Below are 71,907 nucleotides of genomic sequence, written 5' to 3'. Positions count from 1 at the left end.
AGATTAAGGAGTTACTGGATAAAGGCTATATTCGCCCAAGTTCTTCGCCTTGGGGATCGCCAGTACTTCTAGTGGAGAAGAAGGATGGATCATTGAGGATGATTGTTGATTATCGAGGATTGAATGCAGTAACAATCAAGAGCAAGTACCCACTACCGATGATCAATGATTTGTTTGACCGATTGCAAGGAGCAAAGGTATTTTCCAAGATCGATTTGCGATCAGGATACCATCAGTTGAAGATTCGAGAGCAAGATATACCTAAGACGGCTTTTACCACCAGGTACGGGCTGTGCGAGTATACCGTTATGTCATTTGGTCTGACTAACGCACCTGCCTATTTCATGAACATGATGAACAAGGTATTTATGGAGTTTCTGGATAAGTTCGTCGTGGTGTTCATTGATGATATTTTGGTCTACTCGAAGAAAGAAGAAGAACATAAGGAGCATTTGCGTTTGGTACTTGAGAAGCTCAGAGAACATCAGTTATACGCCAAGTTTAGCAAATGTGAGTTTTGGTTGAAGGAAGTTGGATTCCTCGGACATGTGATATCCGGAGAAGGAATAGCAGTAGACCCCACCAAAGTTGTCACTGTGACAATTGGGAAGCCCCAACAACAGTTGGAGAGATCCAGAGTTTTGTTGGACTGGCAGGATACTACCGGAGATTCATTGAGAATTTCTCAAAGATTGCAAAGCCCATGACGGAATTTTTAAAGAAGGATACCAAGTTCATATGTACTGAGGAATGTGAGGCCAGTTTCCAAGAATTGAAGAAATGTTTGGTTACCTCGCGAGTGTTGATTCTGCCAGATCAGAGCAAGGATTACGAGGTGTATTGCGACGCTTCACGTGGAGGACTTGGAGCAGTGCTTATGCAGGAGGGAAGAGTTGTTTCATATGCCTCATGACAGCTTAAGCCCCATGAGTTGAATTATGCTACACATGATTTGGAGTTAGCAGCCGTAGTGCATGCATTGAAGACTTGGAGACATTTTCTCATTGGAAACCATTGTGAGGTGTACACGGATCACAAGAGTTTGAAGTACATTTTCATGCAGAAGGAGTTGAATCTCAGTCATATGAGATGATTGGAGCTCATCAAGGATTATGATATGAGATTGCAGTATCACCCAGGAAAGGCTAACGTAGTAGCCGATGCGTTGAGCCGTAAGAGCCATGTCAATACACTCATGACCGGAGGGTTACCGAAGGAATTAGTCGAGGACCTTTGCGAACTATGTTTGGAGATAGTTCCGAGAGGCTATGTAGCAGCATTGGAGATTCAGCCGACTTTGATGGATAAGATCAGAGAAGCTCAGAAGGCCGACAAGGAAATTGCCGAGATAAAGGAGAAGATGAGCAAAGGTAAAGCTAAGAGATTTCATGAGGATGAGCATGATACCTTATGGTTTGAAGACCGTGTTTATGTGCCTAATGACTCGGAGATCAGGAAGTTGATTTTGCAAGAGGCCCATGATTCGCCGTATTCGATTCACCCAGGAAATACTAAGATGTATTTGGATTTGAAGGACACTTTATGGTGGACCGGAATGAAGAAGGATATTGCGGAGTATGTAGCAGTTTGTGATGTATGTCACAGAGTAAAGGCAGAGCATCAGAAGCCAGCAGGATTGTTACAACCATTGCCGATACCCGAATGGAAGTGGGATAAACTAGGCATGGATTTTATCATGGGATTGCCCAGGACTCGTTCAGGCTATGACTCGATTTGGGTTGTAGTCGATCGTTTGACGAAGGTAGCACATTTCATTCCAGTGAAGACAACTTACACCAGTGCTAAGTTGGCCAAGATATACATGACCAGGATCGTATGTCTGCATGGAGTTCCGAGGAGCATCGTATCAGATAGAGGAACCCAGTTTACCTCAAAGTTCTGGAATCAGTTGCACGAAACTTTGGGTACCAGGCTAGAGTTCAGTACAGCTTTTCATCCGCAGACAGATGGACAGATCGAGAGAGTCAATCAGATTTTGGAGGATATGCTGAGAGCTTGTGCGTTAGATTACGGATCTAGTTGGGACGACAATTTGTCATATGCAGAGTTCTCTTACAACAACAGTTATCAATCCAAGTTGAAGATGGCCCCTTTCGAAGCCCTATACAGAAGGAGGTGCAGGACCCTGTTGTCGTGGGATGAAGTTGGACACCGCCAGTTGTTTGGACCGGATTTGATTAAGGAGTCTAAACGGAAAGTGAAGTTGATTCGCGACAGGCTCAAGGTAGCCCAGTCCAGGCAGAAAAGTTATGCAGATTCAAAATGCAAGGAGACAGTTTACGAAGTTGGAGATAGAGTCTATCTTCGTGTATCACCACTTCGAGGAGTTAAGCGATTTGGAATTAAAGGAAAGTTAGCGCCACTTTTTGTGGGACCATACAAAGTTTTGGAGCGTATGGGAGAAGTTGCATACAAGTTGGAATTGCCTGAGGGATTGTTAGGAGTTCACGATGTGTTCCACATTTCTCAGTTGAAGAAGTGCCACGCAGAGATGGCTGACATACCGCTGAGAGATACAGTGTCGCTAGAGGCGATTCAGTTGGACAGTAATTTGACCTATGAGGAGAAACCAGTTAAGATTCTTGAGTATGCCAGCCGAGTCACCCGCAGCAAGGTTATCAAGTTTTGCAAAGTTCAGTGGAGCCACCACACCGAGGATGAAGCCACCTGGGAGAGAGAGGAAGATCTGTTGAAGGACCACGCTCACCTATTTTCTAGCCAACCCGAATCTCGAGGGCGAGATTCATCTTAAGGGGGTAGGTTTGTAACATCCCAAATTTTCAATTTGGAATATTATACAATAGATCATTATTGCACATCATATTTATTGCATTTTGCCTCGATCCTAGAAATTCTACGCAACTCAAGGACCCACGGAGAGAGTTGGGGATTTCGATAATTTCATATTTGAGTTTTCTCAAATTTTGGAAATAGGATCATTTGATTTTATTTATTTTATCTTCAATTATTTCAATTATAAAAATATGAAAGAGGGAATAAAATGACTTTCCCAAAATAAAGAAATATTGAGGATTTAATAAAAAAATCAAATAAGATTTTATTTTGGATTTTATTGCTATTTTATTTGAATTTAGGAAAAATGCGCGGTTTAAAAATTGCATTTAGGCCCCAAATAAATGTTCATCTTATCTGGCTTGATTTTAGAAGTCGGGGAAAATTTATTTCGGAATTTTTGGAGTCTGTTTAGTATCTCTTTCGTTTGATTTTTCTACGCGAAAATTATTTAAAAAAATCCGAACCGACCTTGGGCAGTAACTGGCCAGGACTCCGCCTGGCCGGGGTCTTTATATAGCGCGCCCCAGGCCGACCCCCAGCACAAGCCGCCGCCGCCGCCCCAGCCCAAGCCGCGCCCGCGCCCCAAACCCTAGCCGTCCGCGCCCGCCGCCGCCACTGCCGCCTGCCGCCGACCCGCACGCCGAGGTTAACCCGAGCCGCCGCTATTTTTTTTAGAAAAAAAACCGTTCGGTTTTTCCGTCGGTTTTTCGTTGGTTTTTTAGATCCGTTTTTTCGGTTTAGGTTAATTAGCGAGTGTTCGCTCGTTCGTTCGTTTTAACGAACGTGTTCATCATTTAGATCCAGATAATGAACGTTCGTTCATTAATCTGTTCGTCGTTTTTCTTTTTCTCGGATTTATTCTGCGATTTTTCTAATCGCGATTTCTGATCCGATTTTCATTTTAGTATAACTTTTCGCTCGTTTATCGGATTGAGGCGATTCAAGTGCCTAGAGTTTCATCTCGAAACCCTCTTTCCGAATAATCTACTTAAACAAGTTTTTGCTACTGTAAAATTTGACTTAGGTCCAGATTAGTAAACAAAGGTTGTTTCTTTCGCCGTTTGACTTTCGTTGCTTCGTTCGATTTGATTCTTTTTGCAAACTGGAGTTCTTAAGTTGAACTTTTGGGTTAGATCTCTTATTTGAGTTTTACCTATGCATTAGATGAGTACTTATTGTATGCTTGTTTGTTTGTTTGTGATAGAGTATCCGGATTGCGCCGCTTGCTACTTCGAATCTCTAGGTTTCGCGGATCATCAGCAAGGCAAGTAACACTTTGATCATACCTTTTTACTATCCAGTTTTATTGCATTAGATCAATCCCCAAACAATTGCATGATTAGGATCTGATTAATATATGGGTTTTGGGAAGTATATGAGGTAGTACCTATTACCTGTTTTATTATCAAACCCTTGGGAGTTACTCTATGTTGCTTATTATGCCATGCTATGCTAGTAGACGTGGATTGGGTGAGTGTATCCATGACAGATGTGAGATTGTTAATTAATGGTTTATCTAAGGTGGCAACTTTAATACACATCTGGGTGGATTGAGGTACCTGGGTATTCCAGGATTGCATGTTGTTTTTCTTTATGGACCGCCACCCAGGCCCAAAGGGATCATGAGATTATTCATGCTAGAAACTTCCGTGTGCAGCCACAAGCTACTATGGGCTCTAGCATAGTTGACTAAGTTGTGCGAACTCTTACAGTGGTAGACTAGCAGATGTAGGGGATGTAGGTTGGTACTGTCTACCCGATCGTAAGGTGCTAGCGCTTCTAAAAGACTATGTCTCGGTCATCCATTTCTCAAACACCATGTAGTGCGAGAATCCCAACGGAGGAGATCGAGTCTTGTGGGGAAAAGTGCGCAAACCTCTGCAGAGTGTACAGACTAATCATGGTTAGCCGTGTCCCCGGTAATGGACATCTTGAGTATCTAGTACTTGGATTATCATGTGAATCTCATCATGTTACTTTTAATTAATACTGTTGGGTTTGTTTGATGATCATGTTACTTAATTGGGATTGAGAATGCTGTCAACCATTCTCAATGTTTAACAACCACCATGATAGTTAAATAAATTTATTCCTTTGCAGTAGGGAAAAAATGGCTTTATGCAAAAAGAAACTATAACCATAGAGCTTTCCACCAGCCATATATGCATGTAGTATAGCATTATTCTTTCATTACTCTCTATGTGTTACATTGCCAGCATATTCCATGTGTTGACCCGTTTCGGGCTGCAACGTTCATGTTGCAGACTTTTCAGATGACGAGTAAGATGCCTTAGGATCGTGGTTCTATACTCAGTGATGTCGTTAGTTGATGCACTCACTTATCTTCCAAGCCTTCCGCTGTTATCGTTATTAGATGGCATTAAGCCATATTTATTGTAATGAGTTCTCTTTCGAGACATTCGATGTAATAAGTGTGTGATTGCTACTCTATTATAAATCCTTCAAGTAATGTGCGTTTCAGGATTATTGATCCAGGGATGACACTGATGCACAGAGATCAGGCTGTTTGAGGTCTGGTCGCTACATGCACTTAAGTGGCTCAAACGGACACTTTTTCCACACCCACTATATATAGGCTTCTCCCTTCCACGGGATAAGGTTGACCATCCACTTTGAGCTTGCCAAGAACACTTTTCAGTCTCTCTCTTAATCTTCTACACCAAATCCTAGATCCCCAAGGGATTTAGGAACATTTGAGAGAAGTTCTCCAATCAAGTGATAGATCCACTTCTTCCCCTTCTTTGCACCAAAGGAATTTGTGATTTGAGCAAGTCTTGAGCTTTTCCCCATCGTTCTTGTTACTCTTGGAGGTTGGAGACTCCTAGGCGGTAGGAGTCTTTCGGAGAGGAATTGACCTTTGTGATTACCCCCTGAAAAGTTTGTGAGGGTTTGGAGACCACCCCAAGGTCTACCACTAGTGGTTGAGAAACGCCTTCGTGGTGTTGTCTCAAAGGGAGAATAGGGTGAGCCTTCATGGCATTGATGTGCCTTCGTGGTAACATCCACCTCTCTAATGGTGACGTAGCTTCACTCCAAGGAAGTGAACATCGGCATACATCCTCATTTCCCGGAGTTGCGGTTATTCCTAACCCTAACTCCCTACTTGTGGTTACTTGTCTCTTAGCACTTACTTATATCATATTGTGCTTGCTTCTTTTCATACTCGTGTTACTTGCTTAGCACTTAGTACTACTCTTGTAATTGTTAGGCTCACTCTCATATTCCGCATTATTGCCTAAAATTGCTTAGTAATAATTAAAATTTGTAATCCCCCCCTCTAGGTCCATCTCGATCCTTTTCACATGCGTCCCAAGACCATTATTTTATTTTACTCAACAACTTTTAATGAAATAACAAAAGCAAGGATAATTTATCCCATATAGTTGTTAACTTTCACTAGCCAATCGATTATTGAGATTTAGAAGACTTATAGTTATCCAAATGTAAAGATATAGTAGTGCTAAAACTAGATCATGCATTTAATAATTATCTCAATAGTGCAACCAAAACTTCTCACCTTGAATATCCACTAGTAATCGAAAAGACTCATGCCTTGTTCAAAAGGGAACTCGACAATTGAACTTATTATGCAAAGGAACAATGTTCAATTAGAAAGTAAACATGCAAAACAGTAAGAAAGATACAAGGGATTCAAATTCTCTCCAAGCTTAACATTCTAAGCTGACAAGATTCATCAATCCCTCTAATTGTTAGTACCATGATTTTCTTCTGCAATAGGCGCAGGACGACAAGCAAGTGCTTGACGGAGCCGTCCAGCTCTCTCCTGAATGTGAACCCACATGAGTGCGGGAACATGCAACCAATACAAGGCAATTGGTTGATTGAAAATAACTAATACCAAATTTAATACAAGCCAACCTTTTACCCGCAAAGAAAAAGAATTTAATACAGAGAGGCCAGCAGGTGGAGCAGTGTTACATCGACCACACTGAAGACGGTGGATCTCGACAGCATGCAGCAGTGGAGTCTCGGAGTTGGACACGGTTTGATCGACGCGCGCATGCTGGTGGCGTTGTGTGGTGTCGTGGTGATATCGACTGGCAAAATCTATGTAGTGGTTCCTCATGAAGACGGGGTGTGATGCGACACCAATGTCTACTACACAACCTTCTTCTTGTAGACGTTGGTGGGCCTGCAAGTGCACAGGTTTGTAGGACAGTAGCAAATTTCCCTCAAGTGGATGACCTAAGGTTTATCAATCCGTGGGAGGCGTAGGATGAAGATGATCTCTCTCAAGCAACCCTGCAACCAAATAACAAAGAGTCTCTTGTGTCACCAACACACCCAATACAATGGTAAATTGTATAGGTGCACTAGTTCGGCGAAGAGATGGTGATACAAGTGCAAAATAGATAGTAGATATAGGTTTTTGTAATCTGAAATAATAAAAACAGAAAGGTAACTAATGATAAAAGTGAGCGTAAACGGTATTGCAATGATAGGAAACAAGGCCTAGGGTTCATACTTTCATTAGTGCAAGTTCTCTCAACAATAATAACATAGATAGATCATATAACAATCCCTCAACATGCAACAAAGAGTCACTCCAAAGCAAGTAATAGCGGAGAACAAACATAGAGATTATGGTAGGGTATGAAACCACCTCAAAGTTATTCTTTCGGACGGATCTATTAAAGAGTTCGTACTAGAATAACACCTTAAGACACAAATCAACCAAAACCCTAATGTCACCTAGATACTCCATTGTCACCTCAAGTATCCGTGGGCATGATTATACGATATGCGTCACACAATCTTAGATTCATCCAACCAACACAAAGTACTTCAAAGAGTGCCCCGAAGTTTCTACCGGAGAGTCAAGAACGTGTGCCAACCCCTATGCATAGGTTCATGGGCGGAACCTGCAAGTTGGTCACCAAAACATACATCAAGTGGCACATGATATCCCATTGTCACCACAGATAAACACGGCAAGACATACATCAAGTGTTCACATAAAAGACTCAATCTGATAAGATAACTTCAAAGGGGAAACTCAATTCATCACAAGAGAGTATAGGGGGAGAAACATCATAAAATCCAACTATAATAGCAAATCTCGGGATGCATCAAGATCATGCCATATAGGGAACACGAGAGAGAACACGAGAGAGAGAGAGAGAGAGAGAGAGAGAGAGAGAGAGAGATCAAACACATAGCTACTGGTACATACCCTCAGCCCCGAGGGTGAACTACTCCCTCCTTGTCATGGAGAGCGCCGGGATGATGAAGATGGCCACCGGTGATGGATTCCCCCTCCGACAGGGTGCTGGAACAGGCTCCCGAGAGGTTTTTGGTGGCTACAGAGGCTTGCGGCGGCGGAACTCCCGATCTATCTTGATTTCTGATGGTTTTAGGGTACGTACGCATATATAGGTGAAAGAAGTCGGTCGGGAGGTGCTCGAGGGGCCCACAAGACAGGGGGGCACCACCCTGTAAGGGGGGCGCGGCCTCCTATCTCGTGGCCTCCTCGAGGATCTTCTGACATGGACTCCAAGTCTCCAGGATCATATTCTTCCAAAAAATCACGTTGCCGAAGGTTTCATTCCGTTTGGACTCCGTTTGATATTCCTTTTCTTCGAAATACTGAAATAGGCAAAAAAACAGCAATATGGGCTGGGCCTTCGGTTAGTAGGTTAGTCCCAAAAATGATATAAATGTGTAAAATAAAGCCCATAAACATCCAAAAGGGGTAATATAATAGCATGGAATAATCAAAAATTATAGATACGTTGGAGACGTATCAGACACCGTCTTCGAAGAAGAGGGTGTACAAGGGGAGGTCCGATCTTCACGACATAGGATCGATAATGGATGGGGATAACTAGCTGCAAGCAGCAAAAATGGAAAATAAGAGATATGACCAGACGAAGAGTATACTCACCGAAGCCTACAATCAGAATATTCGCCGATCCACAACCCGCAATACTACCCCACACAACCACGCTCAAGTCGTTGAGCACGGGATAGGTGCAATCCGCAAGGGAAACCACGAAGTCTAACCCACACAACACAATCTAGTCATGGAGCACGAATTAGGAGCAATTTCTCAAGGAATCACCAGAATAAGAATAACAAGAGCTCTCTAATCTCAGGAGGAGTCTATGTCTTTGGTCTTTGATAGAAATGGCAAAAGTCCCCAACAAAGGGAAGAGCTAGACTATTTATAATTGGACAACCCCCCTGGATAGGTGTGAAATCAAACTAGCTTTGGGAACCAGCTTAGGTGTGAAAGATAACCAGCTTTGGTTTGACTAAGTGGCTTCGAGACTTATTGATCTAGCTTTTGGAAAACTCTCGCTGGAGGTGGTTGGCAGTTCTCGACCAAACATTGTTCACTCGGGTCAATCAATGTTTCCTTCAGCAGCAAACTCGAGTTCTGGAAATCTTTCGCAAGTTCGGATATCCAAACTCGTCCAAAACATTGTTTCATCAGAACTGGAATGATGTTTCTTCAGCAGATAACTTATTTCTTTATGAACTCCTAACTTTGTTTCTTCTCCATAAAACATTGTTTTGCACGGACTAAAATGTGTTTGGCCTTCTTCGATATTGCACCTGAGTTCAGCGACAACAAAATAGATGAAAGTGCATCCACGTGTTCAAGATTATAGTATGAACTTAAGTTAGCGTTCACCTTGCAATGTATTTGTTTGACACAAATTACTATGATTTCTACTTTGATAACCGGGGGTGTATCAATGGTTGTCATGTCCTCATCATCATCCCCCTCTTGAAAAGGATTCATCCTTGACTCTAAGGGTTCAATGGTTTTCGTGTCCTCATCATCCTCCCTCTCTTGAAAATGAGTCGTCCTCGACTCTAGGTGGTCATCACACAAAAGAAAATAGGCCAGTACAAAGAAGCAATTCAAAGATTTTATTAAATGCGTAAGTTTAGCTTGCACCTTTGCGAACTTCAAATATTTGGTTCGACTCAGCAATTCCTTCCAACTAACATTTGCATGGAGCACAAACTTGTATTCAGGCACAAACATGTTCATATCATCCTCCCTCTCTTGAAGAAAAGTCGCCCTCGACTTCCTTCGGTATACAAAATAATAGCACGAGGACAATATAAAATATCTTGACAAAGTAAGAGTTGAATATTGATGTGCAAGTTTCAGTTTTTTGGTTGTTTTATACTCTCTAGAAGATTAACAAAATGGTTTTGTTGCATTGATGATATACCGAACATCTTTTCTTTGACTTCATCACGCCAATGCTTCAAGAGTTTATAAGTGCATACATGTGGGTGCTTCAAGATGAATGATCTCTTTTCTTTTACCTCACCGAGTATTTCAATGCCTTTTTGAAGATAGCTTACCCCACATGATGTTTCTTTGATGGTACTCCACGTGCGCCATAATAATTCATGGATCTCATCCTCCCATTGTTGTAGCAGGGCAGCTAAGTATGATTTTGCATCTGCACATACTTCAAATAAAGACAGCTTTGTGAATGGTTAGTAATTGAATAATCTTCTCTCCATTCATTTGGTGGATCACTCATCTCTTTGATATTGTGTGTAAACACCTCAAGTTCAGATTTGGTGGACTCACACAACTCACTAATCCTCTCGCTTTGATGGTGTGGTATAACATTGAGCTCTTTAATCTCATGTTGGACGATCTCACCCTCACATTTGGTGGACTCACATAATTCACTAATCCTCTCTTGATGATTGTGTGGTACACTTGGGCAGGAGACTTTTATCTTGCTAAACTCATGTTGAGCAATCTGATGATCACATTTAGTGGAGTCACTCACCTCACCTATCTTATCACTCTCAATATGTGGACTTTTGAGAAAGGAACACTCTTCCTCACCTTTGGTGGAGTCACTCAACCCACCTCTCATATCCTTCTCAATATGTGGAATTTTCGGAAGTGGGCACTCTTCCTCACATTTGGTGGGATCACTCAAATCACTTTTCTTATCACTCTCAACTTGTGGAATTTTTTCTTGTGTTCACACACTCTCATATTTGGTGGAGCCACTCAACTCTCTTTTCTTGTCACTCCCAAATGGTGGGATTTTGTGATGTGTACACTCTTGCTCATATTTTGTGGAGTCACTCAACCCCCCTTTCTTGTCACTCTCTCAAGTTGTGGGATTTTGTGATATGGATTCTCTCTCACACATGGATTTGGAAATATTTTATTCTCCATAGAAGTCACGGGTGGAGGAGAATAAGCTCTAGCTGAAGTCGTGCTTCTTCTATCTTGAATATGAATTGTTAGTGAAGACACCATCGAGGATGAAGGGTGTGGTTGCTACCCTGAAGGAGTAGTAGGGAAATCTTGGAAATTCCGGGATCGACCATTACACATGTTCTTCTTCTCCATTCTCATAGCTCAACGTACAACATCAGATATTATATCATAAGGAAACACCTCCACATAATCAGATATCTTATCATTCAGCTCATGTAACAATGTCTTTATCTTTGCTTCATCACTCTCTTGGGGTTTTGTCCAGATCAACAGCTTCTCCATCTCATTATAGTACTCCTTGACAGTGCGAGAACCTTGGATAAACCTCTGTAACTTCTTGTACAACTTCATCGCATAGTATGATGGAACAAAACAACGCCTCATGACTTGCTTCATCAAAGTGCACCTGCGGATATAATTATTGCCCGACATCAATCGATCGTCTTCCAGCTGATTCCACCATGTAAGAGCATAACCAGAGAACTTCATAACAACAAGATAAACTCTCTTGGCTTCAGAAAAAACATGGATGTGAAAGATTTGATCACACTTCTCCTCCCACTCAATATATGCATCTGGATCCTCTTTTTCCCGTGAATGATGGCACATGTTGCTTCACTCTCGCTTGGTTGTCACGGTCATCTTGATCATGATGGTCATAATGATGACCATTGCGACCAAAAACAACACCACGATGAGGCGGGGCGTAGGGTTCATAGTCCGCCATGCCTTCATTTTCGTCACCATCCTCGGCGAGATCTTCATGGGAGATGTCATCACTATCATGTGCAGCTCGTCGCTGGTGATTAGCGGAAAGCCTGCGGGGGTCATGGCCTCGGCCGCAATCTTCTCCTCCATGCGTCCAACCCTCACAGGGGCCAGCAAAGTCGCCACGCCTCCGTTCAACACCAACAGCAGGGGCACCATCAACATGGCCACCTGCAGCTCTTCCACGACCATTGTGGTGATCTTCGTTGCCACGACATCGTCGATTGTCGGCGACCAGTGAGGCAGCGGGGCTGTGTTGGTGTTGATCCCCATTGCCCACAATAGGAAGACGACCCCCAAACGTCCTTTGCAAAACTACAGCTATACTTTCTTCAATCGCATCACCCAGTGCAGCTTGAGTATTTGGGAACTCTTCTTCCATAATATTTCCTCCATGTACACTCGAATTGGAGCGTGTAATGATTCCTTAGCGGCTGTGCAGTGGTAGAAAATTAGGAGTGGACGGGCGAATGAAAGGGAAGAAGCTGACGGTTTTTGGGTGGATCTTGGTGGGGTAAAATGAGGAGGGCTAGTGTTGAGATCCAATCGATGCAAAGCAAATGAATAATAAAAAATTGTATATCCTTGCACCGCGTTTGAGTTGCAACACTTGCCACTAACACTTCTAAAATTTCTCACCCAATTGAATATGATCTCACACTTGCTCAACACTTTCTCTTCTCTTTTTTTCCTTTTTATTCTCCTTTTTTTGCTCTTTTTTTCTCTCTTTTTTTGCTTTTTTTGCAACACAAAAGATCCAACAACAAGACTCAAAGAAAAAGAACAGCAACTTTGGATAGAACTTGGTGCAAACACAAAGAGGAAAGCAAACAACTAGATCTCGGCAAACAAAGGCTTGGAATTTTTTTTACTTTTCTAGCTTTGGACTTTAGGACAGGGAAAAATCAAACTAAAAAGGATAGATCTAGCAACAAAGATATAGGTCCTACCGCGTAAACCTTGCTCTGATACCAGATGATGCGACAACATCTTCAGAGAAGAGGGTGTACAAGGGGAGGTCCGATCTTCATGGGGTAGGCTCGATAATGGATGGATAACTAGCTGCAAGCAGCTGAAAACAGAAAATAAGAGATTATGACCCGACGAGGAGGATTCTCGCCGAAGCCTGCAATCTGAATATTCGCTGATCCCCAACCCGCAATACTATCCCACACAACCACGCTCAAGTTGTGGAGCACGGGATAAGTGCAATCCACATGGGGAAACCATGAGCTCTAACCCACACAAGACGATCTAGTCGTGGAGCACGAATTAGGAGCAATTTCTCAAGGAATCACCAGAATAAAGATAACAAGAGCTCTCCAATCTCAGGAGGAGTCTATATCTTTGGTCTTTGATAGAAATGGCAAAAGTTCCCAATGAAGGAAAGAGCTAAACTATTTAGACAATCCCCCTGGATAGGTGTAAAATCAAACTAGTTTTGGAACTAGCTTAGGTGTGAAAGAGAACCAGCTTTGGTTTGACTAAATGGCTTTGAAACCTAATGAGGTAGCTTCTGAAAAACTCTCGTTGGAGGTGGTTGGCAGTTCACGACCAAACATTGTTCACTGGAGTCGAACAATGTTTCCTTCAGCGGCAAACTCGAGTTCTAGAAACCTTCCGCAAGTTGGGATATACAAACTCGTCCAAAACATTGTTTCATCAGAATTGGAACAATGTTTATTCAGCAGATAACTTATTTATTCATGAACTCCTAACTTTGTTTCTTCTCCATAAAACATTGTTTTGCAGGGACTAAAATGTGCCTGGCCTTCTTTGATATTACACCTGAGTTCAACAAACAACAAAGCAGATGAAAGTGCAGCCATGCGTTCAAGATTATAGTATGAACTTAAGTTAGCATTCACCTGGCACTGTATTTATTTGACACAAATTACTATGATTTCTACTTTGATGGACGGGGTTGTATCAATGGTTGTCATGTCCTCATAGGATGGCGGAAGATGGCGACGGCGGATCGTCCTGAAGCGTGCGCAGGCGGTGCACGTTATGGAATGTCTAGACCGGATGGTCTTAAGGGCACTGGATTAGATTGTGTCTGTTATGCGGACAGAGCACATCTATATACTTGTAGGTGTAGCGACTTAGTCCGCCTAGAATATGGCTTTGGGTTGATCCTTGTATTTGTTTTGCCAGGCTCTCGTGAATAACTAATAAAGATGATTGTGTGCATCATGCTGGTACAGAGGCCGAGGGTAATCCTCCTTTTCGGAAGAAAAAAGATACAACATACGTTTATAATCTCGATGTGTGTAAACTGTCTTGATGTGGGTGTGTGGAGCACTTAGGAGCTCCTATGCAATTACTTCCTCTCTCTCAGTTTACAGGGCGTGCGCGTACCCCTAGGTCGACAATTTGATCAACATAATACAAGTCATATATTACAAAAAATATATCAATATAAACTTCAGATGTTCTATTTTCAAAAGGTATATTTTTTATGTTATATAGTTTATATTAGGGTGATAAAATTGGCAACCTAGATATACGCGTAGGACTTATAAACTGAGACGGAGGGAGTACTTCCTTGTTCCTACACTACTGTTCCACGTTATAATGGCAGAATTTAAAATAGACTTTTTTTAGCATAACAACCGGACTTTATTAATCAGACATAAAGAAGATTTTACATAGCCAGGGGGCTCTAGGAACAAAACATAGCGACTTAGCACTAAATGAAGCGATTACTAGCAATACTATTTTTTCTCGAATACACACGAGTGTGCGTACTATATTATAAAGAAGGGATCGGGGTAAAGAGCCTGTCCACATTAGCGTTACAGATTACATATATATATACACTGTACACTATCCTATGTCTACCTACGCTCCACTGCCCACTCCTCCACCTCTGCAAAGAAGGCGTCCATATCTCCTCATAGTATGCCCGCTTGCTTCCATATATGGCCCTCTCGGACAACTGCTTGAATGATCCTGTTCTTCGAAGGTGTGGCTCCGTCAAAAACGATGGAGTTGCGATGCTTCCATATCTGCCATAGCCCTAGAATAATGATTGCATTTGCATCTCTCTCGGCATGCCTTCTTCCTCCCTTGCCTTGACACCATGCCCCGAGGCTTTCAATCATAGTAGGTATCCACTCCGGCTTGCGCAAGGGATGGCAGATTGTCGTCCACACTTCCCGTGCGACAACACACTGAAGTAGAACGTGGTTTATGCTCTCCTCTTCTTGGCTGCACATAGGGCAGCAGTCTTGATGATCCAGTCCACGTCTTGCATCACACTAGCAATACTATGGGCATCCCCATTTGATGATCTACCCTCAAACTTGAAAACAATCCTAGTCATGGACTCCTGCATATCTGTAACCTCTTTAGTGATCATTATGTTTTCACCAAGGGATTCTTCCTGTAGGCTTTTACTACACCAGAACAATCCGAAGCAATGGTCATAGAATTAAAACATGCATCTTTACTTAAGCATAACGCTTCTCTACACGCTATCGCTTCAATAGTAGATGGTTCCATCACTCCAACCAAGGCCAGAACTGATGCACCCAAAAACAGTCCTTCTTCTGAGCAAAAAATAGCAGCAGCTGAACTCTTCCCTTTCCTAACCGACGGAACTCCATCAGCATTTCCTTTCACAACACCCCCGGGAGGGGGGATCCATGCAGTCCCACGTCTTGGCACCGGTATGTTTTGGGTACATCCCTTACGGCATGCTCTTGAATAAATTTCATGATGAATCTACAGGTCGCAAGCGGCGATTGAAAAATATTTTCGTGAATTATATCTCTGCGCGCCTTCCAGATTGCCCATAGAGTCACCATCATCTTAACATAGTCCTGACATGCTAATCTGTCCTGCAGATCAAACGCCAGTTCTTCCCATTAGGCTCTGAGCATTTTCGGATTTGGAATGTCCTGGTTAATTCGTGTCTATGTGAATGGGCATTTTTTTTAAATCGAGGGGGAAATGGGCTTCTGTTTGCTCAGTCGAAAACGCAAGTGGACAGACGTAAGTGGCCTGTTATGAGCCAAACGCCGAAAATGAAACGTTAGTGGGCTTTGCTCACAGACAACAACAGGTACTTCTCTCTCTCAAAAAAAAAGGACAACACCAGGTACTTCACACAGTCTAGTTGGCGCGGCGACATGCTGACGCGGAAGATGTGCTGGCGTGGCCACGGCGAGGAAGAAGCTGGGGCGCGCGGCAAGGAAGACGCTGGGGAATGGGCGATTTCAAATTCGAAACTGAGGACTGAAATGTCCTTTTACACATAAAATTGGGGCTGTCGGAAATCCCTTAAACGTCTTATAAAAGTTTACATAGGGAGTACTTCACTTGACTTTACAATCTCAAGCTGCATGGACGTTACAAAGAGCGTGCACGGTTACAAATGTCAGTCTTTGCCAGTAAAAATGGACTTCAGCTACAACGTTATATGTAGGGCGGCAGCCTGCAGCAGTTCGTACAGAGCCCAGAGGACGAGCCCTATCACCGTATCCCTGACCAGGCCCTTGACAACGGAGCTAGCCCAGGTCTCCGACGATTCCCTGCCGACGAGGTCGCGGAACCTCAGGTCCCCCTGGTCAGAGATCAGCGCGTACACCACGCCGTTCATATGCCCCTTCCCGATGACCCCAACCACCGTCTTGCTCTTGTTCACGGCCTTGCTCCTCTTTAGGGACCAAGCCATGTACTGAGAAGCAAACATGCAAAAGAAAAAAAACATCTAGTTCATGCTTCATAGACAATGCTGGTTTGTTTTCAGATGAAGTATGAAGTAGGTTGGAATTTTCAGATGAAAGTTGCGGAGAAGCCATATCGTACCATGTCGCGCTCATGTATGAGAGGCTGCAGCAGCGAAGGATATGAGCTGCTAAGCTTCTCGTACAACTCGTACGGGCTAACCGCAGCTTTCTCATCCTGCTGATAGTTAGCAGCCAGACATGCATGCATGTCAGTAAGACTAAGACGGTAACTGCAAAAAATGGTACTTTGGCTAATTGATTAACAGGAAGACTGGAAACTGGAGCAACACAGGTAGTAGCATTTACCGGCATATCGGTGGTTGAAGTGATTCCACGGAATAATGAGATTACGAGTTTAGTCTTTTCATCCCAGCTGAGGGATTTCAAAGCTCGTTCAAGCTACAAGAACAAAATGTGACACCATCAGTGACACATCACATGTAACTAGCATATGATCAGCTTGCTTAGTTGCAGATGTCCACATACAGTTATTTCAATAGGGCGATCCCCAAGAACGAGCTGAGCGCCAATATCTTCAGACACCCTCCTAGCTGCTCGGAACTGCATGAAGATTTGATAACAAAACAATTCGAGGTTCTGAGTCGTTCCATAACAATATGTGAAAGACTGACATGAGCAAACAGAGTACCTCCTCCCCAAACGGCCGGTTCGCGCCAGAAGAAATCTTGGAAGAAAAAACAGCCAGGAGCAAACGCAGAGCAAGAGCACTCTGTCCACCTGCACCGTCGCAAAAAGATGGCAATGAAATCAGCAGCGTTCCATTTTTTCGAGGAACCTGAGGTAGCACATAGTACCCAGGTTGATGCTCCGGTTGACGGCTCCCAAGAACTTGGCGCCGCCGAGCGAAAACATGTTGGATTTCAACAGCGGCTCGCCGGAGGCGTCGTCGGAAGCGTACATGATCCCGGCTCTGCAGTAAGGGCACTGCAAAGGCACCGCTCAGATTTCGAAGAGAGAAACGGTGATGATACGGTCGGTCGGGATACTGGATCATGCCTGCTCCGGCAGAGTTCGACGACGACGTTGTCGGGGTGGACGGCACGGAGCACGCGCTCGACCTCGTCGGCAGACTCCGCGGAGAGGTGCGAGGTCCCGAGGATCCACACGTCCTCGGGCTCAGCGAAATCCGGCGGCCGCCACGCCGGCACCGGCCCGAACCGCCGCCGCGGGACGCGTACCAGTGCACCGGACTCGACCAACCCAGCCAGCGCGGGGTCCGCGGTGGCGGCGCTGGCACGCGTATCGGCGAGCGACGCGGACCGGTAGTCGAAGCACGGCGGCGGAGGCGGCAGGGGCGGCCGGAAGGACGCGGCTGTGGATGGCGTGGGGCCCGCTGCCATTTCTTCTTCTGGTTTGTGGTGCCCGCGCAGACGCGCGGCGCGGGAGGATATTGTGACAAAATTATGGGCGGCTGTGGAGCGCTTGGTCCGGAGATGGATGGCGTAAATGGGCTCGGTGCCACTCGCGTAGTCGCGTTACGCCGATCTCGGATCCCGATCGTATAGATTTTCTGCAGAATTTTTGTGACACATTCGGCCCTGCACTAGGCCAGTTGCAACAAAAAATTAGTAAGCCCAAACTCCTCCTATCAAATTTACGAACTTTTTCACACAGTTCTAAAAAAATGATTTTTTTTACATTAGTAAACTTATTTTAAAATTTTGAACTTTTAAATATTCGTGATTTTTAAAAAATTTATGATTTTTTTAGATTCATGGTTTTTTAAAGTCAACGATCAACTGATATTACATAAATCTACGCAGTTGCCCAAGAATTCTCTATATATTCTTAATCAACGTCCTATATATAGAGAGAATGGCCCTCACCAACTGAAAATACCAATTTGTTAAGAATCAATTGAAGTGAAGCCATAGTGTCACCGTTGGCTGGAATTGATATATTCACGAGATCCAGGTCACAATTTGTATTGACTAAAGGAATAGTAGGGATTCAATCTGACGGCGATCAGCCGATCAATGGCCGAGTTGTCAACCCTGAGAACCAAGTGAGGGGGAGGGAGCAGTGCTCGGTTTGCTTGCTGGGCCAGCCCACACAAGTAGCGCATGAGCGCATCTCTGCTTCCTTGATGCATAAAGCGTTGTATAGGAGGTCTCGAGGTTTGGTAGGCTGCATTGTTTTTGTCCTCCCTGCATCTGTGGCTGAGCAGCACGTGACTCGGGTTACACATGCCAAAATCATGTTGTGAACATCACCGACGGGAATGGGCAAAGGGTCCTGCAGATTGAGACCTGTAAAGTGAAGGGAGAGAAAGACAAGTGTACTTCACACGCGTCTTTGCGGTGTAAACAACAAATTTACATGAAAATATAACCGACTTAAGGAAAGGATCAAAATGTTCACGTCCCACACCGACTTAAGCCGAGCACTAGACAACCTCAGTGGTCCGGGTCCGTCGCTCACACCCCGAGCCGGCTCCTGTGAACGCCGTTGCGCCTGCTCATACCCGGGTTGGCCAGCGGGTGAGCGACGCTGACAGGCAAAGCCGGCGGCCCGTCGTGTGCAGGGCGTCGCGCTAGAGGGTGCACTAGGTCGCAACGAAAACCATTACAGAGAAGTGGCCTCGTTCACGTCCACGACCCACACGCCATGGACCCCAGAAAAAACCGGGTGGTTACGTGGCGGCCGTGGAGATCCGATGGCGAGGAGCGCGCCACCGAGTAATCGAGCCGAGGCACGAGTCGCAGCCGGCCATGAGCCCCGTGCGGGCCCAGCTGGTGCAACCGAGGATCTAACCGATCCGATGGGGGTTGTGTGTGTCGCGTGCCCCTACTGGCGTGACCGGACCAGCCCACATAGAGTCGAAGACGCCGCCATGCGGGTTCGGCCTCCCTATTGCGCACAGGACCTCGCACGCGAGACCGCCACACAACACCACAAGACTTTGGCCCTATGTGCGTCCGCGGTCCATCCGGCATGTACGTGGGGGGTCGCCCAGGTGCACGCCGTCCGGACATATTAGACGGCAACGAGAGTCTCGAGAGGGCCCGCAGCACGCCACGGCAAGACGGGCGGCGCAGAGGGCGCTCTCACCCTCTCGTCCACGAAGCCTCCATGAGATAGATACTTCAACATTTTTTATATAGGAGTATAATATGGTGTTCTTTGTGCATATGTTTGTGCAATGCGGTAATGTGCTTGATTATACAGAGTGACCGGAAGGGCGAGAGAACGGTTTGTTATCGGCGAATGTGCTCGAAACGGTTCCTGACTGTTGAGCATAAGATTATTAGGAAGTATAGGATAGACTAGGATTTGGTCCTGCATTGTCTTGTACTTCAAGTTGATCTTTGTATTCCTATATATATGCCTACGAGGCTCAAACAATACAACAACTATTCCACCAAATTCCTCTCTTCTTCTAACATGGTATCTATCGCAAGTCGATCCTAAACCCTGGCCGCCACCGATTCCGGACATGCGCGCCACCCCCGGGGCGGGCGGCCTCCTTGACCGCTGCCGGGGGCCGCGCCGCACAAACCTAGGGTTCGTCCACCGGCCGTGTTGGCCGGTTGCCCTAGAGAGTCTTTTTCCCGATCCTTTGATCCGGGTTTTTCTCTTTCTCGCCGGTCGCTTTGATCGGTGTCTATTTTTTGGTTTTCTGGTCTATGTGATCCGGTTTGCGTCGCCCACCGCCGTCGTCAATGCCGTGCGCCTCTACTCCAACACCGGCGCGATTGGCCGGCTTCTTCACCGACCCGGCGGCCTCGTGCGTCGTCCGCGCGTCTGCCCGTCGGTCGTCCTGACTCGGCGGCCTCGCGCGTCGGCCCACCGGTCGCCCCGACCCGGCGGCCTCGCGTCATGCGGCGACCCTCCACCGCCGCCGTTCGCGCGACGGCCCGCCCGTCGATCTACGCCGGCCGTCACCGCCCTGCTCCGACCGGGACACCTGCATCACCCTGACCCGGCGGCCTCGCACCATGCGGCGGCCAATCATAGTCGCCCTGCCGCCCGCCGCCGTCGGCTTCATCTCGGACTCCGCCGCCACCACGCCTTCACCGAGCGGCGTCCCCAACCTCGCGCGCGATCGGCTTCATCACCCGCTCGCCGCCGCGATCCGCCTCATCTACGCCACGCGACCAACCTGGCCCGTTGCTTACGCACGCCTCCGCAGGTCCCGTGAAGATCGTCCCCGAGTTCAGCGCGCCTCTCCACCGATCGAGCATCGGGTTGCCGCTGCGTCGCCCCGTCGGGCCGCAGCGCCGCCGCCCCGTGGTTCTTCTCCCGGCTACACCGACCCGCGTCACCGTTGCGTCGCCTCTTCGGGCCGTAGTGCCGCGGCCCGCGGTCCCCCGCCGCCCCGAGGGCGTCCGCTCTAGGCCGTCCCGTGGCTGCATCGACCCTCGCGCCGCCGCTGCGTCGCCCCGTCGGGCCGTAGCGAGCATGACACGCGGTCCACGCCGCCGTCCCGAGGCCGTCCCCGCGGTTGCACTGACTCGCGAACCGCCGTTGTGTCGCCCCTTTGGGCCGCAACGCCGCGGCCCGCGGTCCCCGCCGCTGCCCAGAGGTCTTCCCGCCGTTGCCCCGACCCGCCTGCCCCCGCTGCGGCGCCCCTTCGGGTCGTAGCGCCGCGGCCCGCGGTCCACTCTATCGTCCCCGCGCGTCGACCTCCCGTGGTATGCGCCGCGCCGTCTCCCTTGGCGCGGGAACGCCACTGTCCGCACAGGTATTCGTCACGTTGTCAGGGTTCTTCGCCTACTTCGAGCACCCGCCGCCGCACTCCTAACCTAGCCGCCGCCGCCGCCGTCAGGCTGCCGCCGCCGCTCTTCTTTGGCCGCCGCCGCCGCTACCTCCGTAGCCGCCGCCGTCGCCCGTCCACCTCCTTCGTCTTCATCCAGCACCGGCCCGTCGTCAGCGTCGCCGTCATCTACCCCGACCACTTCGTCTACTCCGACCACCGTTGGTGACATTGGCCCCGCGCCGATGGACGCCGCAACCGTCGTCGAGTTCTTCTCTGCTGGCCCTCCAACTTCTTCGACATGGCATACAGCTCGTGCAGGTCCTAGTCTCCGCATGCCTGGTGCTGGCAACACCGCAGCGTGCCTTCGTCCACGACGTGTCCCCGGGCCTGGCAAGCCTGGTGCGGTGCTTCGTCAACTTCGTCTTCGTCCGTCTACGCATGCCCGGTGCTGGCAACACCGGTGCGTGCCTTCGTCTACGACGTGTCCCCGGGCTTGGCAAACCCGCCGCGACGCGTCGTCAACATCTCCTCTCCGGCACACCACTACTTCGACACCACTGCGCCCATGCTAACTCGGCGCCCCCTTGCGCCCGCGGCTCCACGGCGACTTCCTCGACACCGGCCACCCTGACTCGACATCGACCACGGCATTTTTCGCACGGCTACCTCGACCACGGCTCCATCACACACGCTCTCAGCTACATCGACAAACGACACAAAGGGCTACCGCCTGCTTGAGCAACCTCGTCGGTTTCCACTCCAGTCACGACTTCCACGATGCGTCGACCGTTACGACTGTGGGGGGTGTCTGTCGGCTTGCCTTCGGATACTTCTCCAGTCTCATTGTCTGCGTCGCTACCGTTGTGACTGCGGGGGGATGTTGAGCATAAGATTATTAGGAAGTATAGGATAGACTAGGATTTGGTCCTGCCTTGTCTTGTACTCCAAATTGATCTTTGTACTTCTATATATATGCCCGCGAGACTCAAGCAATACAACAACTATTCCACCAAATCCCTTTCTCCCTTCTAACTTTGACATCCCAGTTTCACGATAGAAATCAGTCTGCACAGTCATTTTATTTTGTTTCACGACACACAACACACCGCGCGCACGCGGACACGCTGGCATGCACGCACGCAGCTCCAGTCCAAGCATGGCTTGAATCCCTAGCAACAGTAGCAGCCTGGATGTCTAGAGGTTGAACATGACCTTGATGGCGTCGCGGCCGCGCGCGCTGACCTCGAAGGCCTCCTCCACCTCCCCCTGCGAGAAGCCGAACCTGTGCGTGATGAGCGGCTTCACGTCGATCTTGCCGCTCCGCAGGAACTCGAGGCACAGCGGCCACGTGTCCTTGTAGCGGAAGATCCCCACCACGTCCACCTCCCGGATCGCCGCCGACGTCAGCGGCACCGTCATCTCGTTGTGCCCCATCCCCACCAGGCACACCCTCCCGCCCGGCCGCGTCGCCTCCAGCGCGGTCGACATCGTCTTGCTGAACCCGGCGCAGTCCAGGCTCACGTCGATGTCGCCTCCCATCGCCGCCTGGATGCGCTCGATCTCCCCCGCGAGGTCCTCCGTGTTGCCGGAGACCTTCACGGTGGCGTCCGCGCCGAGGGACTTGGCGACGGAGAGGCGGTGGTCGTCGACGTCGGCGATGACGATCCTGGGCGCTCCAAAGGCGCGCGCGGAGAGCATGGTGACCAGGCCGATCGGGCCGGCTCCCATGATGAGCACGCTCTTCTCGGCGCCCACGTCGGCTCGGCGGCAAGCGTGCACCCCCACGCTCAGGGGCTCGCACATGGCGCCTTCCTCCAGGCTCACGTTGTCTGGAAGCTTGAAGCACAGGTCACCTGGATGCACAATCTACCCAAAACCCAACACATTGATCAGGATATTATTTATCTCAGGAACAAATGGTCAAAATCATCAAGCTCAGCTTGCAGATTGCAACTGCGTTTCAGAACAACTGTAACGTACCTGGTCAGCAAGTGATCCGTGGTAAGGTGGGGTGGCGAAGAACTTCATGTCGTCACAGAGGTTGTAGCGGCCGCCCTTGCAGTGCCTGCAGCGCCAGCAGCTGATGCCGGGCTCCAGCGCCACGCGGTCTCCCACGGCGAGGTGCTTCACGCCGTCGCCCACCTCCTCGATGATGCCAGCGCACTCGTGCCCGATCACCATGGGCTCTTTAACCACGAAATGCGCGATGCGCATCTCCTGCAATCCAACAAAGTCACGATTTTTAGCTTGAGAAAAGAAACAGAGTACTCTGAAATATCAAGGTACTTGATAGGAGCTACTAGATCATTGCACGTTTAATGTGAGAAACCACCTTGAGGTAATGCACGTCGCTGCCGCAGATGCCCACCGCCTTCATCCGGACTCGCACATCATAAGGACCTGGAGAGGTAAATCAATTCAGCCTCTTCCATTAACAAGATTTTTCTTTTCAGGACGATTAACAAGATTTTCAGAACACCTGTACCGACGTTTGATTGTGCACAGACAAACATAGAAACCTTCACAAGACACTGGAGTACATGTAACTCAAATTTGCTATGGATTAAATAACCTATATAGAAAATTGTCTGAACGGAAACCCGCCAAAATTGTGACGTGTTGCTTCATCCAATGTATTGGTCACGAATAAACATTGTCATCATATAACTGGTCACTGACTCTATACAATGCACCAATAAAGTAGTTGATACCCGAAGCTGAGGAAGGAAGTCAACTCGGTGATCATTTGCTCACTCAGATGCATCTGGCTGGAGAGAAACCAGAGGGTTCTCATGAGCACTTGGCTTTTAATGCTAAATTTGATAGAATTCGTGATCATTGTCGAGTGGCGAAAGGTGGGCAACGGTGCTGCTACCTCTGCAAGGATCCCGGCCACCCTGCCCTCCTTTGTCCGGATAGACCGGTGGTCTCGGAGCTCATGATGTATGGGCATGGGATCGAGGGGTTGGGTTTCTTCCACCTCGAGGTCCCTGACGCCCCTCCGCCGTCTCCTTCCCTTCAGGCGATTGTCACGGTCGTCGATGGCGTGGCATCCCCGGAGATGATTGAGGCTGAGCTCAACCATCTCTACCGTCACCAGTGGGACTGGGTGGTCACCCCCTCCGCCGGTCACATCTTCTCTGTCGTCTTCCCCGACTCCGTCAGCTACGGCTACGCGAGCGTAGTGGCCAGATCACTCTCGCCCTCAACCAGTTGGTTGTCGAGATCTCCGAGCCGGTTCTCGACGCTCAGGCCGTGGCCGTCCTCGACACCGCCTGGATCCTCATCTCCGGCCTCCCCGATATTGCGCGGTCCGAGCTCGTCATCCGCCAGATGTCCCGTCTCTTAGGCAAGGTGGTGGTGGTTGATGAGCTCTCTATTCGCAAGGAGGAGGTCCGGGTCAAGGTCAAGTGCCTCGACTCCTCCAAGCTTCGCACCTCAGTCCGCGTCTTCTCCAACGACCAGGGCTTCGACCTCAGGTTCGCCCCCGAGCCTCCCAACCACGTTGGGCGCCCCCGCTCCTTCGACGCCGGCACCCCAGGTGGCAACCCGGGGGCCGGTGGGGACTACCACGGCCGTCACCGCTCCCGGTCCCACCGCTCGGATGAGGAGGGAGCGTCCGAGGACTCCCGCTCCCCTTCCCCCTCGCCTCCTCCACCTGCCGCGGGGGGCAAGGGCCGCCAGGCCGCTCCTCTCCCTCCGTTGGGTGGCCCTTCGCTCGCGGCGGCGTCTCCCTCCGAGGGGAGCGACATCTCCAGTGTGGGCATGGTGGTCTGCCCGGCCTCCTCCCCGCGCTTCCCCGCCTCGTTCCCTCCTACGGAGCGGGACTCGGTGGCCCTGCCCCTCGGCGCCCCCCCTGATGCGCCGGCGGCGCCCGCGGAGGGGGAAATGTCGCCTGTGGTGGATCCCCCCTCCCAGGCCGCCGGTCTCCCCGCCGCCTCGTCTCCTCCACGGCTAGGGGATGCCCCGCCCTCGCCTCTGCCGCGGGATGCCCCGGCTCCTGCCCCTGCGACCCTCCTCGCGCCACCTCCTCCGCCGGCTGCGTCGCCACCTCCTACGCCACTCCTCCTCGGCTGTTCTGGGCCTGTTCAGCTGGCCTCTCCCTCGCCGTCTCTGACGGGGGAGGGTGCGGCTCGCGTGCTCACTCCGATGGCGGCCCAGCCCCCTCCCCCCATTCAGCCGCCTACTCCCGTCGCGGTAGGTCGACCTCCTCCCCGGTGGTTGCCTCCCGCCGGAGTGCGCGCCTGGATGCTGCCCACCTTGAGGGCAGCCCGGCTCTGCCCATCCCCGAGCGGGCGGAGCTCCGCGCTGCCGCCCGTAACCTGGAGCCAGGTATGCCCGCCGTTTCCCCCTCTGCTTCGTCTTGTTCCTTCTCTGCGCTTGAGTCCATTCCTTTGGGGAACCTCGCCAAAGTGGCCTCCGACTCCGCGATCATCTTCAGAGGGGAGGCTGGCCCCCCTTTAGTCCAGATCGCGGCCATCAGAGCTCGTGAGATCCTTGATGGGAAGCTCGCGGAGGCACGTGCAGCCCTTCTTTTACCTCCGGCCGCCTCTGCGGTGGGGGTGTCTCCCACCCCGCCTGGTCCGCGGCGGACGGCGCCCCCCCTTCGGCGGCCGGGACGGAGATCCGTGGCCGTACTCGCTCCCGCACTGCGGCTCTTCGCGTGCAAAGCGCTTCTCGTGTTCTGGGGTCAAGCAGCCCCCCGATGGCTCCTTAATGCGAGCCCTCTTTTGGAACATCCGCGGCTTCAGCCATGATGGTCGTCGCCGCCAACTTGTGGAGTACATGCGGGATGAGCACATCGACATCGTTGCCGTTCAAGAGACCATGCGTCGCGACTTCTCGCTCCCTGAGCTCGACCGTTTGAGCTCCCACCTCTTTGTGTGGCACTGGCTCCCTTCTAGTGGGAGCTCAGGCCACTCGGGTGGCATCCTTTTAGGTGTGAAGGATGCCACCTTCAAGGTGGGCAGCATGGATCGGGGGGAATTCTTCGTCAGCATGGAATTATTCGAGAGATCTCTCAACTTCAAGTGGGAGATCATCATTGTCTACGGGCCTACCGACCATAGTCGGTCGGCCGCCTTCCTTGAGGAGCTCCACCGGAAGATCTTGGCTGCCTCCCTCCCCGTGGTAGTGGGTGGCGACTTTAACCTGCTGCGCGTGGCGGAAGACAAGAGCAATGACAATGTCTGCTTTGCCCGGATGCAGTTGTTTAATGACTTCATTGCTGACCTCGCCCTCCGGGAGATTGATAGGATTGGTGCCCGGTTCACTTGGACCAATCGGCAAGCCTCCCCGACCCAGTCCGTCTTGGACAGGGTCTTAGTGTCCCCGGAGTGGGACCTCCGTTGCTCCCTAGCCTCTCTCCGCGCCATCACTAGGATTGGCTCGGATCATGTCCCCCTTCTTCTCTCCTCCGCGGACGAGCGTCCGCCGATCCCCCCTCGTTTCCGCTTTGAGACCTTCTGGCTCTCCCAGTCTGGATTTACCGACGCCGTCTGCGCGCGGTGGATCGAGGCTCGGGCCCACCCCCACCCTCGGCCCTCCTCGGCTATTGACGTGTGGCACTTCTGTGCGAAACGTGGGCATTTTATGAAGGGGTGGGGGGCCAACCTTGGCCGCGACGCCAGGGAGCGTAAGAAGGCGCTGCTTACCGCGATTCAGGCCCTTGACCTTAGGGCCGACGTGGTGGGTCTCTCTCCGGACGAGTGGTTGTCCCGCTATGACCTCGAATACCAACTCTCCGTGATCTACACCAATGAGGAGGCTTATTGGCGCCTTCGGGGCGCGCAGAAATGGGTCCTGAAGGGTGACGCGAATACTGCATACTTCCAGGCTATCGCCAACGGCCGCCGTAGACGCAACACCATCCCCCTTCTCTGGAATGGGGAGACCCTCCTCCAGGACCCCCGCGACATCCGGACCCATGTCGACGGTTTCTATAGGTCCCTTTTCTCTACCGCTCCTCGGAGCGGCATCTCCCTCGCCCCTGATTGTTGGGCCGGCCTCCAACTAGTGTCCGACGCGGAGTACGCGGCCTTGACGGCCCCCTTCTCTGAGCAAGAGGTCTGGGAGGCTATCAAGGGTATGAATGCTTCTTCTGCTCCGGGCCCGGATGGACTCCCAGTCATCTTCTTCCAGACCTTCTGGAACGTGATTAAACCAGAAGTCATGGCCATCTTCAAGGAATTCTTTGTTGGTTCTATTGACCTGGGGCGCCTCAACTACGGGATCATCTCTCTCATCCCCAAGGTCCCTGGGGCGTCCGACATCCGCCAGTTCCGGCCGATCACGGTCATTAATGTGATCTTCCGGATCCTGGCCAAAGGGTACGCCAATAGGGTGACCCTGCTTGCTGACCGGATAACCCACCCTAACCAGTCGGCCTTCATTAAGGGCCGATATATCCTAGATGGAGTCCTGGTCCTTCATGAAGTCCTTCACGAGGTCCGGGTCAAACGCCTTAAGGCGGTCTTTCTGAAGATCGATTTCCACAAAGCCTACGACTCTGTTAGCTGGACCTTCCTCAGGGAAGTCCTTCTTCGGAAGGGCTTTGATGACCGGTGGATCACTAGAGTCATGCAAATGGTCTCTTGCGGTCGCACGGCGGTCAACATCAACGGCGAGATTGGTCCTTTCTTCCCTACCCTTTGTGGGGTGCGCCAAGGCGACCCCTTCTCCCCGTTCCTGTTCAATATGGTAGTCGACGCTCTTGCCTCCATCCTTGATAAGGCAAAAGCCGCTGGCCACATCCGCGGGATTACCCCACACCTTTCTAGGGGCTCGGGGATCTCCATCCTCCAGTATGCTGACGACACGATCATTATGGTCGAAGGCTCGGAGGTGGACATCGCCAACCTCAAGTTCCTCCTTCTCTGCTTCCAACAGATGTCGGGCCTCAAGATCAACTTTGAGAAGAGTGATGTCATGGTTATGGGATATTCCCCCTCTGAGTCTATGGCCATCGCCAACAGACTTAATTGTCGCCTGGGCTCTTTCCCCACCTCCTACCTGGGGACTCCCATTAGCGACTCGCGACTCTCCGTCGCGGACCTGCGGCCCTCCGTGACTAAGCTCCAATCCCGTTGCGAGCCCTGGCAGGGGAGATGGCTATCTAAGGCGGCCCGGACTATTCTCATCAACTCTTCCCTCTCCAGTCTCCTTCTGTTCCTTATGAGTTTCTACAGCCTCCATGAATCTCTCCACAAGGAGATCGCCAAAATTCAGTCCCGCTTCTACTGGGCTGGCGAGCATGATAAGCAGAAGTACCACATGGTCAGCTGGCCTGACATCTGCAAGCCCAAGGAGCAAGGTGGTCTGGGCATCATGTGCTCTAAAAGGATGAATATTGCCCTTCTCTCCCGTTGGCTCTGGCGCATCGCCCAGGGTCAAGGTGGCCTCTGGCTCGACATTATCCGGAATAAATACCTGAGGGGTCAGCCCCTAGCCTTCTGCCAGAAATCGGGCGGCTCTCAGTTCTGGCAGTCTATTGTCCAGCTTCTCCCGGTGCTCCGCATTGGGACCTCCATCTCGGCGGGATCCGGCCTCTCGACGCTTTTCTGGTTTGATCGTTGGGCCGGAGACGCTCCCATTGCAGCCCGCTTCCCCGCCCTCTTCTCTATCTCTGTCGACCCCACGATTTTGGTCAATAGGGCCCTTCTTGACTTAGGGCGCCTTGCTTTCCGTCGGCCTTTTGGGCCGGCGGAATCCGCCGCCTGGCGTGAGTTGCTTGATTGCGTTGCGTTGCATGAGCCGTTGGTGGATGGCAGACCGGACCTTGTGCGGTGGCGTCTGGATCCGTCGGGCTTGTTCTCCACCAAGTCGCTGTACCCGGCCATTGCCCCATCCTCCGCTCCCCTCCCCCTATCGATGGTGTGGTCCGTCCGCGTTCCCCTGAAGATCCGCATATTCATGTGGCAGTGGATTCGCGGCAGGGTCCCGTCTGGAGTGGAGGTCTGCAAGCGCAATGGCCCGGGCACCGGTATCTTCCCGCTCTGTGGAGTCCCTGAAGACTCGAACCACATCTTCTTCTCCTGCGTCTCCGCCCAGTTCCTCTGGAGCTGCTTTCGCGAGGTGGTCGGTGGTAGTTGGTGCCACACCAATTTCCCGGACCTTTTTGTTGAACTCCAGTTGTCCCCCGCGTCCTACTCCCCTTCGTCGCGCTACTAACGCTCTCTACAAATTCTCGGGTTTCTTGCAGCTTTGGCGGCCGCTTAGCCGCCCCCCGGACCGTGACGCCATCTCCGTCTTCATCGCCGACATCCGTTCGATGGCCGTCCGCCTGTCGCCGCCGCCCCCGCCGCCTCCGCCGGATCCTGACTAGACGCCTTGTGTTTGGTGTGTGGGTGTTGTTTTTGTTTTCCTTTTGGGCTTGTTGAGCTGTGCCCTCAGCAGAACCTATGTACTTTGTCGTGAGTCTTGGGTGGGTGTGTGTGGACTTGCTTCGGTTTGTATGCTCTGTGGCGGTTTGCTTTATTTATAAAGCGGGGCGAAAGCCTTTTTCGGTAACGGTAGTCTAAAGAGAATAGCCCCGTAGCTTGCCGCGGTAGACCGCTCGGGCCGCCACCCCCCTCGGTGCCTTCAGAATAAATTCATGTAAACTGACATTGTTTTCTACCTTAATATAGGGATAAGTATATAGACACACAGATCTTTTGTGCGTTCTCGGAAAAAAAGTAGCCGATACCAAGTGTATGTTGCCTAAGGGCATCTTTAATCCATTCCCAAAAATTAATCCACAAAGTCCAGCACACACGAGTTAACTCTTGAAATTTTTTGACCAGTCAATGCAAGATGCTTAAGGACTTGCTTACTAAAACAAACAATATTTTATGAAGCATCAATGCTTATATCTATAACAGAGGTGGCTAGTTAAGCATGAGCCCTCTATAAATAAGTATCGGTCCATAAACAAAAGTCAGTTTATTTTTCTAAACACCTTGCATTGAACATGAATTAAAGATGGTGCAATATAATCCATGCGCTAATGTAGTCTAATAACTTCCTACCACTCACTCGAAAATGGAATCCACAACATCTTCCCGCCACCTCCCAGCCTTCATATTTAGAGTCTCAGGGCTGCCTTTTAAAGCTCACTCCATATGATAGTTGTGTGTGGGAGTGCACTCCATATGAAGGCCTCCTTTGGTTCATAGGATAGGAATAGTATAGGAATAGGAAAATCATAGGAAGTGAGATAACATGCATCTCAAATCCTATAGATAAAAAGATGTCGTTTGATGCATAGAATCGGAATTTTTCCATTCAGTCTAGGCCAATGTTTTTTTCCTTTGAAATGTGAAGGGTTGATTCCTATCCTACATAGAAATAGGAACCCATTCCTACAAACCAAAGGGCTCCAAAGGAATTTTTCCTATAAAGCTCTTATCCTTTGCAATTCCTACAATATTCCTATGAACCAAAGGAGGCTGAAAGTTGTGTGTGGGTGAAGGAAACTTCATCTGGTCCCCACCTCACGTGAAGTCATTACTTTAACTAGATTGTTGATGGCGCGCGTTGCCGTGCCAGTCTAATTTGGCTCTAATTTTTTTAGGGATATGAAGTAATTTGTTTTTAATTATTCGCAATGCTTTTGAAGTAGTATTGTGGTTTCTTGTATTTCATGTTTACCTCCTTCGTTTTACAAAATCATAATGTGTAATTAAGGAGAATTCGGTTGGATTGCAAAAAACAGTATTTTAATATACTTTTGTTAGATTTGACGGATTTGTAGTTGATTCAAGTATGTGTCTCAATTGTATGAGTTTAGGATGGTTGGTAGATACATGTTGTGATTGATCGTGAGCTCTCTTCGCTCCTAGAAAAATCGCTCTTGCAAAGGCTCCCATCATGACATCTCTATTAGGGAAAAAAACATGTAGAAGTTCAAAGGCCGAGCCCAGCCCAAACATCTGCATATCATTTTAATTACAATTTTTTACCCTTTGCATAAGTAATGTACAAAAATAACAGTATATTGTATACTGCAGAACATATACTTTGTACAATGTGTAGTTATCATCAACAATTTGTTGGATTGACAAGACTCTCGACGCAAATAGTTCAGGTTTTTGCCTCCCGCCGCCGCCGCCTCCTCCTTCCTCCACAAAAAAGTTAGGGTTTTTGCCTCCTGCCGTCGCCGCCGCAGGTCCGCCTCCTCTCCGGTGGCCCTAGGGCCATGGAGGCGCGGTGGATCTCGGCAAGGGCCGGCGGGAGGGCTCCGTTTTTAGTCGTTTCTTTCAGTTTTGCTAGGGTTTGTGTCCTGCTCAGGAAGACGAGACGGCGGCGGCTCCCTGAAGATGGAATAAAGGTCTCCCCGTCTAGTCCCCGTTCCGGCGGCGCGTCTAGCACCGTTGGTGGGCGTGTGGAGGTGTGTCTCTGGCAGATCTATCTTTGGTGGATTTGCTCGGATCTCGTCGTTGTTCGTCTACGTTCGCGTGTCTTCGTATTGGATCTTTCTGATCTACGTTATTCTTCATCTGCTGCGGTTGCTGTTCTGGTGCGTTGGACCTACGGGGCCTTAGCACGACGACTTCCCGACTGTCTACTACAACAAGTTGTGCCCGACTCCGGCGATGGAGGGGCGATGACGGCGGCGCGCCTTCGGCTTGCTTCAGTGCTGGTAGTCGTCGCTAGGTGGTCTATGGATCTGGATGGGATCTGAAGGTGTGGACGGTGGAGGGAGATGAGAAATTAGGTTAGGTATAAAGGGTCCTGCGCGTTGGGAGAGTTTTTATATAGCACACTGCAAGCGATCGACTTTGACGGTTCATTGGATAGGTGGGCTGGCGGCTGGCAGAGCAGGCCCAGTTTACCACAATGCTTCGTTTCGGCCATAAGAGTAGCAGCCCATTAGGACAACTGGGCCACTATTCAACATATGCAGGAGAGAGGCCAATAGACATCAGATCGAACGGCTAGAAACGGTTAGATCATGAAAACGGACGGCCAGAAATGTAATGTGCTGAGAGGGCTCACTTTAGGTGCGGTTATACTGTCTTTAATTGGGAAATAAGATGCCTCATTGATAAATGGGTTCCATGATATGGAGATAGCTAAATATGGCAACTCTAACTTTGTGCTTTGCCTCGGTGGTCTCCATAATGCATATGGAGCGCGCTCCATATGGATATAAACGCTGCGTTATGGTGACTCTACTAGAGTTGCTTTTAGAAGAGTAGCCATATGGAATATGGAAGCCGCGGCGCCTGTGCACAAACACAGAGTCGTCAAAAAGGTAGCTACATGTTTTTCTTACATGTGTGTCCTAATTGTTGTGGACTACAAAGGTTCTTCTCCAAAATTTCAAAATTCAGAAGATTCAGGCTTCAGTTCAGTTTCAGTCCCCACCTCAACGATGCGAGTTTTTAGATACACGATTAAACATCGATTTCAACTAGTATTTACACATGGATTTACAAAATGGATTTTGAGAAGGATTACAATGATTCTCTGTTGAACTATGGGTTCTTTTCCCTCTTCAAAGTGACATCGTAGGCAGGGGAAACTTCGGTCACCGCAACTTTCTGTGGCCACGCGGTTGACGAACCCTGTCATCCTAGATGAGGGATAAGGCCACAGTCTTGAAGGTCGCGTGAGCGCCGCGGCCATTTCTGTGGGGGCAACCACTGAAATGAGGTGAAGTACACGTGGCGTGGGGAGGTCAAGGACCGCGTCGTCCGCGACCCACTCTGAGTACTCCCATGCCCTCTCCAGAACTCTCTCTCAACACGGTACTCTTTGGTCTTGCCGAGGGCGCGGCTGTGCCGACATGGTAATTGGGGAAGAGAGGGTGGCAGTCCCCGAAGGGGGCCGATGGGGGGTGAGTGCGCCGCAACGGGGGTGGGGAAGAGTGTGAATGTGGTGGCTCCAATGAAGGAGGGCAATGGGGGTTATATACTCGCGAATGGGGCGCACTCCGATGGTAAATATGATGGGATTTGCTCCGTTCAGGTGGAAAGTGGGTGCAGCATTGGCAGTCTCAGAAACGACAGATGACGTCTATGCCATTGACCGGGCTGCACGCGGGAGGAAGTGGACGGACTGAAACTTTCCTCCCGTGCGAGTGGTTGCGGATGGAGGCTGCTCCATATCAACACCCTCAGCCTCCAAATATGAAGGTTCACAGGCTGGATATTGAGCACGCTCCATAAATTATGCAGGTCGAGGGATGGACGACGACGTCTTATTGACGGTTATTGTACTATCGAGCCGATATGGCGACTCTGGTAGTTTTGGTCTTAGGCAGGCGTGTTTTTCTTTGAAACTGCTTCCTAGTAGGAGTTAGAATTTTTTTTGGTGTTGATTAGAGATGCTCGAAGGGCCTCTCTGCCTGTAAACAAAAAAAGAAAAAAAAAGTAAAGGGCTGTGGTTTTCTTTACAACCAAGGTCTGTGATCCGGGGATATCTGAATTTCACATACCATTCCTGTTCGGGAAGAGTGACAGTTACAGTCTGCAAACTGACTCAAATAAAAAATTGTGTTAAATCTGAGCTCTCCTCCTATATTACCTCCATGTCTGACATTCGCAAACCCGATAAGTAAGATAAGGTAAAAAAAAGTCTAACTTGTCAGTGCCACCTGGATTTCAGGACCGACTGTCTAAAAACAGATATTTCTGGACTAGATCAATCGGCAGAAAACCGATGGAGTTCACGAGCCAGCAATGGATTTCAAAATCATAGAACGGCGAGTCGATCTGTATAGCGAAAATCAGCGACGGAAAGGTCGGGAAGAAAAAAAAATACCGAGGGGCGGAAGCTTGAAGGGCATGATCTTGAGGGTGTTCTTGGCCACTAGCCACGCCGCCATGTTCTCCCCCTCGCCGGCCACTGCCGCCGCCGCCTCGCCTTTCCCTCCCTTCCCCATCTCCTGATCTCCCTCTTCTTTCCCTCCCACTCAGTCACAGGCTCACACTATACTGAAGAGCAGGTGAGTGATGCGACGGCTATATAACGAGGGGTGACTCCTCCGATGCAGCCATGCTGCGGTGGTGCGAGTGCGATGCTTATCGCTTTATTATCTCTTGCAAGTTGTGGACGTCGGCGAAGGCAATTATTTTTCCTTTGGATCAGCTCGCCCCCGGCCTTGTCGGGGCTGCGCCGAGCCTTCCGTCGTGTCCGCCGACTGTGACTGTGCGGGTGAACCTTGCCGCTTCGCGGTTCGACTCCATCAGCCCGTCGTGTTCCCGCAATCAGGCAAAGAGGACGGCAGGATTATTATATCGGACGATGTGTGTGATCATCATTTTTCCTTTGTTTTTAACAATTTCCTCTTCTTTCCGAATCACAAGCGTGTGATCATTAGAGCGATGCGCGTCACAGTGGGTGCTGGATAGCCAGTGTGCGTGTCATGTCGGCCTCGATCATATCCGGGCACGGCTTCTGTTTGGGCCACAGTTTCTTCTAGATTTTTTTTTTTGCGGGGGCAGTTTCTTCTAGATGGGACCACACTTTTTTATAGGAGCCGCCCAGAAATCTTATGCGAGATAGGAGCAGCCGGGTGACGAGAGGCAGGCCCGAGCTTTTCACTCGACACCATGTCATTGTCTCCAAACTAAGGCAAACTCCAACGCATGATCTCAAATGAACGTTCATTTCGTCCGCTTTTCGTTTGTTTGGGGTGATTATAGGATCGTATCTGCTCGGATTTTTGGATGCGCCGGTCGTGCGTTTGATGTGCGGCCGTATTTCGGTCGCATCTCGTCCGTTGTGCATACAAAATATTAAAAGAACAATTGATGCAGCTAAATGGGCATAGTTCATGCCAGGGTGCCACGTCAGCATATTATGGACTCGTATGTTAGAAATGTTGACTGGTCAAACATGATGGGTTGGTAGTTACTGACGGATATATTGTCATCGAAAACTACGACGAGGGGCAGATCGTATACGGTGATAGTCTAGTGACATTTTTTCACCATTGCAAAAGATAGCTTCGGGAACGAATTTGTGTTCGTCACATAAGGCAAAGTCTTGCCTGGCGGAGGAAGTGGTACCGTCAAGATTTTATTTTTTGTGACGGCAGTTCGGTGACGGTGGGGTGCCGGAAAATGTCACCAGGTATTTCTCGTGACAAAAAACGGTTTTACGTGACACAAGTGAAACGTCGCAGAATGGTCGAGATTTTGTAGTGTGTATTGCTCTCAGGCAGTGTTAGATGCAGGCGGTTGTATCTGTTGCTTCTCTTCTTGGCTGCAATTGGTCTTTGCAGCAATGGTTACAATTGGTCTCTTCAAACAGTTCACTTGACTGAGTAGTTCACTTAACTTCCGAGTTGTAGTTAGTCAATTGGTCTATTTAAAGAGTTCACTTGACTTTCATCTTATGTGTCACGTAGTTCGTTCAACTTCCGGGCTGCAGTTGGTCTCTCTGTCAATTGGCCTGTCGTTATACTCATGCAACTTGCGGTTGGTAAGTATACAAGGAAATTACAAATTCGCAGTTCTATCCTCGGGTTTTGGGAAGGAGGGCATTAAGCCACACATGTGTTCATAATCGAGGATGCGTGAATCAATCATCCGTGCCATGTCGAACATAACCACTTTCAAGTTGTTCTTGAGATGAATCCTTCAAATGGTGCACATAAATTTTTGGTTTCAATGACTTGTAAACCACACAAGAAACATCTTTGAAATAGTTCACTTGACTTCCTTTTTATGCTTCAAATAGTTCACTTAACTTCTGGGCTGCAAGCCAATTGGCACAACGACTCATCTAGTTAACATGAGAGATGATCAAAATTGCAAAGACCGTATATACTATGTTTGTCTCCCTAATGTAATCTTACCTACTGACATTTGAAAGCCGAAAGTACAAGCCTTGGTCTATTAAAAATTCACAAAGTAAATATATTAGGGTATCTCCAACGTGGACCCTCAAACCTCTTGCATATGTCCGGACTCAGCGGTTCGGACCCCGCAAGCCATCTAACGGAGTCTCCATTCGTTTGTGGACCCGTCGGATTTCCATTTTCCCGCAAACCAAAACCAATGCAGGGGCTTTGCAGGAGTCCGAACACCAGCCACGTAGGACTCCGACACCCCTGGCCCACCCAAAACTCAGGCGGATCCCGTGCATTTGGCGTTAGGTGATGAAGCCATGTACCTAGGGTAGGGTCACAGACCTGACCAAAGTACCCTACCCAAGGACATCTCTAGAAGAAACTACCTTTCAGTCGACCTGGAAGGATTCCACTCGATGGACTCGAAGACAGTTGACCATGAAGACTCACTCGACCACCAGAAGATCTAGGGTCACTCTACATCCAAACGGTCTGTTATTAAGTAGTCTTTATGGCCATGATATCACTTTATGTAAGGCGTTACCAGTAACGCCTGGCCTTTATGTACATTGAACTCTCTGCTACGTGGGTTGGCTGGGGTCCTGGCACACTCTGTATAAGCCACCCCCTCCACAGGCAGAAGGGTTCACACCCCTGTAACTCCCACACACATAATCCAGTCGACCGCCTCCGGGCAATGAGACGTAGGGTTGTTACTTCCTCCGAGAAGGGCCTGAACTCATAAAACTCTTGTGTGCACAACTACTCCATAGCTAGGATCTTGCCTCTCCTTAGTACCCCCCCTATACTACTATCAGACTTAGAACCACGACAGTTGGCGCCCATCGTGGGGCAGGTGTCTTAGCGACTTGTTGGAGAAGTTGCAGTTTTTCCGATTCCCTTCATCATGGTTTCAGGCGGAGTTTTGCCCGAGGGCCGCGAGATCCGTCTCGGCGCGCTTACGTTCGTCGCCGACGACTCTGCCTGGCTGCAGGAGGCTCCGCTCGACATCGACGCGCTCCCAGTCCGCGGAGCTACGAACTTTCGAGCGTGCGTCTGCGGTGTCCTCCTGCGGCAACCGTCGACCTAGTATCGGCCTGTTTTTGTGTCATCCTCCCTCCCAGCTTCCCGCCGGCGCAAGCGCTCCGGTCGGTCGAGGCTTCAGCGGTGGGTGAGGCACGCGGTGGCTCGCCAGTCGACCACCGCCCAAGTCGTGGCAATCGAACCCGACGAATCTCTCTACGGCCTGTTCGATCTGTCGACTGGCTCCGTAGAGACTGCATCCAAGTGCGACAGCAGTGATCCAGCGGTAGAGGTCCTGATGGTCAATGGACCACACGGTCCCCCGGCTTTCAAGGTGTCGAGGCAGGTGACGGCGGAGGCGATCCGTCGCACGTCCATGAGGAATACCTCCCCGAGCCCCTCAATTCGCTACAGAGGGAAGAACTTCGCCGCCGGAACATGGATACACTTCACACTCCAATCGTTGGAGAAACCCCTGAGGCTCGCGCCTTAGAGGACGCCCGCTTGGCCAACTTGGCTGAGCGCACTCGACTGGAGAACCTTCAGCGAGCACTCGACGAGCGCGCGTGACAACGAATCCCTGACTCCAGTCGATGCCAGCTCTTTCCGCCTCTGACTCAGGTATATCGAACTCCGATTCAGAATTTAGCAGCTGCAGCCCGCATAGCAGAATCAATTCAGCCTTCCCAGTCAGAGGCTGGCAGAGGCTTGATGCAGATCAGAGATTTGCTCCGAGCAGCGGGAGATCAGAACTCAGCTGTATCACAGTCGCGGAACAGGATTCACAGCAGATCCGTGGCAGCGAACACAGTCCAGTCGGCTCATAGCCCTAGATCGCCCCTGAGGCGTGAAGGGCGTGGTGACCGGCACGATCAGTACAAGAACCGTGAGCAGTATGATCACCGATTCGATCGCAACGATCAACGTCGAGCGCCCACTCCTCCCCCAAGGGGTGGGTCCTATGTGCCTCGACAGCAGGATGATAGACGCCACCACAGTGGCGGACGAAGGATTCCAGTCGACCCCAGGGAACCAGGCTTTGATGCGAGATCCATCATCGTTCAAGGCCTAGTCGACCGGAACAGAGCCCATAGAGAGGGTAACGACAGAGATGTACCCACCAGCAACCGAGTGCATGTCTCCGGACCAGAGTGTTTCAGTAGAGCCGTCAGAGCCGCGGTGATTCCTCCCAACTTTAGGTTGGCGACTGGAGCCAGCAAGTTCAACGGTGAGTCTAAGCCCAATACTTGGCTTGAAGACTACCGAGTGGCTGTCCAGATCGGCGGCGGGAACGACGAGGTGGCCATGAAACATCTGCCTCTTATGTTGGAGGGATCAGCCAGGGCATGGTTGAATCAGTTGACACCCAGAAGCATTTACACGTGGGAAGACCTCTCCCGAGTGTTTGTCAGAACGTTCGAAGGAACGTGTAAGCGACCAGCAAGACTGACAAAGCTGCAATCTTGTGTGCAGAAGTCGAATGAGACTTTGAGAGATTACATCCAGAGATGGATCACATTGCATCACACAGTACAGAATGTATCTGATCACCAGGCATTCTACGCTTTCAAGGAAGGCGTAAGTACAGAGAGCTAAGCCTGAAATTCGGTCGAACCGGAGACATGTCTCTGAGTCAAATGATGGAAATAGCCACCAAATATGCCAACAGTGAGGAAGAGGATCGGCTCCGGAGCGGCAAGCACAAGTCAGTCGCCCAGGAAACCGGAGGAAGGAACTCCAGTCGGAAGCAAAAGCGGAAAGCCGAGCCAGCTGCTCCTGGAGAAACCTTGGCCGTGACTCAAGGTAAGTTCAGAGGCAAGCCCAAGGGGCCTTGGAACCCCAAGAAAGTAAAGGATAAAGAAGGAAACGACGTGATGGATTTAGCGTGTCACACACACATGAAGAAAGATGAAGAGGGTAATTTCATTTACCCGAAGCATACCACTCGACAGTGTCGACTTCTGATACAGCAGTTCCAGGGGAAACAGTCCAAGGATAAGGAAAAGGAGTCAGACAAAGTTGATGACAAGGGGGATAGTGACGAGGAATACCCTCAGGTCAATTCTACTCTGGTGATTTTTGCTGACGTTGAGAGTAAAAGTCGACTGAAAGTTATAAACCGAGAGGTGAATATGGTTGCTCCAGCGACACCCAATTATCTGAAGTGGTCTCAGACGGCCATCACATTCGACCAGTCTGATCACCCGACGCACATAGCCACCCCTGGGAGGCAAGATCTGGTGGTCGACCCAGTCGTTAAGGGCACTCGACTGACTAAAGTGTTGATGGATGGCGGCAGTAGTTTGAATATACTGTACGCTGAGACGCTAAAAGGGATGGGCATTCCGATGTCCAGACTAGCACAAGCAACATGAGTTTCTATGGAGTCATTCCTGGCAAGAAGGCCGCATCACTCGGCCAGATTGCTCTCGATGTGGTTTTTGGTGATTCCAAGAACTTCCGCAAAGAAAAGCTAACATTTGAGGTTATAGATTTCCAGAGTGCCTACCACGCTATTTTGGGCAGGCCAGCTTATGCACGTTTTATGGCTCGACCATGTTACGTGTACCTCAAATTGAAGATGCTTGGCCCTAAAGGCGTGATCACTGTTACTGGTAATCACAAGAAGGCAGAAGAGTGCTTCCAGAAAGGCTCAAAGATCGCCGATGCTCAGATGGTGGCAGAAGAGTGGCAGGAACACCAGAGGAATGCAGACTCGAGTGATTTGTTGCGAGCCAAGAAGCCTGCTACGGAATCAGCGTTTCAGTCGTCCGGTGAGACAAAACCAGTTCACATCCACCCGACCGACCCCAATGCTGCTCCGACTCATATCTCCACAACACTCGACCCCAAATAGGAAGAAGCACTCATCCAGTTCCTCCATGAGAACTGGGACATCTTTGCATGGAAACCTTCTGACATGCCGGGTGTACCCAGGGGGCTGGCTGAGCATCGTCTGCGAGTCGATTCAAAGGCAAAACCTGTCAAGGAACATCTGCGACGGTCCGCCGTCCAGAAAAAGAAAGTTATTGGCGAAGAGGTGGCTCGGCTCTTAGCAGCAGAGTTTATCCGAGAGATTTACCACTCCGAGTGGCTCGCCAATGTCGTCATGGTCCCCAAAAAGGACAACTCGGTTTGCATGTGCATTGACTTTAAACATATCAATCGGGCCTGCCCGAAAGATCATTTTCCTCTTCCCCGCATCGACCAAATAGTCGACTCGACTGCGGGATGTGAGCGACTGTCTTTCTTAGACGCTTATTCCGGGTACCATCAGATCTGTCTGTTTGGGCCCGATGAGATCAAAACAGCTTTCATCACCCCATTCGGGTGCTTCTGTTATGTCACCATGTCATTCGGTCTCAAGAATGCCGGAGCCACGTTCATGAGGATGATTCAAAAGTGTTTGCTCACTCAAATCAATCGGAAGTGGAAGCATACATGGATGACATTGTGGTCAAGTCACGGAAAGGTTCCGACCTGCTGACTGACCTCGCTGAAATATTTGCCAACCTCAGGCGGTATGATATCAAGCTTAATCCATCCAAGTGCACATTCGGAGTTCCTGGCGGGAAGCTGCTCGGTTTTCTTGTTTCTGAACGAGGAATCGATGCAAACCCAGAGAAAGTGGGCACTATACTCCGAATGAAACGACCTGTGCGGGTGCATGATGTTCAGAAGCTTACTGGTTGCTTGGCCGCTTTAAGTCGATTCATCTCTCGTCTCGGTGAGAAGGCATTGCCTCTGTATTGACTGATGAAGAAGTCAGATAAGTTCGAGTGGACTCCTGAAGCTGATGCAGCGTTTGCAGAGTTGAAAACCCTGCTTTCCACCCAGCCGGTGCTTGCTGCCCCAATCAGCAAAGAGCCTTTACTGCTTTACATTGCAGCCACAGGACAAGTCGTCAGTACAATACTTATGGTCGAGCGGGAAGAAGAAGGGAAAGCCTTCAAAGTTCAGCGCCCAGTATATTACATTTCTGAAGTCCTAACCCCATCAAAGCAAAGATACCCTCATTATCAGAAGCTTGTATATGGGATCTATATGACCACGAAGAAAGTTGCTCACTACTTCTCTGACCATACCATCACAGTCGTCAGCGACGCCCCCTTATCAGAGATTCTACACAACAGAGATGCAACTGGTCGAGTGGCAAAATGGGCGATTGAACTCCTTCCCCTAGATATCAGATTTGAGGCAAAGAAAGCTATCAAGTCCCAAGCAATAGCAGATTTCCTCGCCGAGTGGACCGAACAACAGTTACCGATTCAAGTTCACTCGAAGCACTAGACTATGTTCTTTGATGGCTCTAAAATGCTGAATGGTTCCGGTGCCGGGGTAGTGTTGGTTTCCCCCCGAGGAGATAAGCTCAGATATGTACTCCAAATTCACTTTGATTCCTCCAACAACGAAGCAGAATACGAAGCACTTTTGTATGGGTTGCGTATGGCCATTTCACTCGGCGTCTGTCGCCTCATGGTCTACGGCGACTCAGATTTAGTAGTTAACCAAGTGATGAAGGAGTGGGACGTCAGAAGCCCAGCTATGACTGGTTACTGCAACGTAGTAAGAAAGCTGGAGAAGAAATTCGAGGGGTTAGAGCTTCATCACATACCCCGACTGAAAAATCAAGCAGCTGATGACTTGGCGAAGATAGGTTCCAAAAGAGAAGCCATTCCCAGTGGCGTCCACGTGCCATCAGTTCAAGAGGATCCTTTCACCGAAGAAGCCCCGCAGCCAAAAAGTGCCACGGATCCGACTGAAGTCGAGGTCCCAGCTGTGGTCGACTTAATCATGAAAGTTCTGGTTATCACTCCCGACTGGACAGTGCCTTACATCGCGTATATCCTAAGGAAAGAGCTCCCAGAGAATGAAGAAGAGGCTAGGCAGATCGTCCGTTGATCCAAGGCCTTTACTGTCATGAAGGGACAGTTGTTCAGAGAAAGTATGACTGGAGTCAGCCAGAAATGCATAACACCGGAAGAGGGTCGAATGATTCTCAACGACATCCACTCGGGGACCTGCGGCCTTCATGCGTCCTCTCGGACCATCGTGGCTAAAGCATACCGAGCAGGCTTTTACTGGCCCAGAGCAAATGAAATGGCAAAAGAGATAGTCGACAAGTGCGAAGGATGTCAGTTCTACTCCAATATGTCGCACAAGCCCGCCTCAGCCTTGAAGACCATTCCAATCGTCTGGCCTTTCGCTGTTTGGGGGTTAGATATGGTTGGACCACTGAGAACTGGCAGGAGCAGCTTCACCCATGTACTGGTTGCAGTCGACAAGTTCACCAAGTGGATCGAAGCCAAGCCCATTAAAAATCTTGATGCTGGCACTGCCATCAGCTTCATCAGAGAATTGATATTCAGATATGGAGTTCCGCATAGCATGATCACTGATAATTGGTCAAACTTCGATTCCAATCAGTTCAAAGCTTTCTGCGCTTCTCAAGGCACACGAGTCGACTATGCTTCAGTCGCCCACCCCCAGTCGAATGGACAAGCAGAAAGAGCAAACGGCCTAATTCTCAAAGGACTGAAACCCCGGTTGATGCGTGACCTCAAGCACGCAGCAGGCGCGTGGGTCGACGAACTTCCATCGGTTCTTTGGGGATTGAGGACTACTCCAAATCGGTCGACTGGGAGAACTCCGTTTTTTTTTGGTCTACGGAGCTGAAGCGGTTCTGCCAAGTGACCTGCTTCACAATGCACCGCGAGTCGAGCTCTACTCTGAAGTCGAAGCAGAGCAAGCCAGGCAAGACGCAGTCGACCTTCTGGAAGAGGAAAGAGAGATGGCCATGATCTGGTCGGCCATCTATCAGCAAGACTTGCGCCGATTCTACGCCAGAAATGTGAAGAGTCGAGCCTTCCAAGAAGGAGACTTGGTCCTCCGAGTGGACCAACAGAAGCCACACAAACTCGCCCCTACTTGGGAAGGCCCCTTCATTGTTACCAAAGTTCTCCACAATGGAGCATATCGTCTTTACAACATCGATCGCCAGATTGACGAGCCACGAGATTGGAATGTGGATCTGCTTCGCCCCTTTTATACTTAAGTATTCACTCAGATGAGTTGTAATAAAAGTACTTCTGTAGTTTATTTATCAAAGACAAGAGTTTTATAATTTTCCCAGTGATTGTTGTTACTTTTGTTCACATAAATCAGTCCCCCAGTGGGTCTCTTAGCTGCGGATCCGTTTCGCCTAAGTTTGTAAAAAAATCCTTGCCGAGTGGTGAGCCAGCCTCCCGCTCGGAGGCTTAGCTGCGAATCCGTTTCACCTAAGTTTAAACAAAATCCTACTAAGTGGTAAGCCAACCTTCCACTCGGAGGCTTAGCTGCGAATCCGTTTCGCCTAAGTTTAAACAAAATCCTACCGAGTGGTAAGTCAGCCTTCCACTCGGAGGCTTAGCTGCAGTCCAAGTACTCGCCTAAGTTTAAACAAAATCCTGCCGAGTGGTGAGCCAGCCTCCCACTCGGGGGCTTAGCTGCAACCTAGTATTCGCCTAAGTATAAAATACAACGTGCGCTCCGCAAGGAGGACGAAGCGCAGGTCGACTGCTACCTTCTCCTTCCAAGCTACGCCACAAATACAACGTGCGCTCCGCAAGGAGGACGAAGCGCAGGTCGACTGCTACCTTCTCCTTCCGAGCTATTCCACAAATACAACATGCACTCCACAAGGAGGACGAAGCACAGGTCGACTGCTACCTTCTCCTTCCAAGCTACGCCACAAATACAACATGCGCTCCGCAGGGAGGACGAAGCGCAGGTCGACTGCTACCTTCTCCTTCCGAGCTACGCCACAAATACAACATGTGCTCCGCAAGGAGGACGAAGCGCAGGTCGACTGCTACCTTCTCCTTTAGAGCTACGCCACGGAAATCCTACCGAGTGGAGAGCAAGCCTCCCACTCGGGGGCTTAGCTGCAGCCCAGTGCTCGCCTAAGTTTTTGAAAATCCTACCGAGTGGAGAGCAAACCTCCCATTCGGGGGCTTAGCGGCAGCCCAGTGCTCGCCTAAGTTTTTGAAAATCCTACCGAGTGGAGAGCAAACCTCCCACTCGGAGGCTTAGCTGCAGCCCAGTGCTCGCCTAAGTTTTTGAAAATCCTACCGAGTGGAGAGCAAACCTCCCACTCGGGGGCTTAGCTGCAGCCCAATGCTCACCTAAGTTTTTGAAAATCCTACCGAGTGGAGAGCAAACCTCCCACTCGGGGGTTTAGCTGCAGCCCAGTGCTCGCCTAAGTTTTTGAAAATCCTACCGAGTGGAGAGAAAACCTCCCACTCGGAGGCTTAGCTGCAGCCCAGTGCTCGCCTAAGTTTTTGAAAATCCTACCGAGTGTAAAGCAAACCTCTCACTCGGGGGCTTAGCTGCAGCCCAGTGCTCGCCTAAGCATGACGAGACACAAGCCGATTGCAATTTGTGCTTCATCCCTACCTGCAAAAGTGCATCACAAACACTAGTATATATTCCGGGCGAAGGACAATGATCGTTCGAAGGCGAATGCAAACATATTCAACGGTAAGCCCAAGTTCAGATAACGTCCTACGGATCCGGAAGTGCTCAGACACCAAGCCTATTAAAGTTTATCGGTTACAAAAACCACTCGGCATTCCGAGGCAAATTTAAGGCATCAAGCATAGAAGTTTTTTACTCCTCCTGTGAAGGACTGGAAGGCGCAACGAACTCGTCCAGGTCAATTCCATCTGCAATCCGAGTGGCAGCAGCAATGAAGGTCTCCATGAAAGATCGGAAGTCATGCTTCTTGGTATTGGCCACCTTGAGAGACACCAACTTGTCCTCTCGCGCGTCCTTGCAATGAACACGGACCAGAGACAGAGCAACGTCGGCACCACACCTGGCAGAAGACTTTTTCCATTCTTGCACTTGACTTGGGACTTTGTTCAGTCGAGTCATCAAAGACTTGAGGTCATTCTGAAGTGTTTCTCCCGGCCAGAGTGCTGTGTCGATGCGTGATGTTGCAACCTTCAGTCTCACAAGATAGTCGACCACAGCAGCAACGCGAGACTCGAGATGGAGCACGTTCATGGCGGCTTCATCCTTCACAGGAGAGTTGATGGGATCTAAGCCAGTCTCCACTCGACTAGTCTCCTCTTCAAAGTTTTGGCAGAATTCTGTGGATACGATCCAATGATAAGCTAACGTTCCTACAATAAGTCAGTGATTACCAGTCGGATATAAAGGGTTACCTTCGAGCATGAGGAATAACTTCTTGGCGAGCCCTCCCAGATAAGCCTCTAAGTCGTTCTTCTTTCCCACCAGTTCGCTAGCCTTGTCACTCAGGGCCATCTTGTCATTCTTCAGTCGGCTGACCTCCTTGTTGGCCACGTCGAGAGCAGCTTTCATATTGGTATTCTCCTCTTCAAGTTTGCTGATTGAAGCCAACTTTTCTTCTGCGAGTTTCGTCTTGTCCGAAGCCGCTTTCTGCGCCTCGGCGAGGTCAAGGTCCTTCTACTTCAGAGCACCCCTTAGTTTATCTGCAAAATGACAGTGAGTTCCGACTCAGGAATGGACAAAAAATAAGGGCAATCGTCAAGGTCCTCACCAAACATACCTTTTGTCTCCTCCTTCGCCTTCGTGAATTTCTCCTGGACAAGCTTCAGATCAAGTTCGAGCTGGATATGCTTGTTCTCCAACTCAGTATAACGAGCCACAAGCTCGCAAGATTTCTGCGAAGGATCAGTCGACAGACATCAAAGACAGGTCATTTTCGAGTGATTAAGAGAAAAATCGTAGCATTTCTAAGACTACAGCCGAATCAAAAATTTCAACTGTAGTCTCGGGGACTACACCCAGTGGGTGCACTCAGCGTGCCCCCACTGGTTCTACCGGCTCGGATCGATCAGCCGACCGAAAGTAGCTAACTGCCAACAGTTAGACGCAGTTTCAAAAAAGAAAGAAAGGGGAAAGCAAAGTATCCTTCAGACCATAGCCGACTACCAGCAGTCGACCACGGTCTCGGGGACTACACCCAGTGGGTGCACTCAGCGTGCCCCCACTGGTTCCATGATTCCATTCGACCAGATCGAGTGAAGAAAGTAAAAAAGTTTGATACATAAAGACTACAGTCGACTGCCAGCAGTCCACCGTAGTCTCGGGGACTACACCCAGTGGGTGCACTCAGCGTGCCCCCCACTAATCCAGACATTTCAATCGACACACCCAGTGGGTGTATGACAAGTTTTAAGATGTTCAGAAATAAAAATTGTCAGATATCATATCCTAACAGAATAGGCGGTGGTCAACTAACCTAGACATTGCTCTGAAGAGCTGAACTTGCATCATAAGCTGCTTGGCTGGCGTCTCGGATCGCCTTCACCTGCTCCATCATGACCCCCGCCTGGCGTATGGCTTCCTTGGTAGCACCTGCTTGGTCCTCTGGGACGTGGTGTGTGGAGAAGAGGGAAGGTGGATCAGCACTCGACGACGGAGGGCGGACACTCGTCAACGGCACCGCAAAGGACATGGTAGCCCGAGCAACGCTGCCTCCCTCCGGAACCAATGTCTCAGGCGCCGACGCAACCTGAACAGTCTTGCCAGCAGACGCTTTCCTGTTCTTCCTTTGCCTCAGTGGCTCCTCATCGTCGTCGTCGGGGAGATCGATGATAATGCTAGGTGGAGCTACAGAAAAGATTCAAAGTTAAAAATGAAGATCCGATCGACCGAAAGTGAAACTGCACAGATCATACCAGGATTGGAAGTGGCAGCATCCTCCATTTCTTGATCGTCATGCCTGGCTGAGGTCTCAGAAGTAGCAGCACTGCGATTTTCAGAAATTAGTGAGTCAGCAATCGAGTCGACCAAGAATATATCCATGTTGAAAGAGAAAACATGAGTTATGCCGTTACCCAGAAACAGTCGGAATCTCCATCCTCATCTTTGGTAGAGCCTTCGCCGGTTTTGTCGGTGCCGCTCGGGGTTGCTTCGACGCTTTCTCAGTCGGCGCCGGAGAAGTCGTCCGAGGGCATTTGGTCGACTGCCCAGCAGGCACGACCCCCTTGCCTCGCTCGACCGCAGGATCATGGGCGAGCTTGGACCGTCTTTCAGTACGAGGAGGCTTGACTACCTCCTCCTCCTCCTCTTCCTCTTCCTCATCAGAGCCAACATCTTCTTCACCTTCGTCGCCGTCCGACTCCCACTCCTCCTGACTTTCACCTCCACTTCCTTCTTCTTCTTCGATCTGTTCTTGCGCCCCGTTGGGCCTCGAGTACATCTCGGTTGTGATCTAGAAGACAACAAATAAGATAAAGGTCAGTCGACCGAATTGCAGCAAAGCAGAATGAAGAAAACAGAATCACAAGTCAGAGAAATGTAGCCAGGCCTTGTCTGGTTCATAGGACTGGTCGAGTGGCGGGATCCTCCTGGCTCCACGAGGATTATCTCTGTTCCCCGTGATGGCGGTCATCCACCTCTCCAGAGTGACATCGTCGACCTCCTCCGGGTGGACCCGAGTGGTGTCTTCAGTACCAGAGTACAACCACATCGGATGGCCCCGGTATTGAAGTGGCTGAATGCGCCGTCGAAGGAAAACCTCTAGAAGATCCATGCCCGTCACTCCGTCACGAATGAGCTAGACCACGCGCTCCATCAACATCCTAACCTGAGCCTTCTCCTCCGGAAGCACCTTCAGAGAAGATGGCTTGTTCACTCGGTTCATGGAGAACGGGGGGAGGCCAGTCGACTGCCCTGGCGTCAACTGGTCTTGGCAGTAGAACTAGGTCGACTGCCACCCTGGCTGGAAAAGCACTCTTACTCCTCATCTGAACCCCAAGACCCCCACACATCTGGATTACTTGGGTCCTCTCGTCATTCGGGCTAGCCTTTTTCACCGTCTGAGAGCGACAAGTGAAAATGTGTTTGAAAAGGCCCCAGCGCGGCCGGCAACCCAAGAAGTTTTCGCACAAAGACACGAAAGCGGCGAGGTAGGCAATGGAGTTGGGTGTGAAGTGATGGAGTTGTGCACCAAAGAAGCTCAGAAACCCTCGGAAGAAAAGATTCGGCGGCAGAGAAAAACCGCGATCTACATGGGTGGCTAAGAGGACGCACTCACCCTCCTGAGGCTGCGGCTGCCACTCCTTCCCCGGAAGCCTTGCTGACCCATGGGGGATCAGTCCTTCGTTGGCCAGGTCGTCGAGGTCCTTCTGGGTGATGGTCGAGCGGATCCAGGCTCCCTGGATCCAGCCTTGCGGCAGGCCAGACCGCGACAAAGATCCGCCCCGACTAGGAGCTCTCCCCTTCGCCTTCACCGTTGCCTTCTTCGCCCGCTCCAAAGCCGTCGTCTTTTCCTTCACCATCGTCACCGGCGAGGCGCGCGAGGAGCAGCGAGGTGGAGGTGGAAGCGAGCGCGGCGGGCGAGTTCGAGGAAGAGGGAGAGGGGATTGAGGGAGCACTGTTTGAAAAACCCCCGTCAGGCGCCTTATATGAAGTCTCTTCCGAGTGGCTGACTGGTAGGCCTGGGCGATCCTGTCAAATCCCGCGACAGTCACACGCGCGATACGTGGTGAAAAAGGTGGCGCGGAAACCGAGGTGTCCCTGCCTTATCCCATCCGAGTACTGCGGCTTCCTTTGCCCCGCACGCTTCCCGAAATTCAGATCCCGCTAAATCCGCGAACAGCGGAGCAACTTGTCAGACTGAAGATTTCCTCTGATCCGTCGCTCGGAGATCTCCAAGTATAAAAAAGTCACTCGACTAATATAAAGAATGGATCAAGGTGACTGAAAAAGAAGTTGGTGCCGTCACCTAAGGTCATTGATCCAGAACAAGACATACTCATATCACAAAAAGAGGGGTTGGAAGAATTCTCCACTCCTTCCTCACTCAAACCTCGATCCATTCGGGGGATAATGATGAAGCCATGTACCTAGGGTAGGGTCACGGACCTGACCAAAGTAGCCTACCCAAGGACATCTCTAGAAGAAACTACCTTTCAGTCGACCTGGAAGGATTCCACTCGACGGACTCAAAGACAGTCGACCATGAAAACTCACTCGACCACCAGAAGATCTAGGGTCACTCTACATCCAAATGGTATGTTATTAAGTAGTCTTTATGGCCATGATATCACTTTATGTAAGCGTTACCAGTAACGCCTGGCCTTTATGTACACTGAACTCTCTGCTACGTGGGCTGGCTGGGGTCCTGGCGCACTCTATATAAGCCACCCCCCTCCACAGGCAGAAGGGTTCGCACCCCTGTAACTCTCACACATATAATCCAGTCGACCGCCTCCGGGCACCGAGACGTAGGGCTGTTACTTCCTCCGAGAAGGGCCTGAACTCCTAAAACTCTTGTGTGCACAACTACTCCATAGCTAGGATCTTGCCTCTCCTTAGTACCCCCCTACACTACTGTCAGACTTAGAACCACGACATTAGGCGCACCGTTTCCGCGGGAAAATCACTCTTTCTCAATCCTCTCCTCTTCCATCCTGCCACTCTCCACCCTATTCCTGCAGTTTACCGCCTCCGCCGCTGTATGGAGAACCCATATGAAAAGTTGTCGCGGACGATGGAGGAGAATCCAGCGAAGGCGACTGCCCACAAGAACAACTCGACGACATTGCAAGGTCATTTGGCTCAGACAGGAGGCAAAGGCGCCATCGGTCAAGAAGCAGAAGGTCGGTAGGTGGTGTCATGGCTGGGGACGTGCAGGGGGTGAGCATGGTGCCAGCGGCGGGCGTGGTGACGCAGGGCACCGCCGCCGTCACCGTCCGTGCAAATGTCGCCCTGGTCAAAGCAATACATGGCTTCCTACTTCAATGTCGCTCAACATCTCGGTAGGCACTCACAGGCATGTGCCAACGGGCATGTGCCTTACTGTATCGTCATCTACGCACCTCTACTACTTTTCTAAGAGTCTGCATCGTTGCAGCTTGTCCGGTCATGGACGCCAGGCGTGGAGCAACTTGGTGCCTGCATGATGTTTGCCGGTATGCCTCAAGTGGGTGAGCCCGCGTACGATGACGTGGACATGCATATGTCTGAGATGATCCACGACAGAGGCAGAAGCGGAGGCGGATGCTACTACAAGGATGGACAAGTGGATAACTCGGAGTCCACCCATTCAGGCACGTACACCCAATAGGGCACGCATCCAAGCATGTACACCCACTCGGGCACGCAGATGGATTGTGCCACTGGGCAACAAGAGAAGGAGGAGCACGATGATGACGACCCTGATCAATATGAATTTGTCGTCGGCCGAAAGAAAAGGGCTAGAGGAGAAAGCTTCAAGATGAGGGAGGATAAGTTGTTGTGCGATGCGTGGTTGGCCACTAGCCTCGATCCGATCCATGGCACAGAGCAAAAGGGCTCAACATGTTGGGACAACATTAACACTTGGTTTCATGAGCACAAGCATTTCGAGCCCTACGACTACGCATTCATCCGCAACCATTTGGTGAGTCTCTCAACCATCGATGGTACATCATCCAAGAGGTCATGTCCAAGTACTGCGGCCACTTGAAGCAACTCATCTGACGGTGGCCAAGTGGTGCCCAAATGTCTGAGCAAAAGTGTGTTGATCATTTGGAAGGATATGCAAATTGTTGACCGCATATCCTCCATCTTAGGTCATTTCTTTCAGATCAGATATGCAAACTGTGATGGTGTTTTAATTTGTAGCCTTCTTCTACGTGCAATTTGCTTGAAGTTGGAGAAGAACTTCGTCCTCATGCATTGTTGGTTGAAGTTGAGTGGGCAACCCAAGTTGAATGAATTCATTGTCAAGTTCGCCAAGACCATTGGCATCGACACCAAGGAAGAAACGGGTGATCCAACTGACTAAAGGAAATATGCCCTAGAGGCAATAATAAAGTTATTATTTATTTCCTCATATCATGATAAATGTTTATTATTCATGCTAGAATTGTATTAACCAGAAACATGATACATGTGTGAGTACATAGACAAACATATAGTCACTAGTATGCCTCTACTTGACTAGCTCATTAATCAAAGATGGTTATGCTTCCTAACCATAGACATGTGTTGTCATTTGATTAATGAGATCACATCATTAGGAGAATGATGTAATTGACATGACCCATTTCGTTAGCCTAGCACTTGATCGTTTAGTATATTGCTATTGCTTTCTTCATGACTTATACATGTTCCTTTAACTATGAGATTATGCAACTCCCGTTTACCGGAGGAACACTTTGGGTGCTACCAAACGTCACAACATAACTGGGTGATTATAAAGGAGTACTACAGGTGTCTCCGAAGGTACATGTTGGGTTGGCGTATTTCGAGATTAGGTTTTGTCACTCCGATTGTCAAAGAGGTATCTCTGGGCCCTCTCGGTAATGCACATCACTATAAGCCTTGCAAGCAATGTAGCTAATGAGTTAGTTACGGAATGATGTATTACGTAACAAGTAAAGAGACTTGCCGGCAACGAGATTGAACTAGGTATTGGATACCGACGATCAAATCTCGGGCAAGTAACATACTGATGACAAAGGGAACAACATATGTTGTTATGCGGTTTGACCGATAAAGATCTTCGTAGAATATGTGGGAGCCAATATGGGCATGCAGGTCCCGCTATTGGTTATTGACCGGAAACAAGTTCCAGGTCATGTCTACATAGTTCTCGAACCCATAGGGTCCGCACGCTTAACGTTTCGTTGACGATATAGTACTATATGAGTTATGTATGTTGGTAACCGAATGTTGTTCCGAGTCACGAATGAGATCATGGACATGACGAGGAACTCCGGAATGGTCCGGAGATAAAGTTTGATAAATGGGATAATAGTGTTTGATCTCCGGAAGAGTTCCGGAATTCACCGGAAGGGGTTCCGGATGTTTCCCGAAATGTTTGGGTACGAGAACACGTTATTTGGGCCAAAGGGGAAAGCCCACAAGGTTTTTGGAAAGCGCAAAAGGAAGTTTTGCGGAGTCCAGGGGCCAGACTCCAGGGTCCCTGGCGTGTGGGTCCAGACGCCGGGAACCCTGGCGTCTGGCCCTGGAGTCCGAGAAGGACTCTTGCCTTTCGGGTGAAACCGACTTTGTGGAGGCTTTTACTCCAAGTTTCGACCCCAAGGCTCAACATATAAATAGAGGGGCAGGGCTAGCACCAAAGACACATCAAGAAACACCAAGCCGTGTGCCGGCAACCCCATCCCCTCTAGTTTATCCTTCGTCATAGTTTCCGTAGTGCTTAGGCGAAGCCCTGCGGAGATTGTTCTTCACCAACACCGTCACCACGCCGTCGTGCTGCCGGAACTCATCTACTACTTCGCCCGTCTTGCTGGATCGAGAAGGCGAGGACGTCATCGAGCTGAACGTGTGCAGAACTCGGAGGTGCCGTGCGTTCGGTACTTGGATCGGTCGGATCATGAAGACGTACGACTACATCAACCGCGTTGATAAACGCTTCCGCTTACCGATCTTCAAGGGTATGAAGATACACTCCTCCTCTCGTTGTTATGCATCACCATGATCTTGTGTGTGCGTAGGAAAATTTTGAAATTACAACGTTCCCCAACAGTGGTATCAGAGACAGGTTTTATGCGTAGATGTCATATGCACGAGTAGAACACAAGTGAGTTGTGGGCGATACAAGTCATACTGCTTACCAGCATGTCATACTTTGGCTCAGCGGTATTGTGAGATGAAGCGGCCCGGACCGACATTATGCGTACGCTTACGCGAGACTGGTTTCACCGTTACGAGCACTCATGCTTAAAGGTGACTGGCGGGTGTCTGTCTCTCTCACTTTAGCTGAATCGAGTGTGGCTACGCCCGGTCCTTGCGAAGGTTAAAACAGCATTAAGTTGACAAACTATCGTTGTGGTTTTAATGCGTAGGTAAGAATGGTTCTTGCTAAGCCCGTAGCAGCCACGTAAAAAATTTGCAACAACAAAGTAGAGGACGTCTAACTTGTTTTTGCAGGGCATGTTGTGACGTGATATGGTCAAGACGTGATGCTATATTTTATTGTATGAGATGATCATGTTTTGTAACCGAAGTTATCGGCAACTGGCAGGAGCCATATGGTTGTCGCTTTATTGTATGAAATGCAAATGCCCTATAATTGCTTTACTTTATCACTAAGCGGTAGCGATAGTCGTAGAAGCAATAGATGGCCTAACGACAACAATGCTACGATGGAGATCAAGGTGTCGCACTGGTGACGATGGTGATCACGACGGTGCTTCGAAGATGGAGATCACAAGCACAAGATGATGATGGCCATATCATATCACTTATATTGATTGCATGTGATGTTTATCCTTTATGCATCTTATCTTGCTTTGATTGACGGTAGCATTTTAAGATGATCTCTCACTAAATTATCAAGAAGTGTTCTCCCTGAGTATGCACCTTGCGAAAGTTCTTCGTGCTGAGACACCACGTGATGATCGGGTGTGATAGGCTCTACGTTCAAATACAACGGGTGCAAAACAGTTGCACACGCGGAATACTCAGGTTAAACTTGACAAGCCTAGCATATAACAGATATGGCCTCGGAACACGGAGACCGAAAGGTCGAGCGTGAATCATATAGTAGATATGATCAACATATTGATGTTCACCGTTGAAACTACTCCATCTCACGTGATGATCGGACATGGTGTAGTTGATATAGATCACGTAATCACTTAGAAGATTAGAGGGATGTCTATCTAAGTGGGAGTTCTTAAGTAATATGATTAATTGAACTTAAATTTATCATGAACTTAGTACCTGATAGTATTTTGCTTGTCTATGTTTGTTGTAGATAGATGGCTCGTGCTGTTGTTCTGTTGATTTTTAATGCGTTCCTTGAGAAAGCAAAGTTGAAAGATGATGGTAGCAATTACACGGACTGGGTCCGTAACCTGAGGATTATCCTCATTGCTGCATAGAAGAATTACGTCCTAGAAGCACCGCTGGGTGCCAGGCCTGCTGCTGATGCAACTGACGACGTTAAGAACGTCTGGCAGAGCAAAGCTGATGACTACTCGATAGTTCAGTGCACCATGATTTACGGCTTAGAACCGGGTCTTCAACGATGTTTTGAACGTCATGGAGCATATGAGATGTTCCAGGAGTTGAAGTTAATATTTCAAGCAAATGCCCGGATTGAGAGATATGAAGTCTCCAATAAGTTCTATAGCTGCAAGATGGACGAGAATAGTTCTGTCAGTGAACACATACTCAAAATGTCTGGGTATAATAATCACTTGATTCAACTGGGAGTTAATCTTCCTGATGATAGTGTCATTGACAGAATTCTTCAATCACTGCCACCAAGCTACAAGAGCTTCATGATGAACTATAATATGCAAGGGATGGACAAGACTATTCCCGAGCTCTTCGCAATGCTAAAAGCCGCGGAGGTAGAAATCAAGAAGGAGCATCAAGTGTTGATGGTTAACAAGACCACCAATTTCAAGAAAAAGGGCAAAGGGAAGAAGAAGGGGAACTTCAAGAAGAACAGCAAACAAGTTGCTGCTCAAGAGAAGAAACCCAAGTCTGGACCTAAGCCTGAGACTGAGTGCTTCTACTGCAAGCAGACTGGACACTGGAAGCGGAACTGCCCCAAGTATTTGGCGGATAAGAAGGATGGAAAAGTGAACAAAGGTATATGTGATATACATGTTATTGATGTGTACCTTACTAATGCTCGCAGTAGTACCTGGGTATTTGATACTGGTTCTGTTGCTAATATTTGCAACTCGAAACAGGGACTACGGATTAAGCGAAGATTGGCTAAGGACGAGGTGATGATGCGCGTGGGAAATGGTTCCAAAGTCGATGTGATCGCGGTCGGCACGCTACCTCTATATCTACCATCGGGATTAGTTTAAGACCTAAATAATTGTTATTTGGTGCCAGCGTTGAGCATGAACATTATATCTAGATCTTGTTTAATGCGAGACGGTTATTCATTTAAGTCAGAGAATAATGGTTGTTCTATTTATATGAGTAATATCTTTTATGGTCATGCACCCTTGAAGAGTGGTCTATTTTTATTGAATCTTGATAGTAGTGATACACATATTCATAGTGTTGAAACCAAAAGATACAGAGTTGATAATGATAGTGCAACTTATTTGTGGCACTGCCGTTTAGGTCATATCGGTGTAAAGCGCATGAAGAAACTCCATACTGATGGGATTTTGGAATCACTTGATTATGAATCACTTGGTACTTGTGAACCGTGCCTCATGGGCAAGATGACTAAAACGCCGTTCTCCGGAACTATGGAGCGAGCAACTGATTTGTTGGAAATCATACATACTGATGTTTGTGGTCCAATGAATGTTGAGGCTCGCAGCGGGTATCGTTATTTTCTCACATTCATAGATGATTTGAGCAGATATGGGTATATCTACTTAATGAAACACAAGTCTGAAACATTTGAAAAGTTCAAAGAATTTCAGAGTGAAGTGGAAAATCATCATAACAAGAAAATAAAATTTCTACGATCTGATCGTGGAGGAGAATATTTGAGTTACGAGTTTGGTTTACATTTGAAGAAATGCGGAATAGTTTCGCAACTCACGCCACCCGGAACACCACAACGAAATGGTGTGTCCGAACGTCGTAATCGCACTTTACTAGATATGGTGCGATCTATGATGTCTCTTACTGATTTACCGCTATCGTTTTGGGGTTATGCTTTAGAGACGACCGCATTCACGTTAAATAGGGCACCATCAAAATCCGTTGAGACGACGCCTTATGATCTGTGGTTTGGCAAGAAACCAAAGTTGTCGTTTCTTAAAGTTTGGGGCTGCGATGCTTATGTGAAGAAACTTCAACCAGATAAGCTCGAACCCAAATCGGAGAAATGAGTCTACATAGGATACCCAAAAGAGACTGTTGGGTACACCTTCTATCACAGATCTGAAGGCAAGATTTTCGTTGCTAAATTCAGATGCTTTCTAGAGAAGGAGTTTCTCTCGAAATAAGTGAGTGGGAGGAAAGTAGAACTTGATGAGGTAACTGTACCTGCTCCCTTATTGGAAAGTAGTTCATCACAGGAACCGGTTCCTGTGACAACTACACCAATCAGTGAGGAAGCTAATGATATTGATCATGAAACTTCAGATCAAGTTTCTACTGAACCTCGTAGGTCTACAAGAGTAAGATCCGCACCAGAGTGGTACGGTAATCCTATTCTAGAAGTCATGTTACTTGACCATGATGAACCTACGAACTATGAGGAAGCGATGATGAGCCCAGATTCCGCAAAATGGCTAGAGGCCATGAAATCTGAGATGGGATCCATGTATGAGAACAAAGTATGGACTTTGGTTGACTTGCCCAATGATCGGCAAGCCATTGAGAATAAATGGATTTTTAAGAAGAAGACTGACGCTGATGGTAATGTAACTATCTATAAAGCTCGACTTGTTGCAAAAGGTTTTCGACAAGTTCAAGGGGTTGACTACGATGAGACTTTCTCACCCGTAGCGATGCTTAAGTCTGTCCGAATCATGTTAGCAATTGCTGCATTTTATGATTATGAAATATGGCAAATGGATGTCAAAACTGCATTCTTGAATGGATTTCTGGAAGAAGAGTTGTACATGATGCAGCCAGAAGGTTTTGTTGATCCAAAAGGTGCTAACAAAGTGTGCAAGCTCCAGCGATCCATTTATGGACTGGTGCAAGCATCTCGGAGTTGGAATAAACGCTTCGATAGTGTGATCAAAGCATATGGTTTTTTACAGACTTTTGGAGAAGCCTGTATGTACAAGAAAGTGAGTGGGAGCTCTGTAGCATTTCTGATATTATATGTAGATGACATATTATTAATTGGAAATGATATAGAATTTATGGATAGCATAAAGGGATACTTGAATAAAAGTTTTTCTATGAAAGACCTCGGCGAATCTGCTTATATATTGGGCATCAAGATTTATAGAGATAGATCAAGACGCTTAATTGGACTTTCACAAAGCACATACCTTGATAAAGTTTTGAAAAAGTTCAAAATGGATCAGGCAAAGAAAGGGTTCTTGCCCGTACTATAAGGTGTGAAGTTGAGTCAAACTCAATGCCCGACCACAGCAGAAGATAGAGAGAAAATGAAAGATGTTCCCTATGCTTCAGCCATAGGCTCTATCATGTATGCAATGTTGTGTACCAGACTTGACGTGTGCTTAGCAATAAGCTTGGCAGGAAGGTACCAAAGTAATCCAGGAGTGAATCACTGGACAACGTTCAAGAACATCCTGAAATACCTGAAAAGGACTAAGGACATGTTTCTCATATATGGAGGTGACAAAGAGCTAGTCGTAAATGGTTACGTCGATGCAAGCTTTGACACTGATCCGGATGATTCTAAATCGTAAACCGGATATGTGTTTTTATTAAATGGTGGAGCTGTAAGTTGGTGCAGTTCTAAACAAAGTGTCGTGGCGGGATCTACATGTGAAGAGGAGTACATAGCTGCTTGAGAAGCAGCAAATGAAGGAGTCTGGATGAAGGAGTTCATTTCCGATCTAGGTGTCATACCTAGTGCATCGGGACCAATGAAGATCTTCTGTGATAATACTGGTGCAATTGCCTTGGCAAAGGAATCCAGATTTCACAAGAGGACCAAGCACATCAAGAGACGCTTCAATTCCATCCAGGATCAAGTCCAGGTGGGAGAGATAGAGATTTGCAAGATACATACAGATCTGAATGTTGCAGACCCATTGACTAAGCCTCTTCCACGAGCAAAACATGATCAGCACCAAGACTCCATGGGTGTTAGAATCATTACTGTGTAATCTAGATTATTGACTCTAGTGCAAGTGGGAGACTGAAGGAAATATGCCCTAGAGGCAATAATAAAGTTATTATTTATTTCCTCATATCATGATAAATGTTTATTATTCATGCTAGAATTGTATTAACCGGAAACATGATACATGTGTGAGCACATAGACAAACATATAGTCACTAGTATGCCTCTACTTGACTAGCTCATTAATCAAAGATGGTTATGCTTCCTAACCATAGACATGTGTTGTCATTTGATTAATGAGATCACATCATTAGGAGAATGATGTAATTGACATGACCCATTCCGTTAGCCTAGCACTTGATCGTTTAGTATATTGCTATTGCTTTCTTCATGACTTATACATGTTCCTTTAACTATGAGATTATGCAACTCCCGTTTACCGGAGGAACACTTTGGGTGCTACCAAACATCACAACATAACTGGGTGATTATAAAGGAGTACTACAGGTGTCTCCGAAGGTACATGTTGGGTTGGCGTATTTCGAGATTAGGTTTTGTCACTCCGATTGTCAAAGAGGTATCTCTGGGCCCTCTCGGTAATGCACATCACTATAAGCCTTGCAAGCAATGTAGCTAATGAGTTAGTTACGGAATGATGTATTACGTAACAAGTAAAGAGACTTGCCGGCAACGAGATTGAACTAGGTATTGGATACCGACGATCAAATCTCGGGCAAGTAACATACTGATGACAAAGGGAACAACATATGTTGTTATGCGGTTTGACCGATAAAGATCTTCGTAGAATATGTGGGAGCCAATATGGGCATGCAGGTCCCGCTATTGGTTATTGACCGGAAACAAGTTCCAGGTCATGTCTGCATAGTTCTCGAACCCATAGGGTCCGCACGCTTAACATTTCGTTGACGATATAGTACTATATGAGTTATGTATGTTGGTAACCGAATGTTGTTCCGAGTCACGAATGAGATCATGGACATGACGAGGAACTCCGGAATGGTCCGGAGATAAAGTTTGATAAATGGGATAATAGTGTTTGATCTCCGGAAGAGTTCCGGAATTCACCGGAAGGGGTTCCGGATGTTTCCCTAAATGTTTGGGTACGAGAACACGTTATTTGGGCCAAAGGGGAAAGCCCACAAGGTTTTTGGAAAGCGCAAAAGGAAGTTTTGCGGAGTCCAGGGGCCAGACTCCAGGGTCCCTGGCGTGTGGGTCCAGACGCCGGGAACCCTGGCGTCTGGCCCTGGAGTCCGAGAAGGACTCTTGCCTTTCGGGTGAAACCGACTTTGTGGAGGCTTTTACTCCAAGTTTCGACCCCAAGGCTCAACATATAAATAGAGGGGCAGGGCTAGCACCAAAGACACATCAAGAAACACCAAGCCGTGTGCCGGCAACCCCGTCCCCTCTAGTTTATCCTCCGTCATAGTTTCCGTAGTGCTTAGGTGAAGCCCTGCGGAGATTGTTCTTCACCAACACCGTCACCACGCCGTCGTGCTGCCGGAACTCATCTACTACTTCGCCCGTCTTGCTGGATCGAGAAGGCGAGGACGTCATCAAGCTGAACGTGTGCAGAACTCGGAGGTGTCGTGCGTTCGGTACTTGGATCGGTCGGATCGTGAAGACGTACGACTACATCAACCGCGTTGATAAACGCTTCCGCTTAGCGATCTTCAAGGGTATGAAGATACACTCCTCCTCTCGTTGCTATGCATCACCATGATCTTGTGTGTGCGTAGGAAAATTTTGAAATTACTACGTTCCCCAACACTGACCCAATAAAAGAACCACCGAAGAAGGTTAGGAGAGGGTTCCGGGGAAGGAAGTGCGAGGAGGATAAGGCAAAGCAAGAAGGGGCGGCGGCCAAGATGGCAGAGAGGTTCGAAGACATCTTGTCGAAGGAGGAGGCATATCTATCAGGGGAATTACCCGCGGCTAGACCCGGCAGTCCGGGACATGAACCAGCTAGACCAGAAGGCCCATGCCCGGGTTGTCCAAGGCGCCATGTAGGCCGACTCTCTGTAGGCCGGGAGCTTGGAAGGAACCCGGTGAGGGAAACGAGACACGATCGATGACAGACCCAACCTAGGTTGATTGGTGCAGAAGAGAATATGGGTGCCCGAATGTGGCCCAACACCGGGGGGTTGATTTGTACTACATATTTTGTATCTTCTCTTACTTGTCCGCGGGCAACATCATCGACTTATGCCGCATCACTAATAGCTAAGTTAGTTTCATAGTTACAATTTATATTTATTTTGCTTTCATCAATAAAATAAAGTTGTACCTTGAGTTAATTTCAAGGGCAAGCATTTCATCTCATATATATTTGAGCCATAAAGGTTGCCAAAGAGAACTAGTTGCCATGATGCACAGTTCAAATATGGGTACCCTGCCTTATTGGCAACAAAGTAAAGGTTACCAAAGGGAACTAGTTGCCACAATGCGTAGTTCAAACATGGGTACCCTGCCTTATTGGCAAAAAAGTAAAGGTTGTCAAAGAGAACTAGCTGCCACGATGTGCAGTTCAAACATGGGTATCCTGCAATATTGGCGAAAATGTAAATGTTGCCAAAGAGAACTAGTTGCCATGATGCGCAGTTCAAACATGGGTACGCTACCATATTGGCAAAAAATAAGGTTACCAAAGAAGACTAGTTGCCACGATGCACGGTCTAAACATGGGTACCCTTCTCAATTATGATCAATGGAATAAAGCCGACACCTCTGGACCACAGAGTTTTGACGTTTCACTTCATAATAGTGTGTTGTTGAGTCTTTTTATCATTGACCATCGCTTACTTGGGGGCTTCCAACTCATTGAGTTTAGCTATAACATCCCTCTAGACCCGACATATGCCATCATATATCCTGGTTATACCTACCTGTTTGCTTGATGCTACTCACAAAAAGGTGACCCGACTGCACGCTTGATAAGTCAGTCACACTAATGCCTATTATGGACATTGTTGACCCTGAACTTATCAAAGTTAAAACACCGGCTTAAGTCACATGAATGCCGGCTTTCTAGATAGTAAGGGTAAACCAAAAGAGGCTAAAAGGCCTGATTCCACATGAATGCAAATTTCAAAGATTCTAGCCTCAAAACCAGTCTTTATGTCGAGCCTCGAAAGCCGGATTTTTAATTTTAATTTTAATTTGATTATATTTATATTATATAGATATTGTACCAATTACTCTAAATTCTAACTTACCCACAAGTTATTATCAGTATATATATTTTGCTTATTTTTGCAGAAGTCGGCTTTACCTTTGAAAGGTCGGGTCTCATATTATTCTCTTATAAGTTGCCTAAGGATTTCTATACCAAGATACTTTGCCGATTTGCAACTAGGGCCCATGATTCATTTCAAGCACAAATGCATTACTCCAGGATATCCATACAAGTGATAAATTGTCGAGTTTTGTTGCAACTCCAGTCAAGGATTCATATTGTACAAGCAAACATAACAAATTTTGAGGATGATCTTTGGCACAAATATTTCAAAAGTGCATGATGGCACTGCGAAACAAAGCAAAAAATCCTGCTCCTTCAACTCAAAATTTTTGGAGCCAGCCTGATTCCGAATTGATTGTATAAATACAGATGGGTTATATTATTCTAACACAGTCCCAAGTCGCTACAAGTTTGTGACCCGACACTTGGGGGCTATGGACTATCTGCATTTTACTATCAAATAACAATCAAGGATATTCACAATAGAAGTCCCGAGTCGTCGCAGGCAAACGACCCGACACTTGGGGGCTACACTACTGAGTTCAAGATCTACAAATTTTCTAAAAAGTCCCGAGTCGCTGCAGGCATAAGACCCGACACTTGGGGGCTACAACTTTCAGTTGTTTAAACAGATCATAAGGTCCAAATTTACCTGACCCATCACATACTGATAAGCCGGCCCTTGGGGGCTACACAAGTGAAATGCAAAACATTCAGTTTACGACTGTCGACTCAGATGAACAATCCTGATTCTCCAAAGTTGCAACATTTATATTTAAGCAAGTCTTTAGCTATCACTAAGTTTTACTCTTAAGACTTGGGGGCTACACTATTTGCAGCTATATATATACAACATTTAAAACTAAGTTCAAATCCCAGGTTGCTGCAAGCAAGACAAGCCCGCACTTGGGGGCTACACTAGCTGAAGTTTTATAAGTACAAGACAATTACAAGTCCCAGGTTGCTGCAGCAAGACAACCCGACACTTGGGGGCTACTACTACTTCTTGAGCTTGCATTGGTTTTTCCCTTGAAGAGGAAAGGGTGATGCAGCAAAGTAGAGATAAATATTTTCGTCAGTTGAGAACCAAGGTATCAATCCAGTAGGAGGAACACACAAGTCTCCAATAACTGCACCTACACCAACAAACAAATACTTGGACCCAACGCGATAAATGATATGTCTATCCCTTCACGGTTACTTACAAGGATGAGATCTGATACTGATAGATATAAAAGGAAAGTAAAAGTGCTAAATAAAATAAAAGTAAATAAATTGCAGCAAGGTATTTTTGTGTTTTTGATTTTATAGATCTGAAAATAATATGATAAAAGATAGACCCGGGGGTCATAGTTTCCACTAGAGGCTTCTCTCTTGAAAGAAAGCATACGGTGGGTAAACAAATTACTGTTGAGCAATTGATAGAAAAGCGCATAGTTATAACGGTATCTAAGGCAATAATCATGTATATAGGCATCACATCCGTGACAAGTAGATCGACTCCTGCCTGCATCTACTACTCTTACTCCACACATCAATCGCTATCCAGCATGCATCTAGTGTATTAAGCTAACAAGAACGATGTAAGGCCTTAAGCAAGATGACATGATGTAGAGGGATAAATCCAATCAATATGAACAAACCCCATCTTTTTTATCTTTAATGGCAACAAAAAAAATACGTGTCATGTCCCGTTATGTCACTGGGAATAAGCACCGCAAGATTGAACCCATTACAAAGCACCTCTCCCATTGCAAGAAAAATCTATCTAGTTGGTCAAACCAAATCAATAGATCGGAAAGAAATACAAAGCTATATAAATCATGCATAAAAGAGTTCAGAGAAGACTCAAATAATATTCATAGATAATCTGATCATAAACCCACAATTCATCGGATCTCAACAAACGCACCGCAAAACAAGATTACATCGCATAGATCTCCAAGAACATCGGGGAGAACATTGTATTGAAGATCAAAGAGAGAGAAGAAGCCATCCAGCTACTAGCTATGGACCCGTAGGTCTGTGGTAAACTACTCACACATCATCAAAAGGTCAGCAAGGTTGATGTAGAAGCTCTCCGTGGTCGAATCCTCCTTCGGCAGAGTACCGAAAAAGATCCCCAGACGGGATCGCTCGAAGACAGAAACTTGCGATGGCGGAAAAGTATTTTTGGTGTGCCCCCTGGTCTATGGGGAATATTTGGGTATTTATAGAAGAAAAAATAGGGTTGGAAGTGCTACGGCGGGCCACAAGTTTGGGGGCCGCCCCCACCTAGGGCGCGCCCTGTGAGCTTGTGGCTACCTCATGGCTCTTCATGCCTCCTCTCGAAGCTTCCAACGTGTCTTGTGGTCCAATAAAAAACGTCATTTTTTTCCATTTGGACTCCGTTTGGTATTGATTTTCTGTAAAGACAAAAAGAAGGAAAGAAAACGGCAAATAGCACTGGGCACTAGGTTAATAGGTTAGTCCAAAAAATGATATAAAATAGCATAATAATGCATATAAAACATCCAAGATTGGTAATATAATAGCATGGAACAATCAAAAATTATAGATACGTTGGAGACATATCAGCTACACAGCCAAGATATTATTTCTATGCAAAGCACTGGGTCATCAAGAACTGATAAACTCGGAGCTTGGGGGTTATAGGTAATATGGAGACAAAAAATAGAAGAACACCTTCAAGCTGTCAAATTTGGAGTGAGTCGGGTGTCATTTTCTTGGTGGAGGCTTGTAAAGTTCATCTCCAAGTTATTCATAGAAGGCCCGGAAGCATTGAAAGCCGGCTCAACATCAGACGGATTTCTTTTTTTCCAAATATTTTTATCAAGTCGAAGCACTGGAAGCCGACTCAAAATGTCAGATGGGTTATTTTTCTGCGTGGAACCAGCGTCAGCAAGTTGATTCTGAAGCCGGCCTATTGATATGACAAAAGAGACCCGGATTTTCGAGGAGTCGGTTCATTGATTAAGCGGGATAGTGGAGGGAGCTGGTCCCTTAACATATTAATTATTCTTATTTCAGGAGCTTAGCATGAACAAATTCAAGCTAACCTAGGGGTAATGTCGAGGGAATTACCCGTGGCTAGACCCGATAGTCCGAGACATGACCCGGCTAGACCAGAAGGCCCATGCCCGGGTTGTCCAAGGCACCATGCGGGCCAGCTCATAGGCTGGGAGCCTGGAAGGAACCCGATGAGGGAAAAGAGACCCGACCAATGACAGACCCGGCCTGGGTTGATTGGCGCGGAAGAGAATACGGGTGCCCGAGCGTGGCCCAACATGGGGATGACCTAGCAGGCCGATTTTTGGAACGTTCGGATAAGACCCGAACTAGTATCTGTCTTGTAATAGAAAAGAGTCTAGTTGTAGTCTTACTAGGACTCTACATGTAAGCCGGCCCCTTTAACTTATATAAGGAGGGCCAAGGCACCCCAAGAGGTACATGGGATTACATATAGACAAATTAGTAGCTCTCGAAATAGAGGTAGTGAAACACCGCCCTTGTAACCAAGATCATCATTATCATCAATAGTAGTCAAGCATGATGTGGGCTTTTACTTCCACCGTGAGGGGCCGAACCTGGGTAAAGTCGCATCTCTCGATTCCGACCAACCCCGTTCAAGCAATCACCTAGCTGCGATGGCCCCACAACTTAGTTCTCTCATGAGGACATCTGCCGTGACAAAACCACGACAATATGTCAAGCACTCGGACATCAAAGAGGCATGTAAGGTCAAGAGGCTTAACATGTTTATGGCGGCTACTGAGAAAAAGCTCAAGCTTGAAGAGAAGAAGGCCATGCTCGAAGGGAAGAAGGTTCAAGTTGAAATGGCTTTGGAGGAGATGAAGATGTTGACCCTGAATATGATGCAAGCATGATCATGCAAGCCGTCTGTTTCAAGATGTTATAGCACGGAAGGATCAGCTAGTGGCGAAGGCGGGTAAGAAGGTGGTCGACAAGGTGGCGACGGCAAAGTGAGCATGGAGGCTCGGATTGCCAGTTTGGCAGGGCAAAAAAATGCACTAACTGCCGGACTGATATTCTTTTGTGATCGAGCATTTAAAAACTATGCTTACTTTTTGTGTGACCGGGCTCTATGTGATCGGGCGCATTTGAATTTAAAAAATACCGGACTTGGGCGGATATTTAGGGGATAACATTGGATGCCTAGCTCCTGCATCACTTTTTGCATACCAGTCCTCAACGATCAAATTTGGGGGTTAGCATTGGAGTTGCCCTTATATACCATAACATAGGAAGAATAAGGGTTATGGATTACCAGCTCAGGTTCAAAATCAACAATCATAAATCAAGAAGTGTTTTTCTCAATCATCCCACCCTTTTCATCTTTCACAAGGCACTACCATGTTTGTAGCAGATCTGAAGTACAATAGATCATCTATAGTGAAATTAGTGACCAGGATATGAAACGATGAACGACAAATTTAGCACCAATAGCAAAAGTAGAGTGTGTATATATAGGCAACAACCATAAATAACAATAGCAGAATCTCTATATAAGCAAGCCATGGCAAATCATCCGAAGCCACTCTCATCTTTCTCCCAATCTCTCAACCTCCCTCCCAATCTTTAGCTAATAATAAAGCGCCGACCGCTTCTGTTCGTACGTCATCGCACATTTTGCATAAAAGTCCCCACACTTTCATGAAATCAACCACAGGACAATGACTCAGCGCCACCATCCTCCACATGACAACCCTCTCTGGCACACGCACTCCTCCACACAGGAACCTACTCTGCCACGAGTTCATCCATACTGGAAGCCCCGCCCCGTCTCCCATGGTCTCAATCGACCTGGAAGATGAGACGAACCTGCAGTGAGTACCTCTCTCTAGCATTGACCGAGTAAAATGGAACACATAAAACTGATTACTCTCTCCCCAACTGAAGTGTTGTGTTGATTCAGAAGAAGCAAACTCCGCTGCTTTCTAGACACATGCAATAGATGCATCAATGTTGATTCAGAAAAGAACAGGGCTAGCAAACTCAATGGTCGCGCTCAAGTCTCTGCACGGAGAGCAATGTTCGCCACGCTCATGCCCTGCTCACATCCCCATTGTCTAGTTCATTGCAACCCAGACCTGCACATCGCACGCGATGCTTCTTCCTCTTGTTTGATGGCGAGCGCGACCATAGCCGGGGGCGGCCGGATTCCTGCCCAGATGGAGCTCCTAGAGGAGCGTGGCGAGTCGCTTTCCCAACGGGGGAGGGTGGAGGGAGCACGAGCGGCACACATAGGACGAATATTGTCAAATCACCACACAAAGCCCCGCTAGGAATCACCACGCCTGATATAGAACAAAAACAACAACATGCACCAGAAGTTTCCCCTTCTCACACGATAATTTCCCTTCTCCACCGACCCCATGATGCAATGAAAAATACACGTGTCGACACAGACGCACTAGCCTCGGAACACATGACACACTACAAGACACCTGTGGCAAACACTTTATGATAAGTGGGGATAGCGACGGGAGAAAGCCAGGATCGTTGCCAAAGTTTCAATTCCTGGGAGCTGGCTCTGTTTGGAAGCAAAGTATTGTGAAGACAGTGATGTGTTTGGAAATCATAGTATGCATTTTCGTATTTGGCCAATGTCGGGGTTATGATTGTGACAATGAGTACTAGGGGTACGAATGTAGAGACTAGCTACGATGTAGGTGTAACACTCGGTGTTTAACGAATTCAGGCCCCTCACTCGGTGGAGGTAAAAGCCCTACATCTCGTGCCTTGAGGCTTGTTTTGATTTGATGGATATGTGTAACGCCCAAGACGAAACTCTATCGCGATCTCGTGATGAATTCGAGGTCATGGCAGAATCCCGTTTTGGAACACATAGCAAGGTGGAATACAAATGCATACAACCAAATGAATAGACAGAATACGAGATCAAGGCATACACTTGCCCCAGAATAGTATAAATATGACAATCATCATACAATCATCCATGACATATAGATAGAGTCCAACTACGGACAAGATAAACAAGAAAATACCACCTTGCTAATGTCCCCGGATACTCCGACTAGGGCCACTATTGATCGTCCGGATATGTAACATAGAAACGCCCACGATCCTTGTCAAACTCCCACTACAAAAAAATACACTTCCGTGATGATACGTGTTTGTCACAGTAGGTCGCGTTTTTTGTCATGCATGTACATCATGTCGATTTTATGACAGAATCAAGATAGTCATACCTGTGCTATCATAGAAGTGTTCCATGACATTACCAAAATTATCATCACGGAAGTGTCCACTTCCATGACGATAAATCGTGCGTCACAGAAGTGCTTTCATCAAGGGTGACCGACATGTGGCATCCACCGTAACGGAACGCCGTTAAGCTATCGGGTCGGGTTTTGGATCCGATAACCCGTTAACAGCCCCGACCAATGGGGATTTTCCACGTGTAAAATCATCATTGGCTGGAGGAAACACGTGTCGGCTCATCGTTGGGACAGATGTCATCCACTCATTGGACAGAAGGCGCCTATGATACGTCGACACATGGCACGGACCAACAGAGGCCCATTCCTGTGAAAAGGCCGGCCCGTTTGAGTTGGTCAAAAGGTGGCGGGCCGGCCCATGGAAAGCCTGTTAACGGCCTGTTCGCATATAGCCCATTTACAGCCCGCTAACCCAAGGCCCGTTACACCCTATCCGAATTAGGCCCAGTAGCGTCATGTGGGCCATCCAATATGATTCCAGCCTATTTTCACTTTTGGCCCATGTATGGCCCATGACGTCTTTCAGCCCATATGAGGCCCTATGTAACTCTTGGCCTATTAACGGCTCGTGGTGAAACTGGCCGGCAATGAACAGTGTATCACTTTACACCCATTAACGGTCCGTGGTGAAACTGGCCCGTAATGAACAGTATACCACTTTATACCCATTAAGGGCCCGTTATTCAGTTGGGACGTTTCCAGCAAATGTTATCTTTTGGTCTTCTTAGAGCCCATTTATTCTTGGGCTCATTTCCAGCATTCGTTTACTTACGGCCCGTTACTGCCATTTTCTGCTTGTGGGCCAAATTGAGCCCGTGGTTACATCGGCCCATTTGTGGTCCGTTAATACGTTGGGCCGTTTTCATAGCGTCATCAAATACAGCCTATTAACGATGACCCGTTATGGTCATCCAGCCCGTATAAGGCCCATTGATGATACGGCCCGTAGAAGGCCCATTATTTCTATGGCCCGTAGAAGGCCCATTGTTTCTACGACCCGTAGAAGGCCAACTGTTTCTACAGCCCATAGAAGGCCCACTGTTTCTACGGCCCGTAGGAGGCCCGGTGTCACTACAGTAAATATTAGCCCATGGTTATTGTGGCCTAGTTTTAAAAAATAGGTTATTGCAGCCACTAGAAAACCACGAAAAAAGAACTGCACTAACTACAAGCAAACAAATAAACAAGACAACAAGAAAATAAATAAGCAAGCAACTTATGCTAGGCTATCACGGCTATTACACATATTACATCCACTGGGCATCAAAGTTCGCCACCTGTGCAAATATAGGGAACAAAGTAGCATATCATATATACTGGTTGTCAAAGTTGGCGACCAGCACAAATAAACGCCGCAGCAAAACAAATCCAGAACTGAAACCACTTCAGAAGATCTCAAGAAACAACATCCTAGGTACCCATAATGTTGGCAAGATGCTTAGCAAGCTTATTAACTTTCTCTTGTTTGGCGCTTAAATCCTCCAGCGCTTGCTGTTGCACCAGAAAATATGGATATGAATTCTGCAGGGACTTCCTCAGTCCTTCAGCTTCCTGTCGCAGCACATCTGGTTGATGTCTTTCAACTTGAAGTTGAGACTCAAGAAGACAAACTAATTCAGGCAGCGAGTTCGAAGAGCTTGTGCCAGTAGTAGTGGCCAGTAACTCGAACACTACATCAAGACAGGACTTTTGGGTTCCCTCACTGTCGTCAAGATAGTTTTTATCAGCTTTCTTGGAGACCAACAGGGATGTCTCACTATCTTGAACCTTATCTGCATTACTTCCTTTACCATTGGATAACGCGGTACTATTCTCCAATATTTTGTCCGCATTCTAAAAGAGAAACAAGCAGACACATCACATGTTTACCATGTTGTATATGAAACTCATTTTGGTAAATGAGTTCAGTAGTAAAGTGGACAGGATAACAACATGAAACAAACATATATCTATGTACCATGGTCACTTTATGGTCTATATCATTCTAGTTTTTGTTGCCAAATCAAGATAGAGACACAGTTCAAATAATATTTGTTCAAGACAAAGCAGAATAGACAAAATATAAGTGTGGGTAACTATAGAGCAATAACAACACTTCTAATGTGCATGACATGAGAACATAACTGTTTATTCAATTGAAACTGAAATCAACATAGAGCAGGTTACAACAGCAAACTAGTGAAAGAAACAGGTTTAAAACATACCTGTTGCACCATTGGAGTTTCAATTCCATCCTTCAAATTTGAAAATAGTTGGTATGAGTAAATATAGTAATGCAAGAGCAAAGGAGTATGAACCATAGCTACAGAACCTGACCTGAGAACAAATCTTCTTCTCCTTTAAGCGTTGAGTTGGGATTCGGAGTGGTGGTCCTCATGCTTTGGGCACTGCAGTTCCCTTACTAACTGCTCGTGTTTGGGTGCTCTGTGGTGGAGATGGTGCTGTGTCAACTGGAACTAGGTTACTATCTGCCAGGGTTGGGGTTAGAAGGGGTGTAGCTGGTTCTCTGTCCAACTGGGTAGGGGTACAACCTGCGAGAGTTTGGGTTATGTGTGGTGGATCTGGTCCTTGGGCAAGTACAACCGTGGTTCTATGTGCATCAATTGGTAGCGCTATCTTTTCTGAAGACCGTGTTGTTACTCCCTTAGATACTGCCATCACACTCTCCAATTCAAATGGCTGATAAACAAGAAAAATAATCAAAAGTATAGACATTGTATGATAGACAGGTGCAATGGATAGTGGGGAATAAAAGAGGGCATGAAATAATTCATATTTATGTTGTCTAACCAAACAGGATAGCATGACACAATTTCACATATATGATGGCTAACTAAACAGGATAACATGACACAATTTCACATTATGATGGCTAACTAAAAAAGATGCAAAGACATAGTTCAAAAATATGAGACTGTAACATCCCGATTCTCGGAATGTTCAAGAAAAAGTTTTTAAAAAATTAGGGCGAGAAAATTTCATTTGTTTTATTTGTTAACAAAGCTTAAATTGGAATTTTATAATTTGAAGGATTTAATTTGATCTAATGCAAACTTCAATTTAAATTTGAGTTTTATTGTTCTCTTTTAGTTGGGTTTTCTTTTTCTCGCTTCAACATATTAAATTATGCGCATTTGTATTTTTGGAACTTGTTTCGATTGTTGTTTGATCTTCTATTCCATGTTAGTTAGTTTTTCTTTTAGGAAAATCTAATTCATTTCCTCTCTCATACTCTAGGCAAAATTCCCTTGCTCAACATATATCTCTTCCGTAGGTGTGGCCATATTTTTTTCCATCCAAATGGGATAAGTCCATCTTTTCTTCCTTCCTTTCCAGTTGGGCTAAAGGAAGTGGCCCGCTCTCCAGCTAACGCCTCTTCTCTTTCTTCTCTTCTGTACATTCCTAACCTACACAAACGAAACAGCCATGTACCTTGATTGTTGCCTTCCTTTAATTCCTCCTGCCTTCCTATTTCTCTCGACTCTCCACCTCTCCCAACGAGGGCCTCTTCTCCTTCCCCTTGATTCCTCCTTACGCCCGCTCGCACACAGAGAGGAAACGTCAGAAGAAACGTACAACCACAGTACAGAAGAGAAACAGCCCTCCCTCTTTCCTATAAATCCCATCAGTTTCCAAAACGGCAACCCCTCCTTATTGTGCGCCTCCACCTCTTCTTCCACCCCGCAAAAACTCCTGCCTCTCCCTTCATCGTTCTCTCCAGAACACTCTGCAAACAAATGGTGCTCCATGGACGCCGGCGTTCATTTTATGCTTAGGGCACCTTATCTTTCATGTTGGTACAATTGTTCTTTGACCATATTTTAATGTGCATAGTTTGAATTATTATTCTAACAATTTGGTAGTACTCTTGTTGCTAGTTATTACGTAAGTTTATGTTCTTTATTATAAAGAGCGTGTCCTAGTGTAGTATACTGCCATGATCACTTATATGTTTGATCCTTCTACTGTTAGTCAAGACATATTTACAACTATCAATCATATACCTTGTATAAGATGTGTTTGTTGTTTAATTGTGTGGCTATAGTATTGGTTTGACTTTTGTTGTAGGAGTCTTTGCTAGTACATGTTTTGATGGTGTATATCCTATAGTTATTGTTTGACCATTATAAATATTTAGAGTATCTAAATATTTATTTGTTGTTTATTATTACTCTTAATCATGTCCAGGATAGTTGTTCATCCATTTGTTCCATGTGTTGTATGGTTTTTGTTAATTGTTTTACAAATGAATTGGTTTGATATAGTAGAGTTGATCCTATTTTCATTTAATAATGTTTTAGGGATTGACCTAGATCATTTCAATTCATGTTGTTGAATGATGTTTGATTGCTTAACTAGTATGGTTTGTTGTGTGTGTTTATTTGTCTTATGGAACACACGCTTTTAAATTTCTATATAGTTGATTTATATGTTTAGTGACTGTGGACCATTACAAATATTTAGATTCTATCTAAATATTTATTTGTGGTTAACTCTTACCTTTTCATTCCATGTTATGGTCATGTGGTTAAATGCATAGGATGGTTCCATTTCATATGTGTGGATGCCATTGTGTTTGTTATATACTTG

At 47.9% G+C, this 71,907-nt stretch overlaps 2 protein-coding genes across 3 annotated transcripts; both read right to left on the bottom strand.

Annotated features, from left to right (window-relative positions):
• Positions 1-16,095: 16,095 nt before the first annotated feature.
• On the bottom strand, positions 16,096-18,017 carry LOC119338563 (traB domain-containing protein-like). Of its 2 annotated transcripts, none has more exons than XM_037610877.1 (7): positions 17,596-18,017; positions 17,394-17,509; positions 17,228-17,316; positions 17,065-17,139; positions 16,885-16,977; positions 16,658-16,753; positions 16,096-16,526 (listed from the first exon to the last, which is right to left on the bottom strand). In XM_037610877.1, the coding sequence occupies exons 1-7, from the start codon at positions 17,937-17,939 to the stop codon at positions 16,257-16,259; spliced, it is 1,083 nt and encodes a 360-aa protein (XP_037466774.1). In that variant the 5' UTR covers positions 17,940-18,017; the 3' UTR covers positions 16,096-16,256. The 2 variants fall into 2 exon arrangements, with proteins under 2 accessions (XP_037466774.1, XP_037466773.1); XM_037610876.1 differs by having other exon boundaries at positions 16,658-16,756; positions 17,596-18,016.
• A 4,221-nt stretch (positions 18,018-22,238) lies between these two features.
• LOC119336444 (sorbitol dehydrogenase-like) lies at positions 22,239-34,336 on the bottom strand. Its single transcript, XM_037608462.1, has 4 exons — positions 34,046-34,336; positions 23,631-23,698; positions 23,279-23,515; positions 22,239-23,164 (listed from the first exon to the last, which is right to left on the bottom strand). Exons 1-4 carry the CDS (start codon positions 34,164-34,166, stop codon positions 22,493-22,495), a joined length of 1,098 nt encoding a protein of 365 aa, XP_037464359.1. The 5' UTR covers positions 34,167-34,336; the 3' UTR covers positions 22,239-22,492.
• Positions 34,337-71,907: the final 37,571 nt, after the last annotated feature.

This window comes from Triticum dicoccoides, chromosome 7B (genome assembly GCF_002162155.2).
Source record: "Triticum dicoccoides isolate Atlit2015 ecotype Zavitan chromosome 7B, WEW_v2.0, whole genome shotgun sequence".
NCBI lineage: Eukaryota > Viridiplantae > Streptophyta > Magnoliopsida > Poales > Poaceae > Triticum > Triticum dicoccoides.
This window is presented reverse-complemented; position numbering and strand designations above follow the sequence as displayed.

Bases quoted from the DNA above. Each gene is read 5' to 3' on its own strand.
- LOC119336444 (XM_037608462.1), bottom strand. From the start codon at position 34,166: ATGGGGAAGGGAGGGAAAGGCGAGGCGGCGGCGGCAGTGGCCGGCGAG. The intron at 23,699-34,045 runs GTATTTTTTTTT...TTACCTCTCCAG, and splicing joins CTTCAAGCTTCCGCCCCTCG to GTCCTTATGATGTGCGAGTC. The intron at 23,516-23,630 runs GTGGTTTCTCAC...GTTGGATTGCAG, and splicing joins GCGACGTGCATTACCTCAAG to GAGATGCGCATCGCGCATTT.
- LOC119338563 (XM_037610876.1), bottom strand. From the start codon at position 17,939: ATGGCAGCGGGCCCCACGCCATCCACAGCCGCGTCCTTCCGGCCGCCC. The intron at 17,510-17,595 runs GCATGATCCAGT...CCCTTACTGCAG, and splicing joins GTCGAACTCTGCCGGAGCAG to AGCCGGGATCATGTACGCTT. The intron at 16,527-16,657 runs GTACGATATGGC...TTTGCTTCTCAG, and splicing joins TCATACATGAGCGCGACATG to TACATGGCTTGGTCCCTAAA.